Source organism: Aquarana catesbeiana, linkage group LG04 (assembly GCF_042186555.1).
Source record: "Aquarana catesbeiana isolate 2022-GZ linkage group LG04, ASM4218655v1, whole genome shotgun sequence".
Taxonomy (NCBI): domain Eukaryota; kingdom Metazoa; phylum Chordata; class Amphibia; order Anura; family Ranidae; genus Aquarana; species Aquarana catesbeiana.
This window is the reverse complement of record NC_133327.1, coordinates 100,513,841-100,585,929: the sequence shown is the minus strand read 5'-3', so window position 1 is coordinate 100,585,929 and position 72,089 is coordinate 100,513,841.

Sequence of the window (72,089 nt, the reverse complement as noted above, 5' to 3'; positions counted from 1 at the left end):
GGTTTCTGCCTGTCTAGATCTCACAAAGTTTGGGCCTCTAGTCTGATTTAAAACCCGCTTTCTGTATGTCTGTTTTCCGGAGAGGAGTGGACCCGGGGGCCAGCTATTAAGTTGGCCCCTCACTCCAAACTCTCTGCCTGTTAGGGCTCGTTTAGGAGGGGAATAAGGAGGGGAGAAGAGATGGGGGAAGAAAGAGGAAGGGAGAAAGGGAAAGACGGGGGGGAGCTGTAAGGGTAGAAGTAGTTAGAGGGGGTGGAATGGCCTCCAGCTACCCTCCCCATCTACTCCTCTCAGCTCACTGTTTAGAATATTAATGCCTCTCGTGCCGTCAGAACATAACTATGGTAGCGATTAGTCGCGGTAAGCTTACTAGCCATTATCTCGCACCAGATTTGGGTATTCTTGGGAGTTACGGTACTTAAACCAGGTTTCCCATATCGTCGTAAAAGCTGGAGATCTTATCTTGGGTGATATAGATCAGCTCCTCAATCCCTGCAATGTGGTTAATGCGTGACACCCATTCTTTCATTGACGGGGTCGAAGTGGACTTCCAATGAACTGGTAAGCATAGCCTAGCAGCGTTTATCATATGCATAGCCACCGATTTATAGTATCTTTTCTTGCATACTTTGGAAAGATGAAGAAGTTACTGTGCTGGCGCAAATTCCAGGGGGAGTTCATTGGGATTTTATGTGATAGACCAATATAAAGTGGCACATAATTGTGAAGTGGAAGGAAAATGATAAATGGTTTTCAAAACTTTTTAAAAAGAAATATCTGAAAGGTGTGGTGTGTATTTGTAATCAACCCCCCTGAGCCAATATTTTGTAGAACCAACTTTCACTGCAAGTACAGCTGCAAGTTTGGGTATGTCTCTACCAACTTTGCAAATCTAGAGAGTGACATTTTTTCCCATTCTTCTTTGCAAAATAGCTCAAGCTCTGTCAAATTGGATGGGGGGCATCTGTGAACAGCAATTTTCAAATCTTGCCGCAGATTCTCAATTGGATTCAGGTCTGGACTTTGACTGGATCATTCTAACACATGAATATGCTTTGACCTAAACCATTCCATTGTAGCTCTGGCTGTATGTTTAGGGTGGTTGGCTTGCCTCAGTCTCAAATCTTTTGCAGACTCTAACAGATTTTCTTCTAAAATTGCCCTGTATTTGGCTCCATCCATCTTCCCATCAACTCTGACCAGCTTCCCTGTCCCTGCTGAACAAAACCATGCCCACAACATGGTGCAGAGGTAGTTTTCCGCCACACATAGCGTTTTGCTTTTAGGACAAAAAGTTCAATTTTGGTCTCATCTGACCAGAGCACCTTCTTCCACATATTTGCTGTGTTCCTCACATGGCTTCTCGTAAACTGCAAACAGGACTTCCTATGGCTTTCTTTCAACAATGGCTTTCTTGCCACTCTTCCATAAAGGCCAGATTTGTGGAGTGCACGACTAATAGTTGTCCTGTGGACAGATTCTCCCATCTGAGTTGTGGATCTCTGCAGCTCCTCCAGAGTTACCATGGCCCTCTTGGCTGCTTCTCTAATTAATGCTCTCCTTGCCCGGCCTGTCAGTTTAGGTGGATGGCCAAGTCTTGGTAGGTTTGCAGTTGTCCCATACCCTTTCCATTTTCAGACGATGGATTGAACAGTGCTCTGTGAGATGTTCAAAGCTTGAGATATTTTTTTATAACCTAACCCTCCTTTAAACTTCTTCACAACTTTATCCCCGGACCTGTCTGGTGTGTTCCTTGGCCTTCATGATGCTGTTTGTTCACTAACGTTCTCTAAAAAACCTCTGGGGGGCTTCACAGAACATCTGTATTTATACTGAGATTAAATAACATACAGGTGGACTTTATTTACTAATTAGGTGTCTTCTGAAGGCAACTGGTTCCTCTAGATTTTAGTTAAGGATATCAGAGTAAAGGGGGCTGAATACAAATGCACGCCACACTTTTCACATATTTATTTGTAAAACATTTTGAAAACCATTTATCATTTTCCTTCCACTTCACAATTATGTGCCACTTTGCGTTTGTCTATTACATAAAATCCCAATAAAATACATTTACGTTTTTGGTTGTAAAATGACAAAATGTGAAAAATTTCAAAGGGTATGAATACTTTTTCAAGGCACTGTAAGTCGTATGCCCCATACACACGATCAGATTTTCCGACAACAAATGTTGGATGTGAGCTTGGAGTTGCTTTCTCCTTGGTCTGGCTTTGGGCATACCTATGGTCCCTTGTTTGTGCATATATTATCCATGATGATTGCTGAGGGTATATGGCCCTAGAGATGGGGCATTTGTTTTTAAACCTTTGGCTGAGTTCTTTGTGGTAACGCATCTAATACTGTATGTAGGTGTGATTATTAATGAAGGAGACATATTGATAACAACATTTGGCTATGATAATTTATGATGTGTTGTATATCTTCTTGTAGATTGGCAAACCCTTCTCTGAAGAAGATTTGTAAAAAGAATACATTGAAACACGTTGGATTTTTCTGGTTGGGATACATTCTGTTAAGAAATTTTTGTATGGCGTGTTCTGTGACTAATCCCCACCAGTCATATATGGGTTTTGCATTTGTATAAATGATGAAATAAAATATTCTGTAATTTTTATATTGTATATAAATATTTTGTTTACTTTGCCATATAAAGTCCTATGGGAGGTAACAACTGGTAGTATATTTTCCTCTAAGCATGTATTCAAAATTAGTGTAATATAATAATAACTGAACAGAACAAACTATGGGGTTGATTTACTAAAGGCAAGAAGACTGTGCACTTTGCAAAGTGTAGTTGCATTCAGCAAGTGCATTTGCTCCAGAGTTTCGTAAATGAGCAGAAGCTCTGCTGACTTCTACCATCCAGTTATGTGCAAGAATAAATGCTGTTTTTTTAATTATCCTTGCATGTGATTGGGTATTCTTTGCAAAGTGAAGCATTACCTCATTTACTAAGCTCTGGAGCAACTGCACTTTGCAAAGTTCACAGTCTGTTTGCCTTTAGTAAACCAACCCCTATATGTGTTACACATTACTAGGGATTCACAGGCTTGGGGGTTTTCTCTTCCCCCAAAGTTTGGCAAAAAATTTAGATATTGTTTATTGACAAAGCTATTGACTCAGTTAAATTGATGATAGGCAACTCCTATCCTCATATTGATTAGTGGTTCCAAATTAATAATAATTAAGGCAGTAGGGAACAGACACAAAAGATACGATCAGCATTTTTCCAAATAACTGTTCTGCTTTATTATGACGCAGTTGAAGGTTTTTTATACACATGATCACGTAGGTATCACATTAATATTACAATTGTACGTTTATGGTAACAAGGGGCGTTACATAGGCAGGCTAATTCTAATCAGGACTCGAAAGAATGTAAACATGTACTGAAAACATTATTAGTGCTGTGTGCACAGTGAGGGCAGTGTGCAATACATACAAAATAGAATACAATCATATACAGAACTTACAAAATGTCCATTACAGTCTCCCCTCTTTTGATCAATATTTTGATCACTAACCATATCTGCTATCACCTTTAACCTGGAACCTCCACACGCTTAGGTGGAGGTAGTCCTGGCCAAAGAGGCAAAAAAACTCCATTGTGGAGAACATAATAGCTGAGCAACTTTTTCATTACAAAATGACTTTTAATTGTGAAAAACAAATGATTGATAAGACATATTTACAGAGTACTGGATGTACACTCCTGTGGCCAGAATGGCCTTCTAGCTGAATTGTGGGCATGCTGACTTATCAGCAATGTAAACACAGACAATTCTACATAAAATGGAAGACGTACAAAAGACAAAATATGACTTCAACATGGCTAAACTACTTTTCAAATATATATATTCCTTACAATTAAAGTAATTTAATCAAAAAGTACCCTTGACTGTGATCACAAGAGGGAAACAAATCAAACACAGAGATTTCTTTAATGTAGTCATTTTTGCAGTGTCTGGTGTGGATCCAGGTAACTTTTCCTTCAAGTTTTGCAAAAACTGTACATGAAATAGATGCTGTATTGAGTCTCCAAACATTTCCTTATATATCAATGTCTCTCAACAATCCACAAGTCACCTGGCTTTAGTTTTAGATCCTTCCAAACTTTTAGGATCTGGAATTGGGGAGAAAACACATAAATGAGTTTGTCAAAAACCTTAAAAGATCAGCAACATTCTCTGTGAGATCTGAATGGAGGACTTCAGCTGCTGAGACAAAATATAAGCAAGTGAGTAACACACTCCCAAACCAAATCCCATAGGGAGAGAGTTCAACATCCCCCGTAGAGGCTTCATAAAATATAAGAAAACATTCAGGCAAAAGTTTTCTAGTTTCTTTGTCCGCTACATTGTAGACAGTAGTGGGTGTAAAAATAAAACCTCAAAACTTCTAGTAAGGACTCTCCTATAAAAAATGATTTCCTCTGCTACTCTCTGTACTTTCTGCACTCTATATTTACAAACTACTTCTGATAACACGTTTTACCGTGGCCTTTGCAGTAGCATTTGCCACTGGACATCCAAAAAACATGTCCATACAGACAAAATGCATACTTGTAAGATCCTAACTTGGGCATCTGGATATATCTTTTTGTAGTCTCTGGAAAGGATGTTCAGCTTTTGGTAACACCTTTGGTAACAGGTAAAACAAGAAGTGGTATGTTATAAAAACAACTGTAGTGAACCCTGGCTCTATCCCATGCTCATTTACTAAGGCAGCCATAAATGCTTGTGACTGATGACACGGTCCATGTGTCAAGCTGGAGGGGAAAGAGTGGCTGGCAGACATAAATGATCACCTTTTCCAAAGTCCTGTTTCATAAGAAGTTGCCTCCTGTGGACCACTTGTTCTTCTCGTTCTGGGGTCCTTAACTACTTGCTGCCCGCCCGCCGTCATATGACGGCGGGACGGTGCAGCTGTTATTCTGGGCCGCCGTCATATGACGGCGCAGCCTTCTAGGCAGCCCAGGGGGCGCGCATGCCCGCCGCATCGCTCAGGTCCCGGTGCGCATGCCCGGCGGCCGCGATGTCCGCCGGGCACCCGCGATTGCCCGGTAACCGAGCAGGACCGTGGATCTGTGTGTGTAAACACACAGATCTAGGTCCTGTCAGATGGGAGGAGACCGATGGTATGTTCCTTGTACAGAGGAACACCAATCGGTCTCCTCCCCTTGTGAATCCCCTCCCCACACAGTTAGAATCACTCCCTAGCAACACATTAACCCCTACAGCGCCCCCTGCTGGTTAACCCCTTCATTGCCAGTCACATTTATACAGCAATCAATGCATTTTTATAGCACGGATCGCTGTATAAATGTGAATGGTCCCAAAAATGTGTCAAAATTGTCCGATGTGTCCGCCGCAATTTCGCAGTCACAATAAAAATAAAAATCGCAGATCGCCGCCATTACTAGTTAAAAAAAAATAATAAAAATGCTATAAATCTATCCCCATGTTTTGTAGACGCTTTAACTTTTGCGCAAACCAATAAATATACGCTTATTGCTATATTTTTTACCAAAAATATGTAGAAGAATACGTATCGGCCTAAAATGAGGAAAAAATTTGTTTAAAAAAAAAAAAAAAAATTTGGATACTTATTATAGCAAAAAGTAAAAAATATTGTGTTTTTTCAAACTTGTCACTGTTGTTTTGTTTATAGCACAAGAAATAAAAAACGCAGGGGTGATCAAATACCACCAAAAGAAAGCTCTATTAGTGGGGAAAAAAATGATAAAAATTTCATTTGGGTACAGTGTTGTATGACCGCGCAATTGTTATTCAAAGTGTGACAGCGCTGAAAGCTGAAAATTGGCTTGGGCAGGAAGGGGGTGAAAATGGCCTGTATGGAAGTAGTTAAAGTTGAATTATTAATCCCAGCTATACTGGGGCCAGAACTAGGGTGGAATCTGTGAGTTGCACAGACCCATCAAGTGTCCTGGGCTGTAAATGCAGAATCCTTAGTCACCTGGTCTGCTTCCATGTGTAAAAGTTAATATGGCTACCTCAGCAAGAACCTGGAAGGCTGAAAACAGCCAATCAAATTAACTTGGCATGCTTTATTGGTTTACCTGCCGAAGTAAAAACAAACTTCTGGCACTTCAAATGGAACCAAAAGCTCTCAATATCTCGACTATCTATATAAATATACACTCTTTTTATAGCTCACAGGCTTTGCTAAAACATGGAGCTCTGCTTCTTGAGCTGGGGGAAAATGATCCAATGACTTTGAATACAGAGTATCCTTCTGAGTGATAAACTGCATCCTCAAATCTACAAAAAACTAAATATCTGGGTCTTCAGGGAGTGTGTCCCGCACTGGGCTCACAGCAGCTGATTCCTACACCATCAATTTAACACATGTGGTTTCCTTTGTCTCCAGCCTCCTCCAATAGAGGCAATAAGGTGGCTGGATTCAAATGTACGCATTTCTCATTGTTAGATATGTACATAAACAAACTCATATTTTAAACCTTTCATTAGACAAACATTTAGTTAGCTGTATATTTGCTGCGCAGAATGTCGGACCATTAAAAATTAAATGTTTGACCAAAATAATGTCTAACTTTGTCTAATAGCACCTTTGCATAAAGCTACAGCTCTGATATATCGGGATGAACCCTTCATTACTGGGTCCAGCTTCCATAAATATATTACAATGGCTTGTTTTCTATCATGCTGTTTGTGTAAGAACTCCAGTTTCATGTTTCAAAAGATAACTCTTTCCTGGTAATATTATAATAAATGATAACAATGTGGTCTGTGGTCATGCAGAGATGCCCATAAATCCAAAATATTCTTCTACTTATACCACTGCACTTACAAGGAAAAGGGGCACATCATTTCACAATCCACACATTCTGCTTCGGATTTCAAAAATAAGAATAAATAAAAACAAAAGGATCAACAATCTGTATGATGGACCAAAAAGCATCAAAAACTATAAAACAAGTGGCTGCAGGTGGCATGTATCCTAACAAGGTGTGTGGACTTGATGTGATGGGTCTGTTATATTTAAATGTTATTTATTATTACTCTCACATCATGGACCGCAAGTTATTATCAAAAACCTTAAAATTTCATTTTTGTAGAAAAACTTCTTATTTATCCCATCCATCTTGGCTTTGTTAAATATTATGGCAGCTTTATTCCAAATAACAACCTCATCTTAATCTTTTTTTCTCTCAATAAGGGCTTATTGTATAAATGTAAAATTACAAAATTGTTATCTTAATCTAAACTAATCCCATTTTTACAAATTTCCCCAATAACCTGTATTTCATTTCCAACCAAAGGTTGTCTAAACCAGTTTCAATATATCTATATTATTATTTTTTTTAAAGATATTTTTATTGATTTTAATACAAACCAGTTGTACAAAAAAAATAACAAGCACAACAAACAATCACCAAGTAAATCACTTGTAAGCATTGGCATACCTTAACAAGTACATTGTCTATATGTGAGGAGAGGAGAAAAAAAAACAAACAGCTAACTAATGGTAAGTCGATCTGAGATTGATTACACAAGATTATACATAACCAGTCATTAACGAATATGAGTTATAGTAATTCACATATATGATGCATTTTCTGGCACGACCTGTGAGTGGTACAGATTAAGCACACATTATATAGAGAGGGTCATGGGGCTAGCCAGCCACCTGTCCCATATTTTGTGGAACATTTTTTTTCGTTTCCTGAGTTCAAAGGTAAGTCTATACAACGGTATGACATCATTAATTAGTTTTAGCCATAGAGATTTCAAAGGTGTTTGTATACCTTTCCAGGATAGCAGTATAGACTTTCTAACATAAAAATAAAGGATACATAATAGTCTCTTAGCCTGTGTTGGTATCTGTAAATCATCAAAGATCCCCAGTAAGCCATTCTTAGGGTGAATAATATTGGGGAGTCCTAGAGCAGAGGAAATGAAAGAACCCACCTCCCTCCAAAAGTCCTGAACCACCGGACAAGTCCAGAAGCAATGTAGGGAATCAGCATCTCCCCCACATCCCCTGAAACATTCAGCAGTGGACTTCAACCCCATCCTACACAGCCTAGCTGGGGTAAGATGAGATTGGTGGAAAATCTTAATCTGTATGATCCGGTCCTTAGATGAGATAACAGTATTTTTGTATGTATCACTAAATTCAGTCCAGTCTTCCTCCGTAAGTGAAATGTCCATGTCTGCCCATTTTTTCTGTGCTTTACTGAATCTGGGGTTAAAATCTGTCATTAGGGCAGCGTAGTAGGCAGAGACAAGTTTATTAGGATCAGGTTGTCTCAGCAGTCTCTCCAATGGGGGCAAGTCTATGGGGTCATTTAGGGAGCCAAACTGAGCTCAGATAGCATGTCTAAGCTGGTAATAGTGGAACAGGTAGGAGCTTGGTAAGTCAAAGTCAAGTCTCAGTTGTTGAAAAGTTTTAAAACCTTGGTCATATCTATATTATTAATAAAATTGTTAAACTCATATTAGAAATGAATACTCATTATTACTTAATTTTACTTAATTTCCCTTTTTTAAATGCACTGTTTCCACTATCAAAGGATATTCAATTTCTGTAATACACGGTTAAATGTAACCTTCATTTTACCATGTTTGGAAAACAGATTAAAAAAATAATTGTGATCACATTGTTTACCATTAGATTCGTTAACCCGTCACATTTTGTTATACATGTTTTGTCTAAAAAACTGGAATTGGCATGGTGTCCTTCCAGCTTATCACTGACCTCTCATCTCAGCCACATTCTTTCAGGAGAGCACAAAGGAGGGGGTCACATCTGCGTACATGACACACACAAGGGATAGAACTAAAAGTCCCAGCATTCACACACACATACACCAATATCTCTCTAAAATCCCTTACATTTTTCCCATTTGTACACAACACATACATATCATTCTCTCACTTTCTTTTAACTCTCATTAATATTTCCCTGCCTAAATTCTGATTTCCTTATTTTGTTCAGATATCTTTTATATCTAGCTTCTATGATCAGACGGGCAGCCAGAGTACTCATCCCATCTTCCCTCTCTGACAACATATAAAGTATTCTGTTTTAATTCTCATTTCTCTGTTACTTGACTTACTAGTTGCAGTGCCTGACCGCAAATTCATCCCACAACTTAACATGAAAATGTCTCTTTTCTGTCTAGTGTTAATGTCACCCTTGATCCATCCTGCTCACATAGATAGCTGTTTCTCTAGCTGTTTACTCTGCATGATTCTTAGTCCCTGTGGACCTTGGTAACCCAGTTACCCATTGTGGATCCCTGTCCACTTTAACCATTAATCTAGGGGCTCAGTATAGGCGGAACCGCACCTTTGGTTCATATATAGCGCTCCTCTTGCGCTGGGCATTTTTGAGGGTCTCTTACTCTTCATTCCCTTACTTAATTCAATGCCCATAATGACTGGCCAGTCTTCTCTACATGTGCCTATACCCTCTTGCCGCTAAACTACTTTATCTAGCAGATGTACTACATATACCCGTGAACAGCACTATTCTTCCCTTTCTTATTTTTAACACTCCGATGGACATAACATATAACCACCAATCAATACAGTTCGATTAAGGGGAGTAAAATAGGTACCCTTTGTCCCAAAAATGCCTTACCGATCAAGGAAGTCTGATAACTCTGGTGTAAGCAAAAGGCTTACCTCAGTCGGCTGATTATCAGAAATTCCCGGATCGTCTCAATCTCCTCGTTTCGGATACTCAGGGTCACCTGGAATCCCCTCCTAAAGCAAAGTTTGCCATGCTGACTCGGTTAAATTGATGATAGGCAACTCCTATCCTCATATTGATTAGTGGTTCCAAATGAATAATAACTACTGCAGTAGGGAACAAACACAAAAGATACGCTCAGCATCTTTCCAAATAACTGTTCTGATTTATTATGACGCAATTTAAGGTTTTTTATACACATGATTACATAGGTATCACATTAATATTACAATTGTACGTTTATGGTAACAAGGGGCGTTACATAGGCAGGCTAATTCTAATCAGGACTCGAAAGAATGTAAACGTGTACTGAAAACATTATTAGTGCTGTGTGCACAGTGAGGGCAGTGTGCAATACATACAAAATAGAATACAATTATATACAGAACTTACAAAATTTCCATTACACTATTGATCTCCATGTCTGTGCTAACATGGTGATTGCATGGCTTTGTTAGTGAACAAAGGGTTAGGATTAGTTTAAAAATATGTTATGCTAGCAATCCTGTTGATGATGACAATTTATAAACTAAGACCTACAGCGCCTTGAAAAAGTATTCATACCCCTTGAAATTTTCCACATTTTGTCATGTTACAGCCAAAAACGTAAATGTATTTTATTGGGATTTTACGTGATAGGCAAACACAAAGTGGCAAATAATTGTGAAGTGGAAGGAAAATGATAAATGGTTTTCAATTTTTTTTTTTACAAATAAATATGTGAAAAGTGTGGCGTGCATTTGTATTCAGCCCTCTTTACTATGATGCCCCTAACTAAAATCTAGTGGATCCAATTGCCTTCAGAAGTCACCTAGTTAGTGAATAGAGTCCACCTGTGTGTAATTTAATCTCAGTATAAATACAGCTGTTTTGCGAAGCCCTCAGAGGTTTGTTAGATAATCTTAGTGAACAAATAGTATCATGAAGGCCAAGGAACACACCAGACAGGTCAGGGATAAAGTTGTAGAGAAGTTTAATGCAGGGTCAGGTTATTAAAAAAATATCCCAAGCTTTGAACATCTCACTGAGCACTATTCAAGCCATCATCCAAAAATGGAAAGAGTAAGGCACAACTGCAAACCTACCAAGACATGGCCATCCACCTAAACTGACAGGCTGGGCAAGGAGAACATTAATTAGAGAAGCAGCCAAGAGGCCCATGATATCTCTGGAGGAGCTGCAGAGGTCCACAGCTCGGATGGGAGAATCTGCACACAAGACAACTATTATGCTGTGTACACACGACCGGACTTTCGACGGACTGAATCACGACGGACTTTGATGGATTTCCGTCGAATGGGACTTGTCTACACACAATCACACCAAAGCCCGACGGATTCGACCGTGATGATGTACGACCGGACTAGAAAAAGGAAGTTCATAGCCAGTAGCCAATAGCTGCCCCAGCTTCGGTTTTCGTCCGTCGGACTAGCATACAGACGAATGGATTTTTCGACCGAACTCAAGTCCGTCGGAAAGATTTGAAACATGTTCTAAATCTAAAGTCCGTCACATTTTTGTCAGAAAAGGTCCACTGCAGGCCCGATGAAGCCCACACATGGTCAAATTGTCCGATGAATTCGTTCCGTCGGACAAGTTTGGTCAAAAAGTCCGGCCGTGTGTACACGGCATTAGTTGTGCACTCCACAAATCTGGCCTTTATAGAAGAGTGGCAAGAAGAAAGCCTGTGTTAAAAGAAATCCATAAGAAGTCCCATTTTCAGTTTGCGAGAAGCCACGTGGGGGACACAACACAACAAACATGTGGAAGAATGTGCTTTGGTCAGATGAGACCAAAATTTAACTTTTTGGCCTAAAAGCAAAATGCTATGTGTGGAGGAAAACTAACACTGCACATCACCCTGAACACACCATCCCCACCATGAAACATGGTGGTGGCAGCATCATGGTGTGGGGATGCTTTTCTTCAACAGGGACAGGGAAGCTGGTCAGAGTTGATGGGAAGATGGATGGAGCCAAATACAGGGAGATCTTAGAAGAAAACCTTTTAGAGTCTGCGAACGGCTTGAGACTAAGGCGTAGGTTCACTTTCCAGCAGGACAACGACCCTAAACATACAGCCAGAGCTACAATAGAATGATTTAGATCAAAGAATATTCATATGTTAGAATGGCCCATTCAAAGTCCAGACTTGAATACAATTGAGAATCTGTGGCAAGACTTGAAAATTGCTGTTCTCTCCACTCAATCTGACAGAGCTTGAGCTATTTTGCAAAGAAGAATGGGCAAAAATGTCACTCTCTAGATGTGCAAAGCTGGTAGAGACATATCCAAAAAGACTTGCAGTTTTAATTGCAGCAAAAGGTTGTTCTACAAAGTATTGACTTAGGGGGGCTGAATAAAAATGCACGCCACACTTTTCAGATAATAATTTGTAAAAAAAAAATTTGAAAAGCATTTATCATTCTCTTCAACTTTGCAGTGATGTGCCACTTTATGTTGGTCTATCACATAAAATACCAACAAAATACATTTACATTTTTGGTTGTAACATGGCATATGATCTCTATGAAGGATAGAGAAATACTCACCGGTTTCTGTTGCTACCTCACTGGCTGGATAAGTGCGATATTGCTATGTTGCTGGTAAGTGACATTCTGTAGGGTTTATGTCATTGATTGAGTGACACATCACTTATCTGGCCAGCAGGAAAGTGATGCATGGAAACAGGGGAGTATTTTCTCTGCGCTCCTTAGCAATCTTGTTAGACTAGGTTTACACTAGCAGCAGTGCTTGCTGCTCTCTCAAAAGGGATCTGCAGTGGACCACTTTTCAGAGATATAGTAAATGCTGCATGTTGCATTCACGGCAACTTCTTAAAGTGGTTCTAAAGGCGCAAGGTTTCTCGCGCCCATGCATGTTTGAAGTGAAAAAACCTTCTCAGTGTAGCAGCCCCCTGAGTACTTAGCTGAGCCCCATTGCGATCCAGCGGCATGCACGCAAGTCTCGGTTCTCTGTGGATTCTCCCTGTCAATCACAGCCAGTGAGCCAATGAGAAGAGAGAAGGAGCTGGGCCGAGTCATGGCTCTGTGTCTGAATCGGGAGCGAGCCTACTCGGGTGCCCCCATAGCAAGCTGTTTGCTGCGGGGGCACTTGACAGGAAGGTGGAGCCAGTAGCGCCGGCAGGGGACCCAAGACAAGGAGGATCGGGGCTGCTCTGTGCAAAACAACTGCACAGAGCAGGTAACTATGACATGTTTGTTTTTTTTAAAGAAAAACTATGACTTTAATGTCACTTTAAGTTCACTTTTACTAAACAGCTGATTGTTGGCTGAATAAAATGACACCAAGCTCCTGGCTCCAGCTCCAGCCCTGAGCTTGTTTTAACCACTTCAAATCCAAGATATTCTAATGCCACGTACACACGACCGGACTTTACGGCATACTTTGCCCGGTGGACTTTTCGACAGACTTTACGATGGACTTTACGAATGAACGGACTTGCCTACACACGATCAACCAAAGTCCGATGGATTCGTGCGTGATGACGTACGACCGGACTAAAACAAGGAAGTTCATAGCCAGTAGCCAATAGCTGCCCTAGCGTCGGTTTTTGTCCGTCGGACTAGCATACAGGCGAGTGGACTTTTCGACCGAACTTGATTCCATCAGATAGATTTTAAACATGTTTCAAATCTAGGTCCGTCAAACTTTTGATAAAACAAAGTCCGCTGGAGCCCACACACGATCGAATTGTCCGACGAAATCCGGTATGCCGGACCAAGTATGCCGTAAAGTCCGATCGTGTGTACGCGGCATAAAATGGCCTAAGGACGTGAAGTGGTTACTGCCCCCTCCCCCCCTTCCCAAACTGCAAATATAAATGAGCCCTTGCAGTTGATTATAAATTTGCTGCAAGATCTACTCTTGACGAAACCACCCTGCTCATCCCTACCTATCATATGTTGCTGTAATAATCTAAAGAATGTATTAATTTAATAATTATTATTTATACTAATAGCAACAATTACAATTATTAAAATAACAACTACTTTTGTATGGATATAAAAGAAGAATAACCCATATCAAACATATTTAAATTCACTTAGGTTGTACTAATTGATAAGTTGGTGGACACAGGCCTTGGAAGCTTTACAACAGTTCAATCATTGTCCATCTGCAGAAAATGGTGAAGATGATGAAGATGAGAAATCAGTACCAACACGGAACACTACAAGTGACAAGATTGCAAATTGAAGGCAAACATAGATACATGTATACATGCTATAATAATAATAATAATACAAATAATATTAATTGTAGTTACACAATTAGTCAGGTTGAAAAAAGACACAAGTCCATCTAGTTCAACCAATAAATAAACCAGTCATAGTAACAATAATAATTTCATAAAATAACAAAAAACAATAATTCAGAAAATGTAGCTTGTTTTTTTAATAGTAATGCCTTATTAACCATTATTATTATTAGTAATAATACTCAGAACTATTAGAGTATTGGTTTTATTCAATACATTTTATATTTTGCATTTTCATTTTATCTTTTTGTATGTGGTGAGTGTGCTGTTGCTGCATTCAGCGTTATGAACATTTCTCTTTGATACTTTTAATGAAAGTTGGATTGTGAGCGTAATAATTGCCTACCCCCCTCCCCCATAAAGTCCTAGGAAAATGCTGCAGGAAGAAAAAAAAATCCTGCCTCATCCCCTGTCTAAAATTAGATAGTACATTGTCGGCGAGATGACAGCTGTATCCACATTTTCGGAACGTTCTCTCAGTAAAATAACACAGCATCTCTGAAAAAGCATTGTGCTACCTCGAACAAAGCGGTAATGGTCCCGGAGCAGATCATTTTCACAGGGCTGGTGTAAGTAAGATAAAAAGAGAGCATTTTTGAAGAGCTGCTTTTATGGTCTAGGTCAGAGTGCGCTTTCCATGTTGTTCGCTCCCATCTGAATTTCCTAATAGCCTATCTCCTCAGCTAACAGATGCCCAGCCTCATGTCGGAACCAGATCGAGCCACCACAGAGATGCTATCCAACTCCTTTCTTATTGAGCCGTTTCCCTAGCAGATGGTGCAGTGCTGCAGGCACACTCCTTCCTGTTAATTACCAGCCTTATCTACAGATGGAAATGTCAGTCAGCCTCACAGGTCCTGGTTCCTGCCATTGCCTTAGTCCATAGCCCTCTACCTAGGCAAGATGCTGCCAACATACACCATGTGTTTTGTGACTGCTGACTAGGCAGGCTACAAAAAACAACTCGCATTATGAATATTCATGGCGGAATGTTAGGAGTTCTGTTCATCTGTAGCATTTATATGTTGGCTTAAAGGGGATTAAACAGTGCCTCCTTAAACAAGAACTCTCTAAGCACTGTTTGCCTTAATATATGACAACAGGACACGCTTCTATATGATTTCAGAAAACTACTGGCCTTCCTTTGAAGAACGCCACTTGTTTAGGAATTTCCTTAAAGCGTATTCCATTTTTGCAGTTACGTTTGGGAAAACTCTACTATATGTTTGTTATGTGTTCCTAGTCATACAGCAGTTTGTTTTTTCCAAATATGTCTTACTCTTTTGATGTTTCCAAGGAAAAGGCTTCATGGCTCACTGCAAGCATTTCCAAACAATGTCAGAATCAGTCAATAGAAAGACTTAGGACAGAGCATTGTTTCTCATTAACATAAATTGCAAGAAACCCAGAAGAAACCCAGATTCTAAGGCCGGCCATACACGGTGCAAATGTCTTTCCTGCAACCACGGGTTACAATTCCTCCATCAACACAGACAGTGCTGATGGGGGAAGCCTTACCCGCTGGGAGAATACAGTGATTATTGCAAGAGAATCCAGGAGGCTGGTTGTATCCAAGTTAATTGATTAATCAAAAAAAAAAAATGTAAGCACATTTCTACTTTTGCAGTCAAATCTGAGAAAATCCCACTATATCTTAATATTCCTGTCTGCACAGAATACTTAAAAAATATAAAAAAAAAAACCCTTTATTTCCTTTTAGATGAAAAGGTGTCATGGCTGACGGCAAGCATTTCTCAGCTAGGTCAGAATGATCTGTCCCAGTAGATGGGCTGGTGACTGAATGAGTAAAGTTCTCATTAACATTTATTACAAAAGTCCAGTTTCTAAAGCTTTAACCTTTTGTAAAGATAGACAAATCTAGATCAAATCTAGTACTACTGATGGAATATCTGATCAGACAGGGTTAATTATGGTAAACACAGCATTTTTTAAAATATATTGTTTAAAGCGGATCTTCACTGCATCTGAGCACCACAAACCAAAAACACTATTAACCTCCCTGGCGGTATGATTATTTCAGATTTTAGGTGCTGAAAGTGGTACAATTATTTTGCATGGAAATTTGGCGTTTTATATTGTAGGCCTGTAATTCTTAGGAATAATTCACTTAAATCTGTCCAAACAAGAGTCTAGTAGACATCTAGGTTATGATAAAGTTTGAAAAACAAAATCATAAATTATAATATAATAAATAACTATAAATAATTATACCAAATAATAATATAATAATAATAAAAAATATTCAATAATGTAATTAAATCAAAAACACTGAAATTTGTCAGTTGCAGAATTGTCACTGTCATTACTTTTCAGTGTTTGATGACGGATCTCCCCACTATCGATCAATTCTGCGAGTGATTCTAATTTATTATCACTTTTTTCTAGCTGGTCTAAAACTGCTTTTGATGTAAAGGGACGGTTTTGGTTGCTATGGACAATCTCCAGTTTCCAGGCAGAAAGAACAGTTTTTATAATATAAAACTGTATACAGGGCACTGGACAAACCACTAGGGACAAAGGGAATGTATAATTATTTGATACAGTACTGTAATCTGTAAGATTACAGTATACTGTATCTATACTGTGTGTTTTACTTTTTGAATTTGGCTCCGAACTCCGTCCCTGTGTGTCGCAACGCTCGCAGGGAACGGAGCTCGGCACTGTGAATCGTGCGAGACATGGCGGCTCGCAGATCACAGCGGGGAGACATCGCAGGATCCAGGGGACAAGCTAAGTAACCTCTACATGGATCCTGCGATGCGATCCCGAGTCTGGCTCGGGGTTACCGCTTTTGGTACTGAAAATCAACCCCGAGCCACACCCAGGAATACCGCTAGGGGGGCTAATTCATTTTATTCTAATATTCTAAGTAAATTCCCCCATCCATCCATGCTATAGTTTGCTGAGAAATCACTTAGAAAAACAGCCCCCTAGCATTTCTAGCCATGGCCATGTTGGGTAAGGGCAGATTCATGTAGCATTTACTTCCTGGAATCTATCTGCCTTTGGCTCAAGCATGCATGCAGGAGGGTGTGCTCAGCTGAGAAAACCCCTCCTCCCCTCCTGAAGACTACTGGAATGTATGACATCATTTGCCTAGGCAAGAAATCAATAAGTAACTGAAGAAATGGTATAAAACAAAATGTTTTTAAAACAAGTAAATATGATATACTTTCCTATGTATTTACTAAAGCTAGCAGCGTGTGGATTAAAAATAATCAATGTTGATTAGGAGAGTGAAGTTCTACTTTAAGTTTTGGCGTGTGAATGAGGGCATGTATAAATATGAAATAGGTGTTATACAAGTTTGCCTGCAAAAGTGGAAATATCCTTTAACTGCTTGCCAACCAGCTGCCATCATTATACTGCGGCAGGTTGGCACGGCTGTGCGAATCGCCATAGGTGTACGTCGGCCATTTCAAAAGCTATAGGGGTGTGCGCGAGCAGGCCGATGCTCGTGACCGGCGGCCATGATGTCCCCCGGCCACCCACGATACTCCTCAGAGAGCCAGAACGGGGATCTATCAGGGAAGTAGAGAGAGATCGTCTGTTCTTAGTAATCAGGAACAGCAATCTCTCTCTCCTCCTAGTCAGTCAACTCCCCCCCCACAGTTAGAAACACCGCCCTAGGAAACATTTAACCCCTTTATCGCCCCCTAGTGTTAACCCCTTCCCTGCCAGTGACATTTATATAGTAATCAGTGGCTATTTTTAGCTCTGATCACTGTATTAATGTCAATGGTCCCAAAAAAGTGTTGCAGTCCCACTAAAAGTCGCTGATCACCGCCATTATTAGAAAAAAAAAAAAAATAATAATAAAAATGCCATAAATATACCCCCTATTTTGTAGACGCTATAAATTTTGTGCAAACCAATCAATATACGCTTATTGCGATTTTTTTAACAAAAAGATATAGAAAAATACATATTGGCCTAAACTGATGAAGCCTTTTTTTTTTTATTTTTTGGGGGGGATATTTATTATAGCAAAAAGTAAAAAATATTGTATTTTTTTCAAAATTGTCGGATTTTTTTGTTTATAGTGCAAAAAATTAAAACCGCAGAGGTGATCAAATACCACCAAAAGAAAGCTCTATTTGTGGGAAAAAAGGACATAAATTGTGTTTGTGTACAACGTTGCATGGCCACGCAATTGTCAGTTAAAGCGACACAGTGCCGTATCTAAAAAAAATGGCCTGCTCATTAGGGGGGTAAATCCTTCTGGGGCTGAAGTGGTTAAAGTGGTTGTACACCTCAGACATGAAATATGGACAAAGCATATCCCTTTATAGTGTGCACTTGCTTCAATTAAGTGCATTAGGTGTCATTTCTATCTGTTGCTTTGTTCCTCTGCTATCAGCATGAATCACTTCTGACAAGGTTTCCTGACACCAAGAGAAAAAAGATGACAGGGTAGGGAGCTCCAGATGATTGACAGCCTCAGCTCTGTTCCTGTGTGCTGTGTGAAGGAGGATGTTCTCTCTTCCCTCCAATCAGCTCTCCTCACTAAGCTCTGCAGCAGTGTTGTCAACCCCCAGAAGTGAAATTGACTGGCAGGATGACAAAATTTACAAATGGCACCAATTTTTTACTGGCAAAAATCATGAAGTGACAGAGCCACATTTTTTACTGCCACTGCAAAAAAGTACCTAAAATGGCAGTTTTCAGTGCTAAACAGTGCAAATATCCATATGTAGCACTAACTCATGGTGGAGCTGCTGGCTTAAGCGGGTCTGTTACCTTCACTCTGCTTCCCTCTGTTTCACCGGCACCGGGTCTAGGGTTCCGTTGAGTTTACTTCTGGACGACACACGCACCAACACTGGAGTACATTTTCAATTCTTTATTAAACAAATGACTTAGGAAGTAGCAGGAAAGAGGTAGAAAGGAAACTCGCAGAAGAAACTCAAATATTCTCTGAAAGGGTTGTGTTGGCGAAATATCTTGGTATAATTCAAACACTATCTGAAATGCGCTCCCCTTGTGGGACACACTCCTTGCTCGTCTGGATAGGCCTCTCTCACCGGTCTAGCAGCCAGTACGCAGCACGAATCAAAGTCTCTGCCACAGGATGTATAGATTTGCGGTAGTGAAAGTCAGTCACAGTGCTTGAACCTTTAAGCCGAGCCGGCAACACTATGCTGTATAGTTACTTTTGGATACGTCCTCCAACCGAGTCACCAGGCCCCTCTATAGACCAGCATGCGGCGTGATCTCTCCAAGATGGGTCCTCCCCTGGGATCTCCTCGGCTGTCCAGCTTCGTCACACAGGACCAACAGCTCAGGACCATTCCTCAGCCGCGGTGGTAGGCCCCAGACAAGCCTCTGGACCCACCCCTGCGCTGTAGTATCATGGGCCTCCCAGACGGAGGACCACGAGGTAGCTCCTTAACACATACCTGTCGGCCAGGAGGGCCAGCATCCACACGCTTCAATACGTTGCCTTTCCAACCCTGACCAGTGGTAACACCGACACCCACCGATCAGCACGGAAACACCCGCAACGTCAGCCAAGCTGGAACAGATGCAAACTTTTAACCTTCCTAACACACAATTTACTAAATTTACCTAACACGCGGTAGATTGCAAATCTACCAGCGCTACACATATTTAAACTATAAAAATGTAGCTAGTGCTACTAGCAAGGTGTTTAAAGGAGAAGTATAGCCAAAGTTCATTTGGCTGCAAATCTCCTATGGATCATAGGAGTGCAATTTGTTTTGCATTCCTGTGACCCGTTTCATCAGAGAGCGAGCTGAAGTCCGCTCTTTGCTGACGTCACATAAATCAGTCCAGGCACTGTGTCATCCTGACAATGGGAGTCTGGATCCACCAGGTGCCTGGACTGACACCCCGTTCAGCCTCTCAGCGAGTCGCTGGGAGCCTGAGACGGTCGCTCCTGTCCCCTCCACAGCCCAGCGCTCCAATGAGCGAGGAGGAGGCAGAGTGGAGTACTGCTGATTGACAGTCAGCAGCTCTCTGCTCAGGGTGCTGTCAGAACCGAGTGATCAGCGGTGTTTCAGTGCGGAGGCGCCGGGGGACAGATGCAGCATCAGACCGATGCTGCATCCACCTAGGTAAATATAATTGGGGAAAAAAATCCTTTACTTCACTTTTAAGTTAACTACTTGAGGAACGGCCGCCGCAGTTATACTGTGGCAGGTTGATCTCCTGGGTGAGCCGTCGTAGTTGTACGTCAGCCACTTTAAGAGTACTAGGCAGCGTGCGTGTACTCCTGCGGCACAACGACGGAGCCGATGCGCGTGCCCGGCGGTCGCAATATCCGCTGGGCACCGATGATCACTCCAGAGAGAGACAGAACGGAGGTCTGTCAATGTAAAGAGACAGATCTTTGATCTGTCAGGGGTGAGGAGGCTGATCTGTTGTTTCTACTGGTTAGAAACAATGATCGGTCTCCTCCCCCAGGCAGTTCTATTCCCCCACAGTTAGAAACACTCCCTAGGACACACATTTAACCCCTTGATTGCCCCCTAGTGTTAACCCCTTCCCTGCCAATGACATTTATACAATAATCAGTGACTATTTTTAGCTCTGATTGGTGTATAATTGTCAATGGTCCCAAAAAAGTGTCAAAAGTGTCTGGTCTGTCTGCCGCAATGTCGCAGTCCCAATAAAAATCGCTGATCACCGACATTACTAGTAAAAAAAAAAAATTAATAATAAAAATGCGATAAATCTATCCCCTATTTTGTCGACACTTTAACTTTTGCACAAACCAATCAATATACACTTATTGCAATTTTTTTTTAACAAAAATATGTAGAAGAATACATATCGGCCTAAAATGAGGAAGAAATTCAGTTTTTCTTATTTGTTTTTGGATATTTATTATAGCAAAAAGTAAAAAATGTTTTTTTTTTTCAAAATTGTCAGTCTTTTTTTGTTTATAGCGCAAAAAATAAAAAAACGGGTGATCAAATACCACCAAAAAAAAGCTCTATTTATGAGGAAAATAAAACCCATCAATTTTGTCTTGATACAACATTGCACGACCGCGCAATTGCCAGTTAAATCGTTGCAGTGCCGTATTGCAAAAAATGGCCTGGTCATAAAGGGGGCAAATCTTCTGGGGCTTAAGTGGTTAAACAAAAGTCAAAAACCATATTTGTCCATTTACAAGAAGGTCAGGTTAATATAAGCCAGCCAGCACAGAGTTCCCCATACATCAGAGTGTGCATGATTCCCCCTTACAGTTCAAGGGAACTCTAACATAAAGGGGAATACTGCAGATCATGATTTAGGCTCGGATCACATTGGTGTGATGCAAGAACCCTGCAAATCCATTGCGGGTTCCCACATCGCACCTGACTTGCAGGCAGTTCACACTGCCCTATGCGAACCGCTGGGAGTGTCGATACAAAGTTAATGACACCCCCAGATTGGTTTGCATATTGTAGTGTGAACTGTCAATTCGGACAGGAATCGGATCACATGGGTGTAAACACCCATGCGATCCAATTCTGGTGTGGACCAAAAAAGGGTCCTGTGTGATTTTGGTCCAAATGCAATGCAAATTCAGCCATACAATCTGTATGACTGAATTTGCATTGTACAGACATCGCATATGATTTGCGCAGCAGTGCGGTGTGAATCACATGTGATGTTGCAAAGCACACTAATGTGAACCCAGTCTTAAGAGGGAACTCTGATGTAAGGGGGGGCTCTTGTGACCAGAGGCTACCTAATATCAAAGTCCACTGCGCTCCCCTTTACATCAGAATGCACTTACATAAGGGTCTACAGCATTGCCCCTTTCTCTTTTACATCAGGGTCTGCAGAGTTCCCCCTTGCACTGTAAGGGGGGAATCTTGCAGACTCTGATGTAGAGGGGAATGCCAGGAACTCAAATGTGAGGGTGACTCTGATGACCAGAGACCACCTTGTGCAGAATAAATAGACTAAGGTAAGGGGGGTTCCCTGCTATAAGAGGGACCTTTATATCAGTCCTTTATATCAGTGCCCCATTACAGAATTGTATTCATTCCCCCTTACATCAGTGACCCCCCCCCCTCAGATTGGCCTGGCAGTGCTGTCACTGACCTCTTCTCAGGTGCATCATGCAGGGCTCAGTCAGACGGGTCCAGCTTGGCAGTTATGGTTTTATTCTATAGTCTCCTCTCCACAGTCCAAGCACGTCTGACTCCCATTACATCGGCACTCCGACTCTTGACTCCTCTCCAGACTCCCTCTCAGAAACTGTAGACATGATAAGACAAGAGATGGTCAGAGATTGCAGACATGGTACAGGAGTTGGTCAGAGGCTGCGAACATAGTACAGGAGTTGGTCAGAGGCTGTGGACATAGTTCAGGAGAAGGTCAGATGCTGCGGACATGGTACAGGAGGTGGTCAGAGGCTGTGGACGTGGTACAGGAGGTGGTCAGAGGCTGCGGACATGGTACAGGAGGTTGTCATAGGCTGTGCGGACATGGTACAGGAGGTGGCCAGAGGCTGCAGATATAATACAAGAGGTGGTCAGAGGCTGCTGACATGGTATAAGAGATGGTTAGAGGCTACGATCAGCCATATTTTTTTACTACTCCACACAGTAATCCTCCTCTGCCTCCTTCCTTCACCCTCCCACACAATAGTGTCCTTCTATGCCCGCTTCATATCATGATACCCCACTGCAGCATCCTGCTGTGCCCCCTGCATATCACCTCTCCAACAGTAGTGTACTAATCTGTCCCCCTTCACCATCCACATCAGTGTCCTCCTCTGCTACCCTTTACATCACCCTCCCACAGCAGAGTCCTCCTCTGCCACCCTTTACATCACTCAGTCCCACAGCAGAATCTTCCTCTGCCCACCTTCATAAACCCCCCACAGCACCATCCTTCTCTGCACCCCTCAACCCCCACAGCAGTGTCCTCCTCTGTCCCCTTCACCCCCCCCACAGCACTGTCCTTCTCTGCCCCTTCATCAGCCATCACAGCTCTGTCCTCCTCTGCCCTCGGCCTTCACCCCCCACATAATGTCCTCTTCTCTGCCTTCTTCTCACATGAGAGACTGTCTTCCTCTGTGGCCGTGGCTCCACAGAAACAGAGTATTCAAAAATGGCTCCAAAGGGGCGCCAGTTTGTAACTGCGCATGAGCCCCCCCGACCGAAAATAGGCAACCGTGTACAAGCTTTTCCGAGCCCGGCAGGCTTTGCATCGGCACATGCTCAGTTGCACATCGGCCTGCAGCTGTCTTTTTTATGGGCATCGCTGCCCGTAACAGGCATTTACAGGCAGCCCGGAAATGGGCTGAAATGTATGGGCTGCCCGTAAATTAACAGTCGGTTTGCAATACTGCTCTGCAGTGTGTGATTTCAGCTTTCTGACTTCTGTTTTCTGACAGCTCAAACAAGCTTTATAAATTCTGGACTTTGAACAGATGTAGAGAAGAGAAGACTGCAGATAAACAGGAACAACTTGTATAGAAGGATTTGTTTCATCTCTATGTATCGCATAAGGCCAGTGGCTTCACTTTGTATATGTAAGGGTTTTACAACCACTTTAAGTTATGCTGAATGGGAACATATAACAGATATAAAGTAGGTGTAGATGTCCCATTTTGGCTGCAAAAGTGGAAATACACTTTAAGGCCTCTTGCACATGGGTGAAAAAATGGCACGTTTGTAGCCATGAAGCATTTTTTTCTTTATGGATCTGAATGCAGGTGCTTTGTTGTCTATGGGATAATGCACACAGCTGCAACACGATCAATTATTCAGTGTTGCGTTCAGCGCCATAAAAAAGAGAGAATTTTAAGGTTTTAAGTTTGAGTGCAGCCATTTATGGACATACCCATTGATATGGGCATATACAGTACATGTAAATTTCAACACTGGTAGCTAGAAGGGGATGAGGAGGATTTTTATGCATGAATACATACAGTATGCTCATGTTTAGGCAAGGTAGACTCTACAGTATATGCAAGGTCTTTATGGAAGATAAACTTGTGATTTTTACTTGTGGTCTTTCTGCCAGCAAGACCCTGCATATAAACATTAGTAAAATAAAATATTATGCCAATGTGCAAGAGGCCTAACTCCCATTGGCATTTACAGTGCATAGGTAAAACTTGGGTTTAAGATCCTGTGTGCCCCCATTGCCTCTTAGCATATTGTAGTTCATTCGTCTGAACCAGTAAGAATATTCTGAATTAACCCTCAGTACACTGCTATGCACCATTACATCTTTCTTGCAAATTTGTGCATATAAAACATATTTTTTGGTTTGCATATATTGCAATAGATGTTCAAGCTGGCAAGCTGTATCAAAGTAATTCCTCACTGGTTAGTCCATACTCTACTGTGCAAAATGACAAATGCTTATTTATAAGTATTTACAGTATAGCATAGTTTAATTGACATAAAGTGCCAATATGTGTGGGGGAGCCAGAAAGAAGAAAACAGCTCACAATATTTAGTAGGAGCCTGACTTCATACTTCTATGCAGTGCTCCTTCCTTATGAAGACCCCAGATTATTTCTCATTTATGCAGCGAGGAACATACGTTGTACTAAAATGTGTATTTACTTATTTTTATTCTTGACTACATAAATGAGCAAAAATGATGTGGTCCTCATTTTTCATTACATGCATTTAACCCTTTCGCTGCCATCAATTTATGTTTTTGTATTGGCTGCACACTGCTAGCTGCTACAGCAGTCTGGAATGCATGTAAATCTGACAAGTCAACTGTCAGATGCAAGCATTTGTCCAGCTGCTCAGGCTGTACAGCAATCATTTCCAGAGACCTCTGGTAGTGCTGCTCCCCATGTGATTTTGCCGCCATGTTTCCCGGGCTCTGCTGTCCCACATGTGGGCCCAGGACCCCCATGGTAGATGTCACTGTGTAGAGTGGACAAAGACCAGCAAACACCCATTCACTGATCTACTTTAGCTAAAATGAACACAGAAGTGATGTGCATTACGTGCAAGAACAAAAAAAATCTGGAGTTGTTCTTGCATGATCAGCGTTTGGGACTTCATATACACAGTATGTACCTATCATTAAAACTAAATTGGCAACACATATAAAGCCACACAACAATGGCACTGAAAAGCCCAATGTGCACACCACCATAAGGTTAACCTTTCAGTAACATAAAAAGGCTGAGAAGTTAAATTACTGGCATTTTTTGCAGGCAGGATGAAGCATTTCCTAAGTCACCTTCCCACCAGGGATCAGACTGCATAACACTGTAAATGTTTAACAATTCACACAGTGAGAGGCTACAGTAGGGGAGCTGATCTGTGTCAGACATTTGTGAACACAGCCATCAACTGCACAGGCACCAAGATTTACATGTATCATACCTAAGCCATCGTCTCAGTCCAGTACGTAGCTGGTGACCCTGGATGATGCATAAACAAAGATGGTTGCATCCTTATAAAGAGATAATCATATCAAAGCAATGGTCGGGACAGTACAGCCAAAGTTGGTTCTGAACCTAGGTTGGGACCGGTTCATACCTATACAGGAACTTATTGATACAATTGACTGATTATTGCATATTTTTTAAGATTATGTAGTATGTGTATATCTGTCATGTTTTTGTATGCTTAATATATTGAATATATTTGAAATATTTATGGTGTGGCCAATCCATTAATTATGTATGGAACTCTGATATAGTGTTGTACTGTATATGTATATAATTACAGATACGGGTCCTTATCATGTGCTGGTTTACAGTATACTGGGATCCCTGGGTGCGGTGTCTAGGTTTTGGTTATTTGAATCTCTGTGGATCCACGTGATTGAAAACTTCAGCAGCCAATAGGCAGTGCCCACGTGATAAGGAAGAGATGTTGGTATGGAAAGTAGGACCTTCCCACACCACAGAGCAGAAGAAGGTAGAATCTGAACTGAACGAGTATTCGGGATCATTCATTTTCTTTTTGTAAAAGTGTATGATCTAGGTGTGATTGGATTAAAAATTAGCAATGTGTTTTTTTTTCTTTTTTATATTTTCAGATGAGCACCTCTCAGGATCTGCTGCATCTTTCTTACTAAACTTCAGATTGTGGATAGCTTCTGAGGCAGGGCCCCTTAGACTCTCTGTAATTCTCCGCTTCTTGAGAGTCTTAGAGATGTCCCATTCATCCAAGGCTTGTGTGGCCTGGTCGAGCCACTCTTTAAAGTTGTCCTCCCCTGTAGGCACTGGATGTCTTCCAGAAAAGGCTTGGAGTTTCTGGTACCCACTTCCAGAGCACAGTGGAATATCTCTCTGGCACTTTGACACAAAATCTCCCATAGCAGTGAAAAATTACTCATGACCGAGGGTGTCGTGGATGGGACTTCTTCCTTCATGGCCTCAGCTTGGCTAGAACTTGCTGGATACATGTCTGATGTGCTTAGCTGAATTAGACGAGACTCCGTTTTGTCAGCCAACTGCACACTGGTTCTTTGGAAACTGTCAGGGATACCTAGCTTCTACTCTAGTAGTGCATAGGTGCGAGAGGTCTCTTGGTCAGGTCTGACAGAAATCAACCACGCCTTCTGGTCTGGAATCAATAGCTTTACCTCCTGGCTGATCTGTTCTTCAGTCCAGGTGTCCCCAGGGAGCTTGATCACTGCACTTGACTCTGGGTGGGTGCCTTCTTCACGACACCACTGTGTAGCAGTAGCGGGGTCCATCTTGGCACTTGTAGGGGTGGTGACTTGAGGAGTTGATTGCAAAGTAGCAGTATATCCTGGACGAGCCCCCACGTGTAGTGATACCCTCGAAGGAGCTGCTTAAGTTTGTTCAGTCCGTTACTCTCCTTACTCAATCCTAATAATAGCCTCAGCCCCCTCTGGCACACCTGGCAAAAGTGTAAGTGCAATGATCAATGAGAAACACACACATTATAATAAAACACAGACATTGTCTTTACTGCAATATTTCTGTGGAAGAATAACAAACAGTAACAGTATATAGTCAAGTAATCAACTAGAGATCAATAACTGAGATTTAAGAGCAATAGAGCTCCTAATCCTATATTCAAGCTGCGTTCAGTGGATTCCAAACCTGAGAATGTTCCCAAGAGCAGGGGCACATTTTAATAGTAAATAAAGCACAATATGGCACTTCAAATTTAGATTGGTTACCTCTACTCAGATTGGCTCTATAAGTCCAGGCAGGAGGAGAGCAGAGGAATGACACCTATTCAAGTCAGCAAGTAATGGATTAACTTTATAGATAAACTGTCCCACACACACTTAATACATATGCAGAGTCCTGTGTATGTGTGTGTGGATCCGTATGGTCCCAAGAGCTTCAGTCCTTTTTTTTAGCAAAGATAAACTTTGCGGTCTTCAGCTAGCCACTTTCGTTGGTGCACTTTAACTCCACTTACATTTACATTTCTTTTACTTCCACTTCTCTGAGGCACTGGTGATGTAGCCAGTGCCTTCCATCTGCTCCCTGGAAAGGCTATGTCACCAGTGCCTTCCAGGGAACTCCTGTGGAAAACTATGAAATCTCCTTTTTAATCGTGTGTATTGTTTATGTGTTGCCATTGCTTCAGCAACATGTGGCGGGTGGTGTAATGACGCTCACAATGCTAAAGCCATGGCAAAGTCTAAACAATAACAAACCACAAAAGATTTATTACAGTGAATGGGCAAGATCTTGAACAATTTCATTGGTGGGCCAGTCCAGAAAATGTGGAACAGGAAGCTGGAAAGTGATGATGTCTATTTACTTAAAATGGGGGGGGGGGTGAGATCCTTGTGGGAATTGGACTTAGCAATGGGATTTGTAAATTTGAAAAAAGAGGCAAGTAACAATAGGTATATGTATGTATTTTCGTATATTAATTTTATTCATGGTGGAAATTTAATATAAGGAGGAGAAGGAGAGGTCCCCTTAAAGAAATAGGAGTTAATTTACTAAAACTGGAGCGTGCAAAATCTGGTGCAGCTCTGCATGGTAGCCAATCAGCTTCTAACTTCAGCTTGTTCAATTAAGCTTCTATGTTCACATTGGAGGTGGGTTTGAAATTGTGCGAGTTCAGCTGAACTCACACAATTTCAAACCCGCATTTCATTGTGAGTTTGAGGGCGATTTGACAGACATCTGTGCAGGTTTGTGCACAGATGTCTATTGAAATTTCCCCTGAACTCGCCAAACGTTGTGCAGGAACTACTTTTGGAAATCAGTGTGGCAAAGAAAAGACGCGTCGCAGTGATTCAGATGGTGCCGTTGTCAGCCATAGGCAATAGGCTGCAATTTGGCATGCCTATTGACATGTCAAATTGCATGTCAAATCGCCTTGATGTGAACAGGGGCTCAAACCTGGAAGCTGATTGATTTCTATGCGGAGCTGCACCAGATTTTGTACTCTCCAATTTTAGTAAATTAACCCTTTAGTACCTAAGAATAAATTAACTCCTTCCTTTTTCAACCAGAGTTGGAAGTTTCCCTTTAAAATGACCATTGTATTGTAGATGCAGTTTTAGTATGGTGGGTTGCCTTAGCAACCCACAAAAGGTTTTTTAATGGACACCATTCAGACACTTTGTGAGTTTGCATTCATTTCTAACTAGCATTTTTGCATACCTTAAGTGCTGTTTAATTATTCGTTCCCTACAAGAAGAGGGCAAAAGGCAGTAAGCTAAACTGATTAGCTAATAACTGTTGATTTTCATTAAGCTCTAATTATCTCATTATCACATCAGTAACCAATATGAACTCTTTGATCTCTTATAGTATTATCGCAGACTAAATCAGGATAAATGCATTGCAGAATATCCATTTTGCCTGCCAAATTATACTGTTTCATTGAGTGTGAAAGCAATCAAAATGCTGTTTGTTCTTTCAAGGATTTGGATTGGATGTTGATTGGGATTATTTGGTTGCTTTATTGAATATTTTTATTTAGCCTCTTTCTAACTGTAACTTGCTGAATCTTTATAAAAAGGTCTCTAAGTGTATTTAGGGCCATTATTGTATACAGCTATTGGGAGTTATAATGATGTTTAGGAATGTATAATAATGCTTAGAATTTAGGTTGAGGTATGGATTTCAAAAGAGGAATGCAGATGTTGTAAGGTCTTGTTTATTACACACTTTTATATAGCACTAACAATTAACACAGCGCTTTACATATCACACATTCACATATGTCCCTGCCTCTCTCAAGTAGCTCGCAGTCAAAGGTCCCTACCTCATATGCATACATACACTTACTAGGGCCATTTAAACCAACAGCATGTCCTTGGAGTGTGGGAGGAAACTGGAATACCTGGAAGAAACATATGCAGGGAGACCACATGCGGACTCCATACAGTTAGTGTCTTGGGATTCAAACTAAGGATTGCACTGTAGCAAGGCAGAAGTGCTGACTCACTGTGTTACACAGACAATTTTTCTGAGGTTATCACTGGCCCTTACCTATGCCAATGTAGTGTAGCCAAGCCAATGCTTCAAAAGGGGGTTCTTGGGTCTACTTTTTAACTCCAATAAACCACCCACAACATATACTAACATATATCTACATGCACTATATTACCAAAAGTATTGAGACACCTGTCTTTACACACACACATTAACTTTAATGGCACCCCAGTCTAAGTCCGTAGGGTTCAAAATTGATTTGGCCCACCCTTTGCAGCTATAACGGCATCAACTCTTTTGGGAAGGCATTACGCAAAGTTTAGAAGTGTGTCTATGGGAATGTTTGGTCATTCTTCCAGAAGTGCATTTGTGAGGTCAGGCACTGATGTTAGACAAGAAGGCCTGGCTTACAGTCTCCGCTCTAGTTCATCCCCAAGGTGTTCTGTTGAGGTCAGGACTCTGCTTTGTGCACTGTTTTTTTTTTTTTAGGAGTTGGGCTTGGCCTCTTAGTTCCAGTGAAGGGAACTCTTAAGGTATCAGCATACCAAGACATTTTGGACAATTTCATGCTCCCAACTTTGTGAGAACAGTTTGGGGATGGCCTCTTCCTGTTCCGGATAAAACATATGTCAAGGGCGCTCAGTTAGTGTCTTTGTTGGATGGATGAAGTGGTCTTCAGACACTTAGGGCTGCACTCAAAGAGGGAAGCAATCTCTAATAAAAAACAAATAAAAGAAAAAAAAAAAGAAAAAAGGTGCCTCTAAGTGCAGAATTAAAACTTTTAATATCCCCAAACAAGATTAAAAACACATACAGAATCAAGGATAAGAAGAGGCATAATATGGATGTATGAAGCAGGTGATCCGGTATCAGGAGGTCCCAGTGTATCACAGCTTTCCAGGGATAACGATATGCAGCAGAAGGTCCCAGGATAACCAGCAGGTGAACACCACAGGCTCTGGGAACACTGGTGAAGCAATCGCGTCGTCTGAGTCAGCATGGAGCATGAATCCCGGAAATGACGTCAGAGGGAAGGGACAACAACCAGCATGGACCGCAAACAGGAAATATGTCATCAAAATGGGACACGTTTCAGAACTACTGATTGGTTCCTGCTTCAAACCAATGACAACAGGTTTGTAGAAGCTGAGCTTCTTATAGTCTGTGGACGGAGCTGTGGGTGGGGCTATGGGCTGTAATAAGGGAAGAAAAACAATGCTGCAGCATCCCAGGAAGTAGTGTGATCCATGGGCATAGAACTGCACAGTAAACATAAAGACAGAGCGGGATGCAGCCTGCAAACGAAAAACGGCAAGACAAATACAGCAAGTTTATATAAAAGGAAAGGAACTTGAAATCAATGGACAAATATGTATAAAATGGAACAAAACGCTCAAACCGTACATTGCTACTCAGTAGCCGATGCCACTAAAAATTAATCATTTAAAAAATGATCATTGGATCAATATATGGGGATAACAAACAGAATAAAGTAAATAGGTATACATGCGTGTGCATGCATGCGCGCACAAGAAACAACCACAGACAAAAAAACAAAAATGCATAGATGCAAAAAAAACGCATAGATGCAAAAGAACGCGTAGATAAAAAAAATGCATAGATGCAAAAACAAAACAAAAATGCATAGATGCAAAAAACACATAGATGCAAAAAAACGCATAGATGAAAGAAAAAAACTGCATAGATGCAAAAACAAAACAAAAAACGCATAGATGCCAAAAAACGCATAGATGCAAGGAAAAAATAGTCGATTGGATGAATCATTATGCACACACGTATACACACATATCCTATAGGAAAAACAGAATACAATTGGCCAATACAGGACATGCCTAAGGGGAATATGGGCAATGTATAATGAGCATACATATGAAAATGAGGATGTAATGGTGAATGAAGTTCTAAAGTATGGCACTGATTTCAAAATCCTCATTTAACCCTCCAGGGGCCTCTTCCTGTTCCAACATAACTGCACACCAGTGCACAAAGCAAGGTCGATAAAGACATGGATGAGGGAGTTTCGAGTGGAGGAACTTGACTGGTCCTGACCTCAACCTGATAGAACACCTTTTGGCTGAATTAGAGCAGAGACTGTGAGCCAGGCTTTCTCATCCAACATCAGTGCCTGGCCTCAAAAATGCGCTTTTTAAAGAATTGTCGAACATTCCCATAGACACACTAAATCAGTGAAAGGCAACCTCAGCACTCCAGCTGTGATGAAACTACAAATCCCATCATGCCTCTGCTTCTAGGAGTCATGCCTATGATTGTCAGGGTCTTGAAATGTCTCATGGGACTTGTAGTTTCACCACAACTGGAGGGCCGAGGTAGCCTACCCCTGCACTAAACCTTGTGGACAGCCATCCCAGCAGCTGTTATAGCTGCAAAGGGTGGGCCAAATCAAATTTTAACCCTACAGACTAATGCCCCGTACACACAGTCAGACTTTGTTTGGACTTTCCGACAACAAAATCCATGGATTTTTTCCAACGGATGTTGGCTCAAACTTGTCTTGCATACACACGATCACACAAAGTTGTCGGAAAATCCGATCATTCTAAACGCAGTGATGTAAAACACGTACGTCGGGACGTAAACGGGGCAGTGGCCAATAGCTTTCATCTCTTTATTTATTCTGAGCATGCATTGCACTTTGTCCGTCGAATTTGTGTACACACGATCGGAATTTCCGACAACAGATTTTGTTGTCGGAAAATTTTATATCCTGCTCTCAAACTTTGTGTGTCGGAAAATCCAATGGAAAATGTGTGATGGAGCCTACACACGGTCGGAATTTCCGACAACAAGGTCCTATCACACATTTTCTGTCGGAAAATCCGACCGTGTGTACAGGGCATAAGACTGGGCTGCCATTAAAGTTCATGTGTGCGCAAAGGCAGGCGTCCCAATACTTTTGGCTAGATAGTGTATCTGGCAAGATTTACAATGGTGGTGGAACCCTCCTACACATAAATACTACATTTAGACATAGTTTTAGGACCTGAGTCAGGAGTTGTGTTTAACAACATAGGGAGACGAGACAAGTTCTCTACAAGAGGCATGCTTGGGATTAGAACCGAGACCCTCAGGGATGCTAAGCAAAAGTTCTAACCTCTAAGCCACAGAGCTGCCACATATGGAATTCTCCTATACATAAATACACATATACTGCATTTCTTTATAAAAATAGGTGGTGGAATTACATTACTTAAGAGTTATTCTTCTTGATTTATTCTGTGAAATTTGGTGGTTCTTGGTGGGTGAGTGTAGAATAGTGATGTTACCCTCTAATTTTAGGGAACTACATTTTGATTTCTGATGTTGGTACACATATTAAATTTTTTGGGCTCAAATTACAATTATTTGGAAATAATAAAAAACACAAAATTGTGACACATTTTAAAATTGTATCAGCAATGGTATTGTTTGTGGTTTGTAAAGACACCTGTGTGAGTTTGGATAAAGATTGTTGTGAGTTGGAGAGTAGCAAGTGAAAGTGACAGAGAAAAATATATTTTACCAAAACATCAAAACATTCCACATTCTAGCATTCTTAAAAACAAAATATATCAAGTAGAAGAACATTGTTGCAAAGGAAAATTTATTTCAGAGAAAGATACATTTAATCTCAACATCAAAAGTATTTATTTGGGGAAGTTACACTTGTATCATTAGAATCAATGGCTAAAACTTGCTTTGGACTATATAGCGCCGATTTTCACTCTCAAAAACGCATTTTAGCCCAGCACTAATTTTGGTATTTACTATAGCGCCCTGTAAAAAAGCCATGGGAGTTAAAATGAGAGTTGTTTGCAGGTCTGAGTATGCTCAGTTATGCTGGCACTAGGGATGAGCCGAACACCCCCCTGTTCGGTTCGCACCAGAACATGCGAACAGGAAAAAAGTTCGTTCGAACATGCGAACACCGTTAAAGTCTATGGGACACGAACATGAATAATCAAAAGTGCTAATTTTAAAGGCTTATATGCAAGTTATTGTCATAAAAAGTGTTTGGGGACCTGGGTCCTGCCCCAGGGGACATGGATCAATGCAAAAAAAAGTTTTAAAAACGGCCGTTTTTTCAGGAGCAGTGATTTTAATAATGCTTAAAGTCAAACAATAAAAGTGTAATATCCCTTTAAATTTCATACCTGGGGGGTGTCTATAGTATGCCTGTAAAGGGGCGCATGTTTCCTGTGTTTAGAACAGTCTGACAGCAAAATGACATTTTGAAGGAAAAAACTCATTTAAAACTACCCGCGGCTATTGCATTGCCGACAATACACATAGAAGTTCATTGATAAAAACGGCATGGGAATTCCCCAAAGGGGAACCCCGAACCAAAATTAAAAAAAAAATATGACGTGGGAGTCCTCCTAAATTCCATACCAGGCCCTTCAGGTCTGGTATGGATATTAAGGGGAACCCCTGCCAAAATTAAAAAAAAAAAATGACGTGGGGTTCCCCCTAAATTCCATACCAGACCCTTCAGGTCTGGTATGGATTTTAAGGGGAACCCCGCGCCAAAAAAAAAAAAAAAAACCGGCGTGGGGTCCCCCCAAAAATCCATACCAGACCCTTATCTGAGCACGCAACCTGGCAGGCCGCAGGAAAAGAGGGGGGGACGAGAGTGCGGCCCCCCCTCCCTCCTGAACCGTACCAGGCCACATGCCCTCAACATTGGGAGGGTGCTTTGGGGTAGCCCCCCAAAACACCTTGTCCCCATGTTGATGAGGACAAGGGCCTCATCCCCACAACCCTGGCCGGTGGTTGTGGGGGTCTGCGGGCGGGGGGCTTATCGGAATCTGGAAGCCCCCTTTAACAAGGTGACCCCCAGATCCCGGCCCCCCCCCTGTGTAAAATGGTAAGGGGGTACATAAGTACCCCTACCATTTCACGAAAAAAGTGTCAAAAATGTTAAAAATGACAAGAGACAGTTTTTGACAATTCCTTTATTTAAATGCTTCTTCTTTCTTCTATCTTCCTTCATCTTCTGGTTCTTCTGGTTCTTCTGGCTCTTCTGGTTCTTCCTCCGGCGTTCTCGTCCAGCATCTCCTCCGCGGCGTCTTCTATCTTCTTCTCCTCGGGCCGCTCCGCACCCATGGCATAGGGGGGAGGCTCCCGCTCTTCTCTTCTTTTCTTCTCTTCTGTTCTTCTTCATTTTCTTCTCCGGGCCGTTCCGCAATCCATGCTGTGACGTCACGGGGAATGCCACAGGGAAGTCCCGTCAAGTCACCGTGCGTCAGAGGGGGGCGGGGTCACCGGGTGGCCCCGCCCCCCGTTATTTAAGAACTGTCAGACGAGGAGCGCCGTCACACAGCGGGAGCCTCCCTCCATGCCAGCATGGATTGCGGAGCGGCCCGGAGAAGAAAATGAAGAAGAACAGAAGAGAAGAAAAGAAGAAGAGAAGAGCGGGAGCCTCCCCCCTATGCCATGGGTGCGGAGCGGCCCGAGGAGAAGAAGATAGAAGACGCCGCGGAGGAGATGCTGGACGAGAACGCCGGAGGAAGAACCAGAAGAGCCAGAAGAACCAGAAGAACCAGAAGATGAAGGAAGATAGAAGAAAGAAGAAGCATTTAAATAAAGGAATTGTCAAAAACTGTCTCTTGTCATTTTTAACATTTTTGACACTTTTTTCGTGAAATGGTAGGGGTACTTATGTACCCCCTTACCATTTCACACAGGGGGGGGGCCGGGATCTGGGGGTCACCTTGTTAAAGGGGGCTTCCAGATTCCGATAAGCCCCCCGCCCGCAGACCCCCACAACCACCGGCCAGGGTTGTGGGGATGAGGCCCTTGTCCTCATCAACATGGGGACAAGGTGTTTTGGGGGGCTACCCCAAAGCACCCTCCCAATGTTGAGGGCATGTGGCCTGGTACGGTTCAGGAGGGAGGGGGGCCGCACTCTCGTCCCCCCCTCTTTTCCTGTGGCCTGCCAGGTTGCGTGCTCGGATAAGGGTCTGGTATGGATTTTTGGGGGGACCCCACGCCGGTTTTTTTTTTTTTTTGGCGCGGGGTTCCCCTTAAAATCCATACCAGACCTGAAGGGTCTGGTATGGAATTTAGGGGGAACCCCACGTCATTTTTTTTTTTTAATTTTGGCCGGGGTTCCCCTTAATATCCATACCAGACCTGAAGGGCCTGGTATGGAATTTAGGGGGACTCCCACGTCATTTTTTTTTTTTAATTTTGGTTCGGGGTTCCCCTTTGGGGAATTCCCATGCCGTTTTTATCAATGAACTTCTATGTGTATTGTCGGCAATGCAATAGCCGCGGGTAGTTTTAAATGAGTTTTTTCCTTCAAAATGTCATTTTGCTGTCAGACTGTTCTAAACACAGGAAACATGCGCCCCTTTACAGACACACTATAGACACCCCCCAGGTACGAAATTTAAAGGGATATTACACTTTTATTGATTGACTTTAAGCATTATTAAAATCACTGCTCCTGAAAAAACGGCCGTTTTTAAAACTTTTTTTTGCATTGATCCATGTCCCCTGGGGCAGGACCCAGGTCCCCAAACACTTTTTATGACAATAACTTGCATATTAGCATTTAAAATTAGCACTTTTGATTTCTCCCATAGACTTTTAAAGGGTGTCCCGCGGCATTCGAATTTGCCGCGAACATCCCAAATTGTTCGCTGTTCGGTGAACTTGCGAACAGCCAATGTTCGAGTCGAACATGAGTTCGACTCGAACTCGAAGCTCATCCCTAGCTGGCACCTAGTTGTACAGAGACGGGAATTTATCTCTTCTCAGACAAGATATTTCAGTGTAGAAATCATTTTATCATACAGTTTAAAAGCAGATTATCTTTAAACAATATACCACATATTTCAGTACCATTTAGGCAATTATATCATGCTCCAAACATTATTTCCATGTGCTCTACTCCAGGTTTTAGCAGAGTAATGCCGCATACACATGATTGGAATTTCTGACAACAAATGTTCGATGGGAGCTTGTTGTCATAAATTCTGACTGTGTGTAGGCTCCACCAGACATTTTTTGTCGGAATTTCCAACAACAAAAATTTGAGAACTGGTTCTCAAATTTTCCAACAACTAAATCCGTTGTTGGAAATTCTGATAGTGTGTACACAATTCCGATGCACAAAATTCCACGCATGCTCGGAATCAAGCAGAAGAGCCGCACTGGCTATTGAACTTCATTTTTCTCGGCTCGTTGTATGTGTTGTACGTCACCACGTTCTTGACGTTGGGGAGTATTTTTTCACCAGCGCTTCTGTATAGTGCTAGTGAATACAGTTTTAGCTCTAATTAGCACTGCGGCGCTATAGTAAATGACCCCCCTTATTGTGTATTGTTTCCTTTTGTGCTGACCCAGCTCTGGCATTCCCCCTTTCCAAGCTGTTTTATGCTTTAGGTCCCATTCACATGGGCATGTTGGTATGGTAAATCTAGGTGATTGAGGTGTGTTCTCAATGCCCCATTCACATTTTCATGGCCATAGCATTATGCCACGTATCACAGCAAAAAATGTAGGGCGTGCCTGCCAATGGACCCTATTGCAGTTAATGGGGCTGTGCCAATAGGTACATCCAATGGATTTTATTCTAAAATCCCTCTTCAAAGAAGTGTGTAGGAGGCAGCATATCATCTCCTGATCATCTGTCAACTATGGTCCAGCCAATGCTGACAAAGCGATGCACCACAGATTGTGCCATGCCATAAGCATAAAGCTATGCTATGTGAAAGAGGTTATACTGTAACCCCACCACGATCAACAAGCCACTGTTCACACCATAGATAAAGGTAGCTAAAAGAGGGCAGCACTAAAATAGGTTTATTTATTTATTTTTGAGTGGTTGGAAGGACAGGGGAGCAGTGGCCATACAGTAACCAAAGGACCCTGAACCGAACCGCCACCTTCACCCGACATCACAAGCTCTGAAACCATATTTGCAACAATCACAGGTCACCCAAGCAATTGCGGAGTGCTGAGCACAAAGTTCCACACCATCGGCCATATTACCTGAGCCCCAAGCTAAGGAGTGGCATCTAAAGTTTTAAGCATTGTCCCCAATGGAGCAGAGTAGAAAAGAAAATGGAAAAGCATTTTTCTTTATTTAATTAATATGCTTTCACTGTCACCAGGGATTCTGATAGAGATGTTAGTTTCCTGGGGACAGACCTGTAAAACACGGAGTTTCCCTGGGAAATGTGGACAAATGTTTACCATGGGTTACTAATCGGTTGCTGCCCTTTTTAATACCACCTTACTAAACATGAGGTCATGTTTTAAATCTTTTGTACTATGTAAAAAAACTCTCAAATTGTATAATAAATCATTAAAAAAATCTATGAATATATATATATATATATATATATATATATATATATATATATATATATATCTCCACAACTTAACGACTTATTATGAGAGCAGGGTACTTCCATTATTTTTTGACTGAAGCATGATGAAACACCGCCATTAATTTGAACTTGAGCTTGTACTCATGTCTCTGTCTCTGGATGTCCTATAAACAGCAGCACAAGGCTTTCTAATGGTTTAAGGGTCTCTGGAGTAAAACAGATGGTTTCTGTCTCAGGGTAACCTTGCCTGTTGAAATTAAGTGTTGTTTGCTTAGGATTTTTTGGTAAACCAATGTCATCCAGTTAATCAGGAATAGGTTGCATTACCAGCATATTGGAAGACAAATATATCCCCAACATTAATCTATTCTACAACTTAGAAATTTCATACGCATAGAAAATGCAGGAGATTGTGTGTTTAGTGAGAAGCAAAATGAAGAATATTATTTGCCTATTCTCATCCATGCATTTAAAAAAACACGTACTTTCATTTTTTTAAAGTTTTATTGTGTGTATTGTCTTTGATATGTCACTGCTGAGTAGGGATGGGCAAACGGTTCGTCCCGAGCATAAGTTCAGGCCGAACTTTTGCTGTTCGGACGTTCGGCGAGAAGCCGAACAAACTGGTCGTTTGACTGTTTGTTCGGCCCCCCGAACCAACCACAGTGCATTGCGGCACTGAACAGTGCATTGCAAGCCCTGATTGGCTGAAGCAGTGAAAGCTTCAGCCAATCAAGGCACAGAGCACTGTCAGAGCCATGATTGGACACTGTCATCATGACGTTATCCAATCATGGCTCATTCCCGCCCCACAGTATAAAAGTATTCTTTCAATGGCAGCCATTTTCAGTGTGATTTTGGCATGTAGAGCAATAGAACAGGGCTTTGTTCAGTGCTATTAGTTAGTGTGCTATACTGTGCCATTTTGCTTCAATTGTCAGTGTAGAATATTAGTTTAGTGTCAGTCCAGGGATAGCGTGAGTGTAGAATAGGGACAGCTCAGATAGTTTCAGTGTAGTGAGAACGTGTCAGTAATATTTACATTAGCGTATAGCTAGAGAAGGGACAGTTCAGATAACGTCAGTGTAGTGACGGTTGAACACTGTCTATTTGATTGCGTTACTGCCAGTTTAATGCCATTTACTTCTGTGTGCATCACTGTCAGTTTTACGCCATATAGTTTTGTGTGCGTTACTGCCAGTTTAACGCGATATAGTTCTGTGTGCGTTACTGCCAGTTTAACGACATATAGTTTTATGCATTACTGCCAGTTTAACGCTGTATAGTTTTGTGTGTTACTGCCAGTTTAATGCCATTTACTTCTGTGTGTGTTACTGCAAGTTTAACGCCATATAGTTCTGTGTGTGTTACTGCCAGTTTAACGCCATATAGTTTTGTGTGTGTTACTGCCAGTTTAACGCCATATAGTTCTGTGTGCGTTACTGCCATTTTAACGCCATATAGTTTTGTGTGCGTTACTGACAGTTTAACGCCATATAGTTCTGTGTGCATTACTGCCAATTTAATGCCATACAGTTTTGTGCATTACTGCCAGTTTAACGCCATTTACTTTTGTGTGCATTACTGCCAGCTTAACGCCATATAGTTCTGTGCGTCACTGTACGTTTGGAGCATTATATTGCATTATAATATAGTGTATCCGTGGAGTGTGTCTGTGTAGTGTGAGTACTTAAATTAAAGTGCACCAAACACCTCTTTACATTGATTAAAGTGCATCTATGTACAGATTTCAACTTCTTCTTTACATTTGCTTATAAGCACCGCCCCCTCCCTCCCAATAATGTCTGGGAGGACAAGGAGAGGCAGACGTTCCCTTGGCACTGTAAGGGGGCCAGCAACAAATGTGTCCACAGGCAAAGGTGAATGTTGTGGTCAGTCCTCAGGCAGGGCATCATTTCCTCTGTTTAGTGAGTTTGCCCATGCTATCCAGCCAAAGCATGAAGTGGAGGTGGTGGACTGGCTTACTAAACCTTCCTCATCCTCCTCATCCTCTGTCACGCAAGCAGAGACAAGTATGCAGTCCCCTGCAGTTGCCAGAGTGGATAAACCTGCATCATTGTCCACATCTATTCCTGCCATAGCCCCAACATCAGCCATTGAGGAGTCAGCTGAGTTATTTGACCACAGCGTCAGTCACTTGCTCCTTGATGATGCCCAGCCATTACTTGATTCAGATGTTGGTTCTGAGGTTGAGGATGACAGGAACATGAGCCTAGAGAGAGGGAGGAACACTTGTAGACAAATTGGCACTCATGTTCCCCAAGCTGTAGCATATTGCCAAGTTGTCTCCAGTGGTAATGATGAAGATGGAGGAGATGGAGATGATGATGAGGTTACTGATGCGACTTGGGTACCAGATAGAGCGGGGGAGGAACTTGGGTACCAGATAGAGCGGGGGAGGAAACTGAAGGTGAGGTGGCACAACCCCAAGGTGGCTGACATTAAGAAAGAGTAGCGAGCAGCCACCCTATTCCATCACATTCTGCAGCTGTTATCTCCCCAAAGCTCAGCTGTTTGGGCCTTTTTCAGCACATCTGCAGCAGATTACACTGTTGCTATCTGCAAACTGTGTCTCAGGCACATCAAACGTGACAAAAACACCAACCATTTGGGTACCACATGCTTAACAAGGCATTTAACGTCCAACCACTCAGCCCATTGGCAAAAGAACCTAAAAGCCACACAAAAGGAGCACAAATCTGTCCCTCCTCCTCCTTACCCACTTCAGTCTGCCCCTGCTATACCGAGTCATTACCTCTTAGCAGCCTCCACTGACAGGGATGATGGTATAGCTGTGTGTCCCAGGTCCTAGCAGCACATCTGCCAGCAGCACACCACCAACTGTAGACTGTAGCTGCCAAATTTCTCTGCCCCATCTGCTGCAGCGGGAAAAAAAAATACAGTCCCTGCCACCCACATGCCCAGTGTCTAAATGCAAGCTTGTCAAAGCGGTTGGCTCTCCAATTTCTGCCTTTCAGCATGGTGGATTCTGCGGCCTTCTGTGAATTTGCACAATGTGCTGTACCACAATAGCAGGTTCCCAGTCGCTACTACTTTTCACGTAAGGCCGTTCCATCTTTCTACCATCACGTGGGAGGGAATGTTCTGACATGGTTGGGCAAGGCAGTCAGCCGTAAAATCCACCTTACTGCTGACACGTGGTCCAGCAAGCATGGACAAGGATGATATATTTAGTTCACAGCACACTGGGTAATGCTGCTTGCAACTCGAAAGGATGCAGGACAGGGCTCGGTGCTGCAGCTTGTTGTGCCCCCATGTCTCCATACAGCTGGTGGTGATGATGACAGGCCTGTGAGCTCTACCCCTCCTCCTCCTCCTCCTCCACCACCTCCATGCCCTCCTCTGCAGAATTGTCCTATGAACATCAGGTACCCCCTAAGTGTTCAAAGAGCTATTCCCAGAGTTAGGCTAAAAGGTGCCATGCAGTGCTTCAGTTGGTGTGTTTAGGGGACAGGGACCACACCGGAGAAGAGATTCTTGCAGCTCTGCAAGGACAGGCCCAGAGGTGGTTCACACCACGCCAGCTGGAGCTAGGAATGGTGGTGTGAGGCACCACAAGAATGGCATCACACAGGAGCAGTTCTTATCAGGAAGCTTCTCACATGAATTTCTGTACAAGGTGCTTTAGTGCCCATGGTAATAATACCTGAATAACAGCAGAGAGTCCTTAGTGTCCATTAGAGACACATTCCATAACTGGCAAATAATCCACAAGTGCTAACACAGAGTCCACACAGCCGTTGAAGGATGATTGCCAAACATGGACTATCAGTTCATCCTTGGTAGGTAGGAATCCTCAGGTTCCCAGTCTACTGTGTAACAGTTTCACAGAAAAAAACATCAGCCTTGACCCAAATAACCGAAGAACATGAGTCAGCACAGAAAAAAACATTAACCCTTCTGTCCACAACTGTCTAAAAGTGAATTAAACATGCTTGGGACAAACATAGATCTATACTTTGACAACATGTTAACAAAAAAACAAAATAAAGTTTAACCACTTGCCTACTGGGCTGCCGAGGCCAATTTTCAGCTCTCAGTGCTGTTGCACTTTAAATGACAATTGCACAGTCATGCAACACTGTAATCAAACAAAATTTTTATAATTCTTTTGAGACAGATAGAGCTTTTTTTTGGTGATATTTAATCACCACTGGGTCTTTTATTTTTTGCTAAACAAACAAAAAGAATCTACATTTTAAAAAAAAATCTAGTTTTCCTTAGCTTTTGTTATAAAATGTTGTAAATAAGTAATAGGCTGCACTGATGGGCACTGATGAGGAGACACTGATGGGTGCTGATAGGTGCCAATAATGGTCACTGATAGGCGGCACTGATAAGTGGCAGTGATAGCAATCATTGATGGGCACTGATAAGCAGCACTGATGGGCACTGATTGACAGCAGTGATGGGCACCATTGGGGCTGCACTGATAATCAGGACACTGATGACATGATCAGTGCCCTGATTATCAGTGTAGACATCTACTGTGTGGATGGGATTGCTGGTTACCTGCTCTCCTCTTCCCAGCTGTCAGCGTGAGGAGAGGACTGCCGATAACCGGCAAATTCTGTTTACAGTGTGATCACCTGTGATTAGACACAGCTGGTGACATAGTAAAGGTCCGCTGTGATTGGCTCTTTACCCCGACATGTGATCATCTATGTCCGAAGGACGCACCGATTACAGATCTCTGCCGATGCGTGCCGCAGGGGGTGCGTGACAAGGGCAATCACGCTGTAGCCGTTATTCGGCTAAAGTGCGGTCATGAATAGGTTAAGTTTTTTTTTAAATCGGCAGACTTGAGGGATCACTGATCCTTTTTTCTGCTTTCACTCTGTGTTTCTATTATATTCTGACAGTGGAGTCCCCCCCCCCCCATCAGAATGCACTGATCAACGCTGCAGTCATTGGCTGCAGAGGCTGATCGAATGCTGGTTTTCCAGCAGGACCATTTGACAGAAACCAGTCTAGTGATTGACTTCTGTTGAAAAGACATGGTTACACACAGATCAAAATTTGCCCAGTTCCTGCTGAACCAGACACATTTTAGTCAGTGTGTACCCAGCTTAAGAGAGGATCTACCTCATGCCTCATACCTCATGGTTTTATTTTATCTCACTTACTGTTGTGTCTCCCAATGGGACACAGACAGTTTTGGGTATAAAGCAAAAAATGCGTGATGGGTAACTTTTTTTATTTCACACTCTGAGGAATAGAAATAATTTTGATAGTGTTGTCAAACTGATTTTTGCACTTAGGCTGAAATGTCCTTGTTTACAATTAAAGTTTTACTAGACCCAGGAGCATGCATTTACTATATCTGGTCTCCCACAGTACATAGAACATGGAAAGGCAATTATTTTAGTAAATATAAACTGCTAAATACCTTTTTTAGCAGTATATAGCAGTCTTGTGAATTCTACCAGTGTCTGGTTAAAGTTTGTAGGAGGGGTTTTCATTCTACTCGGACTATCCTATGAGGCTGCAGAACCCCTGACCCTATCTGGACAGTGCTTATTGGCCCTGTGCTGTTCACCCTTCCAAGAAAAAAAACTCTCTAGCAATAAACACCAAACTGAGCATGTGCAGAGTGACTCCAAAGGCTCTGTACTATCAGGAGATGGATTGGGGACAGTGGAAGAAGGGGAGGATCAGAGAAGACAGGATCAAACAGCCTTTTTACATAATGCAGAGAACTAACCCCTTAGGTTCCATAGTGAGTATAACAAGCATGCTTTACTGCATATACAGACTGATTTTACTGTTCTGGGTTTATTAACACTTTAAAAATGTTTTATCTGAAGCTTGCATGAAAAAAAAAAAAAACTAAGGCAATAAAGCTGGCTATATCCCATGCAAATTTTAGCCGATTCCCAGAGACTGAACAAAAAAAAATCTAATAACATATGGTCAGCTTAAGTTTTTTTTTACTGGAATCGCAGTAAGGTAGGTTTCATTGCAAGAGAGAGAGTATATGGCACAATAGTTTGGTGTCTGATAAAGAAGGTGTGGAATTACAAGGCTAATTTAGCTGTTGGGAAGAGAAGGTTACGGTTGTCGACCGCCTAACTGTAAATGTACATCATGATTTTGAGGTTAACCTCCCTGGCGGTATGATTATTTCGGATTTTAGGTGCTGAAAGCGGTACAATTATTTTGCATGGAAATTTGGCGTTTTATATTGTAGGTCTGTAAATCTTAACAATAACACACTTAAATCTGTCCAAACCAGAGTCTAGTAGATATCCTGGGTATGATAAAGTTTGAAACACAAAAACATAAATTATAATATAATAAATAAAAATAAATAATTAAAAAAAATTTAAAAAAATAGTAATAAAATAAATTTCCCCACGATTCACTATCGCTCAATTCTGCAAGTGTTCTAATTTACTATCGCTGTTTTCTAGCTGGTCTAAAGCCACTTTTGACGTAAAGGGACACTTTTTGGTTGCTATGGACAATCTCCAGTTTCCAGGCAGAAAGAACAGTGTATATCATGTAAAACTGCATGCAGGGCATAGGACAAAGCACTGGGGACAAAAGGGATGTGAAATCATTTCATACAGTACTGTAATCTGTAAGATTACAGTACTGTATGTGTTATGATTTTGACAGTTTTTTGAATTTGCCGCCAGGCTCCGCCCCCGTGCGTCGCGCCGCTCGCAGGGAACGGAGCCTGGCACGGAGAGGCTTCGGAGGAGGACGGAGCCCTCGGACACTGCGGGGGACATCGCAGGATCCCGGGGACAAGGTAAGTAACGCCGCCCCAGGATCCTGCAATGCGATCCCGAGTGTGGCTCGGGGTTACCGCTAATGGTACTGAATTTTAACCCCGAGCCACACTCGGGAATACCGCCAGGGAGGCTACGTACCAGGGTTATGGCTGCATCAAGAGGACCATCCTCCAGGCGAGATATCACTTTCATGTTCCACAGTGGTTACGGAAGTCCTCCTCTACATCCGATGAGCAGTGACCCGGCTCACACCGCCAGGAACCTGGGCGACCCCTCTGTTGATATTATTAGATATGTACATTCTTATGGAACGCATGTGAGTGTTTATTTGGCTGCTCCATTAAAGTTCTTATAAATATTGCACTTAGAGGCACCCTACTGTGTGTTTTTGTTATTTAAAAAGATAGTTGTTTATGATACACAGTGATTTAGCAAACTAAATATCATTGAGTTAGGAATTACATCTACCTCAAGAGTGGATCGTCTACAATCCTAAGACAGTGGGACAGCAGTTATAAACCAGTGTTCTGCTTCTTCAATCTAGGCACTGCAAATGTGATATCTATAGTTGATCCAGCTGTAGCAAGATAGCTGTAACTTACAGTTTCAGTATGTAGGTGAGGTGCAACGTGGTATGATGGCAATAATTCACACACAGTCAGGTGCAATCGAAGTCTTCTATTGAAGTAATGTAGCAAAAGTTTACAAGAAACCTGGTGGGAAGGCTTCCCAACCAGGTACACTCACGGTTTCCAGTAATGTGAAGAGAACAGGGACTAACAGCCTCTGTTAGGGGGGAAGAATGCAGCCTGGCCATCTCATGCCCAAGCAGGTAGATATCCAGAGGAGTTGTGGCCCTAAGCTTTCCCTCCTCATCAGGAACCTTTCCCTACCGCTAGTACTGTCCTTAACAGGCGGGATACCTCTCACTACGCTACTCACTCGCATAAAGTGGTGCCTGGGAGCCAGGGCTCTGCCTGACCCAAGATGGCTGCTAGGGTCACATGGGGTGACAGCATCCAATAGAATAGCTTCCTCAATGACCCAGGAAACCATAGAGGAACCTGTTCCTCTTGACTTTCTCTCCAACAACAGTGCCGCTGTGGAAGAGTGCCACCTTCAGTGAAGAAAGTAGACTGCACCTGCCTACAGGTAGAATTAGCAGACAGTGGCTTGATCCAAACGACATCTTGTAGATCATAGAAAGTATTAGTCTAAAAAATCATAGTATACTTAGTTCCAGCAATTACATGTGGCCAGAACAAAAACTAAACTGAAAAGAGAGTGCAACTAGCTATACAGATCATCTCCTTGCTATGTGGTGAGGAAAGGACAAAGTTATTTAAATTAATTAATACAATGCATTTATAACATGATAACCAATGTCCTTAGAACTGCCAGGTTCTAAGGACACCTGTAGTTTCCTGTCTTTTTAAAGAAGGCCACTATATGGGCAGTAGAAAGTTTTTTAGGCCTTTGGTAAGAATCTCTTAATCTGTTATAGAATGAAACTTTAGTAAAGTTAAAAGTCAAAATCAGCAGTTTTCATCTCATGTCTTTTTGGAATATATTTTTGGAATACTGCAGAATCTCCAGACATATGTCCCCGGGATTTTATGTAAACATAAAGAAGGTTGCACCAAGACATGTTCATTGTGTTGCCAATTCAATACAAGCCATTTGTGCAAGGCCCTTTTATCTGCTGAAGAATAGACAATAGCTCACCATTACCCTTTAAAAGCTCTTGATTGTCTATAATTAGCTGGTCTTGTTTTTGTAAAAGAAGGTGATATTATACTGTCCCTGTAATTCAGGAAGCAGAATCAATGTGCCTCCGAAGTTGCAAAGAGGCTGAACAAAATAAAACTGCTGTGGTTTGTTTAAAGCCGCTATTTCTTATTAGGGTAAAATTATCCCAATTAAAATGGTGTTTTGTGGTCCTAAAAATAGCACAATGCATCTCCAGATTTCCCAGATTTTCTAAACACATCAAAATTTCTTTCCTAACCATTTGTGGTAATTGCAGACAGACAGCATGGAAGTGTAATGTGCTAGAGCACTTGCAAGTAATGTGTGCAGTTGGTAAATAGGACAATCAGCAGTATGTGCACAGAAGTATTCGAAAATCAGCATCACTGCAATTCACTATAGAGGAAACATAAAATACTACGTAGTCGAAAAAGAATGTTTTTGGGTAATAGCCTGGCACATTGGTTGCATTTACAACCTTCACAAAATCTGTTCGTTTCTATCACTGGTGGGATTAATCAGGGCAGTTTGCTTTGTGTGCACCGTTACATTTCAAGATGTTCAGAGATGTTTGATGGAGAACCTATGGAACTCACTGCTAGGTCATATGGCTATAATCCAGAATTACTTTGTGTTTGCTGGTGAGGACATATATTTTCTTTGGGGATTGTAAAACATTTTAGACAATTTATTCACAGCCTGTTTCTTTCTGTATGAGAACACATATTTTGAGGCTGTGTTATAATGTTGAACCAAAATTCACGCTTTGTTTTCATATAGGTTTTCACTCATAGCTATAAGCAGAGGCTTATAAAATATGGATGAGCAAATTTGTCTGGGTCCAGTTCAAGGGGTATACATTGAACCAATCGTGAAGTACAAAAATTGTAAACTTAAAGTAGAATTCCAGGTAACCCAAACTAATATAATAAATACTCCCCCCCCCCCCCCCCTCCATAACACCTATGTTTGTTAACCTGTGTGAGAACAATGTGCATACTTATCTATTTTCATGCTGCTCTGGTCCAGTCACATGATCTCTCCTGTGTCAGCCAACAGTCGTTTACAGAAGAGAGGACAATGGCTGGTAATGCCTAAAAATGTATGTCATCCATAGGCTTACAATGGCCCATATATTGTCAGCACTTCCTTCCCTCCTCTGCAGTGGCACTGGCTGACTCAGGGAAATTGGATCACGTGATTGGACTGTACCAGCATGAAAATAGGTAACTATATACAGTTCATCCTTTTTTTACACAGGTTAGGAAGCATAGGTCATAATTATGTCAGACATTTGACAAACGCCCTATATTCATGGTGCCACATCCATCAAGGAAGGGTGCTCCATAGATGTGGGCTGGCCTTTGTTACCAACATTGTAAGTCTATTGATCATTTTGTATTTTGTTATTATATTGTACTTTATACTGTGTTGGTAATTAGAATTTTTTTGGTAAATAGAAATTAACCCTCTTTGCACTACCCTTTGAAGAAGAGAACATATGTTGAAGCGTATTGGGGTGCATTTCCACACTTTTCAATGTAGTGTGGCGATTTGGGGTATATATGTATCCACATATGTGATCAATGTATACTGATGACCTACACGTTTTTAACTTTTGCATCTGTTTTTAATGGTTATGTACGATAAACTCTTTTCATTTTTTATGGTTGTTAAATTCTTTTGGTACTGTAAAAATCCCACCATTATACTCACATAGAAAGCATAGGTGTTAGGAGGAGGAGAGAGATTAGTAATTCATATCCCAGAATTCTACTTTAAGAGCACCAATGGGGGCAAATCTTCAAAATCAATCCGGGCCATTTTAAGGTTAATAGGCGGGGCCTGTACTGACCAGTAGTAGTAGGAGCAACAACAGATCTAAGCTATAGAAAAGTGTACTCTTCAAAGAAATAAAGTTAAAACCCTTAACTTTGTACCAACTGAAAAAGCTGTGAAACTTTTTTTTTTTTTTGCATGTTAAAAAAAGTGCACAGGAACACTTTAAAACCACAACACCACATGCCCGGACCCTTTTCCATCCTCATGTCTGCAACTATTCACAAAATATTCAAAATATAGACTTCAAGTTTGTGTTTGATAAAAGCTGACTAACGTCAGAACAGAACATAAGCACTTTAACGGCTTGCCGACCGGCTCACACCGATATACGTCGGCAGAATGGCTGGGCAAAACAACGTATGGGTATGTTGTTTTCTTTAAGAGTCACTGGGGGTGCGCATGCTGTGGGAGACTCTATGCGCGTGGCAGGCGGGCGCGATCCCAGGAGGACACACGCGATTGCAGGCCCGAGAGACAGCACAGGGATTTGTGTGTGTAAACACACAAATCCCTGTTCTGTCAGGGGAGAGGAGATAGATTATTTGTTCCTACTAAGTAGGAACAAATGATCTGTCTCCTCCCCCAGTCAGTCCTGTCCCGATACAGTTAGAACACATCCAGGGAACACACATTTAACCCCTTGATTGCCCCCTAGTGTTAACTCCTTGCCTACCAGTGACATTTACACAGTAATCAGTGCATTTTTATAACTCTGATCGCTGTATAAGCGTCAATGGTCCGAAAAATATGTCAAAAGTGTCCAATCTGTCCGCCGCAATGTCGCAGTACTGCTAAAAATCGCAGATAACCACCATTACCAGTGAAAAAAAAAATGCCATAAAAATGTCATAAATCTTTCCCATAGTTTGTAGACGCTATAACTTTTGCGCAAACCAATCAATATATGCTTATTGTGATTTTTTTTACCAAAAATATGTAGAAGAATATATATTGGCTTAAACTGATGAAGAAATTTGTTTTTTAAAAACATTTTTGGGGATATTTAGTATAGCAAAAAGTAAAAAATATTTTTTTTTTCAAAATTGTCGCTCTTTTTTTGTTTATAGCGCAAAAAATAAAAACCGAAGAGGTGATCAAATACCACCAAAAGAAAGCTCTATTTGTGGGAAAAAAGGACACAAATTTAGTTTGGGTACAGCATTGCATGACCGCACAATTTTCAGTTAAAGCGACGCAGTGCCAAATTGTAAAAAGTGCTCTGGTCAGGAAGTGGGTAAAATCTTCCGGGGCTGAAGTGGTTAATAGGCATCAGACTTAAAGAGACAAGGCAGGTTTTGACTTGCAATATGATGAAAGTGTAACATCTGAGAGACAAAAGCCACAAATATTGTTCAGTGTCTGGACAGCATGTAAGCAACTTGGTTAGGCTGGTTTTATTTTTAAATGAACATCAGAGTTTATTGTTTTAAGGAAAAGTGCCACATGTAATGTACAGTGACTTGACAGTTTATAAGCAACTTCTTTAGACCACGATGAGTGTTTTATTTTAGAGACAAGAGTCACACATATTGTACAGTGGTTGGACAGAATGTGGGCACTTTGGTTTCAAGCCAGGAGAGGAGTGGTAGGACCTGGTAATGGTGGCAATTCAGCAGAGGTAGCAAGAGCTGGTATTAGCGAAAGATACTATTTTTGGAAGGAAGGGACTGGGTGGCAAAGAAAAATGTAGTTAGTAACATGAGCTGCATGGGTTTTATAATTATTGCTGATACATTACAGGTTTATATTTATGAAAGTGAGCCAGTCCACAGGGTCAGGGGACAGGTGGATTATCTATGTGTAACAAAACTGCCAGCTGCACTGAAGGCTCTCTCAGACAGCAGACACAGATAGAGTGTTTGCATCAGCCCTGGACCCCAAAAAGCACCACTAAGGCAGCCATCACCACTGCTGAATTTCCTTTTAAAGTCTGAGGATCAATGGCATGTTGGCAATGGGAGGGGATTCTTCCACTATCTGGAAAGTGGCCAAGAGGTTCTTCTGCAGCACCCATTCTCAGTGGTGCATTTTTTGCCTTCAGAAATGGTAGCATAAGATCTGCCACTTGCGCCTATTATCTGGGATCCAAAATGGTGGCCACCCAGTAATTGTCCCACTTCTTCATGGTCCAAATCCTTGGGTTCTTGCGCAGACATATCAGCATGAAATCCATTTGCTATCCATTGTCTGCAACAGAGGACCCTGTGTCACTGATGACACCAGTGTCTGACTCCTCAATGATCTCCCTCCATTCATGTACAACTCCAGGGATTTAGGATGGGTGAGATGTACCTTTGAAAACCTGACACAAATTTCTCCTTCTCACCGCCAAAACCCCAATCCTCCTTCTGCTGCCACTGTCTTGTGGAGATATAGGCAAAGAATCCTACTGGATCTGAGATAGCAGGAAGTCCTTCTCTTCCTCTTGCTGCTGCGTGCCCAGTGCCCAGTCTTTCACACCAAACAGTGGGTGCTCCAATAAGGACACCAGAGGGATCATGCCACTAACCAACATCTTGTTCTGGCTCAGCTTTCTGTTAATTTCTGTTAATTTCATTTTCTCTGGAAAATGTAAGCCAAGTCTCTCTTATTAAAGATGTCCTGCTGCTGGCCAATTATACTGCTGTATCATTTGTGGCCTCGTAATATTTAGGAGGGCTTGATAAAAAATTGGCCAACAGCAGGACAGCTTTGTATCAGTGAGAACAAGGACAGCCACAGCAAACTACTGGCCATGTTTATATCTGTCAATCAAAGAGGCCTATTACTATTTGATGAAAAAGCATGTGTCACTGATAAAACTGATTTTTTTTTTTTAACTGAAATTATTAACATTTGAGGTATTGCTGCTGTATGTAAGCCAAGGTAATTGTAAAAGAAAAAAATTGAAACCACAACCAAATATGGGCTGGCAGTGTGCACTGTGAATGGGACTGTCCATGAATTTGTTCCGTTCTCCAAGGCTCGATTCACATCTATGTATGTTGCTTTTGACCGTTCCTGCAGTGCTTTTTGCGGTGCTTGCCACATATTTGGACACGCGATTTTACATCGATTTGCTTTTTTTTTTACACTGTATATAGCTGGTTGCTAAAGAGGGGGCCGGGAAGCCGGTCGTCGCATCCTTAACAACCGATAAGTCATCAGCTGTCAGCGGGCTGCCAGCCAAAAAAAAATGAAAAAAAAACAGTGGGATCCCCCCCAGATCCATACCAGGCCCTTGGGTCTAGTATGGATTCAGTGGGGACCTTCCACACCAAAATTGAAAAAAAAAAAGGCGTGGGGTCCCCCCAAAATCATACCAGACCCTTATCCAAGCATGCAGCCCGGCAGGTCAGGAAAGGGAGGGGACGAGAGCTCTCCCCCCCTCCTGAACCATACCAGACCGCATGCCTTCAACATGGGGGGTGTGGGTGCTTTGGGGCAGGGGGGGCTCTGTGCCCTTTTTTCCAAAGCAACTTGCCCCCATGTTGATGGGGACAATGGTCTCTTTCCGACAAACCTTGCCATTGGTTGTTGGGTCTGCGGGCGGAGGGGTTATCGGAATCTGTAAGCCCCCTTTAACAAGGGGGCGCGCAGAGCCCGGCCTCCCCCCATGTGAATGGGTATCGGGTACATTATACCCCTACCCATTCACCAAAAAAAAGTAGTGTAGTGTGACAAAAGACAATAGACAGTTTTTGATAAGTCCTTTATTAAAACACATCGGGGCTTGTATCATGTATATTTCTATATAGATGATTTTTTATTATCTTTTGTCAATGTCTTTGTATTGTATGTATTTATATTTAATAAAATTGATTATATTGTTATTTTGATTATGCTTTCTCAGGTTTGTTGTGCCTCTAAAGTCCGCACAGGGGGTCCTTGTTGAACCCCTTTTTTCTTTTCTATGGCAACCAATGGCCAGCGTTGTCAGGAAGAGGCCCCTGTCCCCATCAACATGGGAGCAAGGTGCTTTGGGGTGGGGGGGCGCATGGACCCCCCTGCTCCAAAGCATCCACCCCACCATGTTGGGGGCATACAGTCTGGTATGGTTCAGGAGGGGGGGCGCTTGCTCGTCCCCTCCCTTTCCTGATCAGCCGGGCTGGTATGGATCTGGTATGGTCTGGTATGGATTTTGGGGGGGCCCTACACCATATTTTTTTCAATTTTGGCATGGACCTGGTATGGACCTGGAGGGGAGACCCCACGCTGTTTTTTTTCACAATTTTTTTTTGTAGCCGGCAGTTCTTTTTTTTTTTACATTGACTCATTGGCTGTTAAGGAGGCGGGGGTCGGCTTCACGGCCCCCTCCTTAGCAACCAACTATATACAGTGTAAAAACCCAAAACGCAAATCACTGCAAAATCACAGTAAAATGGCAGTAAAAACATGTTTTGGATGTGGGTCCATTGAAGTCTATTACATGCAAAAAGCTGCATTTTGCCTGCAATAAGCTGCATGTACAGACAGCAGGGGTCAGGCGTGTGTAATGCAAAAAGTGCGTGAGTCGGGAGTAAATAACATATGTAGCATGGGGGTCAGGAGTTATTTACATATGAAGCACAGGTTTCAGGAGTAAGTAACATATGGGGTGCAGGGGTCAGGAGTAAGTAACACAGGCAAGGAGAGGTAAGCAGTAAGTAACACATGGAATCCAGAGGTTAGGAGTATGTAAAACATGGATAGCAGAGGTCAGGAGTAAGTAACTTAGGGAAGGCAGAGGTCAGGAGTAAGCAGAACATGGAGAGCAGGGGGTCAGGAATAAGTAACACACACAGTCAGGAGTAATTCATACACAAATTGCAGAGGAAAGGAGTAACTATCAGCAGAGCTAGTAGAGCCATCAGTAGAGGCGCACGGCTAGGCGCAACGCACATTTTCATATTTACGAAATTGTGCTCCAGCGTGAGATCAATGTAAGCAGTGCGCATGCGCATGCGCAAGAGGCTCTTGCGCTGGTTCACATGCGTTTATCCACTGCGCGGCCAAAATCTTAGTAAATGTTAAGCAATGTACATGCAATTGCATGGGTTGAACGGCCGCACCTCTAAACTTGACAATTTTTTTTTTTTATGCCTTTTCACCTTTATGTATTTTTTTAAGGAGATTTGCACACAGGTCATGTTAGTATGTTACGCTGCCAACATGTGACATGCACCTTGTTAAAATTATGTAAAAAGACTCTGACTCCTCCTAAAAGGGCATTTAACCTTCCCCCTCTAATGCATATGACTTCCCTGTGCTACCTTTTGCTTTTAAAGGGGAACTCCACACTCCATTCTCCAATGCCCTTGTCTCCCCCCTCTAATCCCTTGGATTTCCATGGCTAACATTTGCTTTTAAAGGGGAACTCCACACTCCACTCCATTCTCAAAATGCTGTGAGCTGCCTTCACCAATCCAAACCACATCCTTTTTTTTACAACAGGGCCAGCTAGGAAAGGGGTGAGAAGAGTGATCACCCAACCCCCTCTTGAACCATACAAGGCCACATGCACTCAACATAGCTGGCTCCCTTTGGGGCATGTTGGGCTCAGCCCAATACCAACCACAAAGCTCCTTGTACCCACTAGTTTAAAGGGGCTTTCCACATTCCGTAAAGCCCCCTGTCTGCAGCCCCTACAACCCCAGCCTAGAGTTGTGTGGATAAGGCCCTTGTCCCCCTTAATAGGGGAACAAAGTAGTTGACTTTTGGGGTGCCTGAGCCCCTCCTGCCCCCAAGCATCCACCCCCCTTTCATGGGCTGGCTTGCTGTGTGTTTGGCTAGGGGTTTGTTAGTGTGGGAGGGGCACAATTTTTTTTAGTTTTGGGGTGGTATTTTTCATGTGGGGGTTCTCATTTTAAGCCTTAACAGACCCAAATGGCCTTGTATGTAATGGGAGGGGCAGGCTTTTTTTGGGGTTAAAATCTTGCAGATTTGCAAGTTTTCTCTAAAGATGTACATCTTTAAAGCAGCATTTTGGATACATGCTACAGATGCACCACTTACAGGCAGAGTAAGCCCCCCCCCCCCCCCCCCAAGTTACTAGCTTTTAAGCAATTTTGCATTTTTAAAGGTACTTCTCTCTGTTTCGTTTTTGAGGTTGTCCAAATTGGTGACATTAATATATGTCCCTCAGTGTGGACCCCCATACCCATTTTAAGGCCAATAACTAGAATATAAGCCAGCCAAGTGGGGACTAGCAAAATTAACAAGTCAGTTCCTATAGACTGCAATGGTATTTGTTGTATAACCTTTGCCCATGTTAGGCTCTTTGTTTGCCCCCCTAGACCAGGGGGTGTTTGTCCCATCTGTAATTTTGTAGCATGCTGGATGAATGTGGCTTATTTTGTACTAGCTGCATTTGGGTTGTTCTGGGCAGGCTCAGGGACTTTGTTTTTTTGCTGTAGCTTTTGGTGTGTGAAAAGCATTTGGGGTGGTCTGGGCATGCTCAGTGACTTTGTGTTTTTTGTGCTTTTTGTGTGTAAACACCACTTGGATTTTTCTGGGCATGCTCAGAGAGTGTGATTTTTGGGTTAGTAATTCAAGGACATCCTTAACAGGTGTACCCACTTTGAAGTTCTGTCTCTACATTGGGTGAACTTGCATTTTGTGTGTTTCATGTGTCCTTATAGAGTTTGTAACACATGTATTTTCTCTTTGTATTTTGTTTGTTATGTCTTTGCAAAACACTTGTGTTTTATAGCAAGTATTTTTTAGTTTTGTTTATTTTTTTATTTTTTTATTTTTTTTTGGGGGGGGGGGGGGTATTTTTCACTGAAATATTTTTGATGTTGTCAAGCTGTGTTGTTTGTAGGTTGTTAGTTTCACTTTGATTTAATTGTCTGTGTTGCATTATTTTGCAAAATCTTTTTCAAGATGTTGTGACTAATAAATGTTTAAGTCCTTAAGAGACAGTCCGTTTGTGGACGCAGTCCCTTTAACTCCTGTTAATTTTCTCTGCAAAATGGGCAGACCTCAAAACCATATTCTGTTAGTGTCTCAAGTTAACATGCATGTGTTTTTGGATTTCCTTGCTCTTTTCCAAGTCCTGTTTTGTTGACCAATAAAATTTGTACCAAGTTTTATGTTTTATGTGTTTTGTAATAATTTGTTTTTCAGATGCATGCTCAATCCAAGTAATACATTTTACACTCTCTCCTCCCCCCTAAACAAGTTTCATGCAACAGTTTTCCCAGCTGCAGCCTAACTAGGCTGATTGGCATGGCAAAACAAAAAAGGTGTGATTTCTTTGTCTAAAAGCTACTTACAGTGGGAAATATTCAGACCCCCTTAAATTTTTCACTCTTTGTTATATTGCATCCATTTGCTTAAATCATTTAAGTTCATTTTTTTCCTCATTAATGTACACACAGCACCCCATATTGACAGAAAAACACAGAATTGTTGACATTTTTGCAGATTTATTAAAAAAGAAAAACTGAAATATCACATGTCCTAAGTATTCAGACCCTTTGCTCAGTATTTAGTAGAAGCACCCTTTTGATCTAATACAGCCATGAGTCTTTTTGGGAAAGATGTAACAAGTTTTTCACACCTAGATTTGGGGATCCTCTGCCATTCCACCTTGCAGATCCTCTCCAGTTCTGTCAGGTTGGATGGTAAACGTTGGTGGACAGCCATTTTTAGGTCTCTCCAGAGATGCTCAATTGGGTTTAAGTCAGGGCTCTGGCTGGGCCGTTCAAGAACAGTCACGGAGTTGTTGTGAAGCCACTCCTTCGTTATTTTAGCTGTGTGCTTAGGGTCATTGTCTTGTTGGAAGGTAAACCTTCGGCCCAGTCTGAGGTCCTGAGCACTCTGGAGAAGATTTTCCTCCAGGATATCCCTGCACTTGGCCGCATTCATATTTCCCCTCGATTGCAACCTAGCATCCTGTCCCTGCAGCTGAAAAACACCCCCACAGAATGATGCTGCCACCACCATGCTTCACTGTTGGGACTGTATTGGACAGGTGATGAGCAGTGCATGGTTTTCTCCACACACCGCTTAGAATTAAGGCCAAAAAGTTCTATCTTGGTCTCAAATCTTATTTCTCACCATCTTGGAGTCCTTCAGGTGTTTTTTTAGCAAACTCCATGCTGGCTTTCATGTGTCTTGCACTGAGGAGAGGCTTCCGTCGGGCCACTCTGCCATAAAGCCCTGACTGGTGGAGGGCTGCAGTGATGGTTGACTTTCTACAACTTTTTCCCATCTCCCGACTGCATCTCTGAAGCTCAGCCACAGTGATCTTTGGGTTCTTCTTTATCTTTCTCATCAAGGCTCTTCTCCCCCGATAGCTCAGTTTGGCCGGACGGCCAGCTCTAGGAAGGGTTCTGGTTGTCCCAAACGTCTTCCATTTAAGAATTATTGAGGCCACTGTGCTTTTAGGAACCTTAAGTGCAGCAGAAATTTTTTTGTAACCTTGGCCAGATCTGTACCTTGCCACAATTCTGTCTCTGAGCTCTTCAGGCAGTTCCTTTGACCTCATGATTCTCATTTGCTCTGACATGCACTGTGAGCTGTAAGGTCTTATATAGACAGGTGTGTGGCTTTCCTAATCAAGTTCAATCAGTATAATCAAACACAGCTGGTTAAATATATGAGTGTCACAGCAAAGGGCCTGAATACTTAGGACCATGTGATATTTCAGTTTTTCTTTTTTAATAAATCTGCAAAAGGTCAACGATTCTGTGTTTTTCTGTCAATATGGGGTGCTGTGTGTACATTGATGAGGAAAAAAATGAACTTAAATGATTTAAGCAAATGGTTGCAATATAACAAAGAGTGAAAAATTTAAGGGGGTCTGAATACTTTCTGACCAGACTGTATCTGGTGCCTTCATGGTAGCATATGCATGGATTGTGCGTATGCTGCCATGGATAGGCACCAGGAAAGGAAAATTACAGAGACATAGGTATTCAATTTTCAATGGTTCTCAGCCTTAGTCCGCAAGTCCCCCCGACAGGACATGTTTTGGGAATTTATCTTAACTAAAATAGCTGTACAAAATACCAAGCCATTGACTCTGATTTAAAGCACCTGTGCAAGATGAAGGTAAACCTGCAAACATAGGTGTATAAGAAAGGGACTCCCGCGCTGTCTACACAAATTAAACTAAAGGGGCACTGCTGCAATCACCTGTGACTCTGATCCTGACAGAAACAAAAAATGTGAAAAAGGTAATGGTGTTTGCGCTGTGGGGGGAGGGGAAAAGGCAAAGAGAGGTGTAGATCAAAAGTGAGATAATAGATAAAGTATAACTGCTAAATAGCACATAAATAAATAAACATCCAGTAAAAAATAGTGATAAGTGCAGTAGAAAACAGGTATATATAAACCAGACCAAGGTAGGTAAATATAAGCATAAAAATGGTGAAAGTCCACGGACTAGTGAAAAAATATATATATCATGTGTATAAGTCACAATAAAGTCCAGAACAAACAATCAATAAAATAAAAGAGGACGCTTCCACCACCAAAGGGATGTGTGTAACAAATGCAATCTTCAGTGATATCACCTCTGTGTCTGCAAGCAGCTCACCTCACAGCTGTAAGGTGTACAGCATAATCGCAGATCACAGGTGAGGATGATGGATTTGGGAAGATCAATATAGTGATGTCCCATATGTTGTTTGACTCATATAAGCGAATGGAAGGATCATGCGAAGAAAAAGAGTATATATATATATATATATATATATATATATATATATATATATATGTATATATAGTGTAATACCGCAAAAAACCTCTATTGGGACAGGAACGGGTCGAGTAGTGCACACTCACTTTGAGGAAAAGGAGCGTAGGCACCAAACCAACGAACGTCGAGTTCGTATGTCCCCAGTGTGGCAGCCTCAGTCTGCTCCTGTACCCAACGCTGATGCAGATGGACTCAGTAGGTATTGGTATGGGATATGAAGAAATGTACATATAGCATAATCCAGTATAACAACACACCAGTTTATTAAAAATAACAAAAGATAAACTCACATTAAAAGGTTTGTAACAAATAAAATCATCCACGAGTGCCGAGCTTGTCTCCTGCCGTCAGGCTGTGTGTGTACCCAGTGCTCCAATCCCGACGCATATCGTCACATCACGTGACTTCATCAGGGGATCACCTGTGCAAGATGAAGGTAAACCTGCAAACATGGCCTGTTGAGGGTACTTGAGGACAGGGTTTAGAACCACTGATTTAGAGCACTGAGCTAAAATCTAGCTCAAGACAATCCTATTCTAATTGTGGGCATTTAAGGGGAAACCAAGTGAGTGTTAGAACCCCTCCTTGTCTTTGTTAGGTTGGGCTTTGTGTGCCTTTTCTGAAAATTGGCTTCACTTCCTCTCACATAGACAAACAGGAAGTGAGGGTAAAACCTTATCAATGTCTTTCCTTGGGGACACACAGGTCAGTCTTACTAATGTCCCCATTAGGCAAATTGCACTCTAGCACTTTGTTGTGTGCACCCCAAATTATTAGGTATTTTGGGGTTTATTAAAGGCAAATCCACTCTGCAATACAAGTGAATTTGCTGTAAATCTGTGAGGAAGCACTAGTGATTTTATCATCCAATCATGTAGAAGCAAAGACACTGTTTTTTTATTTTCCTTGCATGTCCCCCTCGGATCTCCAGCAACTGCACTTCCAAGTGCACTTGTACTGCAAAGTGAATTTGCCTTTAGTAAATAAACCCCAAAGTCCAAGATACCTAATAATTTGGGGTGTACACAGCAAAATGCTAAAGTGCAATTTACCTAATGGGGAAACTATTTAGATTGAGCTGTGTGTCCCCAAGGAAAGACATTGGTAGGGGTTTACCCTCACTTCCTGTTTGGCTATGTGACAGGAAGTGAATATATTTAAAGGAGAAAGTGGCAAAATTTGGAAGGTGTCTTCACCCTAACAGGGGTGCAGACATCCCCAAACACTGACAAGACTTCTAATCCCTCTACACTCTATCCCCAAGCAAAAATAAGAAATTATTTCATTTAGTTTAACTTTGCAAAGACACATTCCTAAGTTCAACTGTGATGCATGTCAATGGCCCATTTAGACCTTGTTTAATAGAAAACACCAGTTGCCTTTCACTTGAAACATTTGCTAATCCAGTCCTGGAAATCTGCATCTGCTTTACTATTAATTTCCATAAAAATTCAGTTCCTACAGCTACCGTGTTTCCCCGAAAATAAGACCGGGTCTCATATTAATTTTGGTTACAAAAAACACACTAGGGCTTATTTTCAGGGGATGCCTTATTTATTTACGGTATGTACATTATATTAATAGGGGTAATACCAATATTAATAACAAATATGCATAAAGTGCGCAAAAGGTCTCAAGTCTGTCTAACTGACTGTCTTAAAGAGGTTGCTTTAAAAAAAAAAAAATCCTGTTCCTTTAAAGCATGATAGACAACACAGTCTTTGTGCTGTGTCATTTATCCATCTCTATTTTCTAAAAAACCTGTTAAAATCTAAAAATTCTGTGTCCTCTGTCCCCCCCCCCCCCTATTGTCAGGTCAGGAGTCCGTTTTTTAAATCATTTTTTTACATCATTATGAAATTATGTAATCTGTTTTACTGGTATGAAGTTCAGTGTGTCCACAGTTTTATATAAAAGTACATTTTTAACACCTTTATAAGCTCCCTCTTCTTCTCATTCTCGGAGGAGATGAGGAAAGAGAAGAGCCGAGATTGTCGTGACGTCAGCCTGCTCCGTGCACAGAAGAGGAAGGGGCAGCAGACGTCAGCCGGGAGGAGAGAAGAGGACCTCTGGCGGACCAGCGGTGGGTGTAAACATGTTTTTTTTTCTAATACAACAGCAAACGGAGACACTGGCCCATATTTACAAAACGAATTATAGGACTTTTAATGAGATTTACTTGGGCTTATTTTTGGGGTAGGGCTTATATTGCAGCCCGCCCTGATAATCACGATAGGTCTTACTTTCGGAGTAGGGCTTATTTTCGGGGAAACACGGTAGATGTGCCAAATGCATCTAGATGCGTGACTGCTGTGTATGTGAGATGCGCAACTGCTGTGTACGCAGAGGTATGTACCAGTGGCACATATCTGGTTCCCGGAAGCAGTGGCCAGCACACAGGAATGACATCACGCCCCTCCAGGAAATTGCTGCTAATTTCTTCCCACCACCATGCCCCCCCTCACTGTTCTCTGAGGAAGAGATGATCCTTATTTGCAAATTAAGATATTTTTAAAATTTATTTTTACATGTGGTGGTGTTTGTGTGGGTCATGTGTGTATGTCTAAATGATTTGGCCTCAAAACACACACCCGCTTCCTGTGTACAGATTCACATGTATATTGCTTCCTGCTTCAGTGTGTGTGTATATATAGATACATCTATAGATAGATGTATCTATAGATGTAGCATTTTGTGTCCACCAGGAGAGAGAAGTTGGGTAGATGCCACACTCCCAATTCTGGAGGCATAATAATGGTCTAGCACAGGGGTCTTCAAACTACGGCCCTCCAGTGGTTCAGGATCTACAATTCCCATCATGCCTAGTCATGTCTGTGAATGTCAGAGTTTTACAATGCCTCGTGGGATGTGTAGTTCCGCAACAGCTGGAGAGCCGTAGTTTGAAGATTCCTGATCACTCTAGCATGTCTTGAAAAAAGGTGATTTTTCGTGTGCCTTGTATAATGCCCAAGAAATCGTGTGGAAAATACAAGTGGATCATGGCACATCTACATTCCAAATTTGGCACTTACGATGGTCATGCACTATGCAATCTGATTGGCCTATCTCTGTACAACTTGATATTTAGGCAAAATAGGTAATAGGAAGACGCACTCGAAAAATTAATTCAAATTATAGGAAATCAAACAGACTCTTGCACTAAATCTAATTATTTAAGATATAACTGATTGGGGCGTGGTCTAGTGATAGCCGAGTGAAGATGTGCTTCTGAGTAGGAATGGGTGAACGGTTTGGCCCGAGCATAAGTTCTGGCCGAACTTTGGTTGTTTGGATGTTCTGCGAACACCAAACAATATGCGGTGTTCAGGACAAATTCGAAAGCCGCCGGAACACCATTAAAGTCTATGGGACACTATCATTGTCATAAAAAGTGTTTGGGGACCTGGGTCCTGCCCCAGGGGACATGTATCAATGCAAAAAATTTTTTAAAAAACTGACATTTTTTCTGGAGCAGTAATTTTTTTAATGCTTAAAGTGAAACAATAAAAATGAAATATTCCTTTAAATATTGTGCCTGTGTCTATAGTATGCCTGTAAAGTGGTGCATTTTTCCCGTGTTTAGAACAGTACCGCAGAAAAATGACATTTCTAAGGGAAAAATTGTCATTTAAAACTGATCGCGGCTGTTATGAATTGTCGGGTCTCGGCAATATAGCTAAAACTAATTGAAAAAAAGAGCAGGGATCCCAACCCAGTCCATTACCAGGCCCTTTGGGTCTGGTATGAATAGTAGCCTCCCTGGCGGTTTTCCCGAGTATGGCTCGGGGTTAAAATTCAGTCCCATTAGCGGTAACCCCGAGCCACACTCGGGATTACATTGCAGGATCCTGGTGCGGCGTTACTTACCTTGTCCCCAGGATCCTGCGATGTCCCCCGCTGTGTCCGTGGGCTCTGTCTCCTCCGAAGCCTCTCCGTGCCAGGCTCCGATCCCTGCGAGCGTCGCGACGCATGGGGGCGAAGCCTGGCGGCAAATTAAAAAAATGTTAAAATCATAACACATACAGTACTGTAATATTACAGATTACAGTACTGTATGAAATTATTTCACATCCCTTTTGTCCCCAGTGCTTTGGCCCATGCCCTGCATGCAGTTTTATGTTATATATACTGTCCTTTCTGCCTGGAAACTGGAGATTGTCCATAGCAACCAAAAAGTGTCCCTTTACGTCAAAAGTTAGACCAGCTAGAAAACAGCGATAGTAAATTAGAACACTTGCAGAATTGAGCGATAGTGAATCGTGGGGAAATTTATTTTATTATTATTATATTATTAGTTTTTTAATTATTTATATCTATTTATTATATTATAATTTATGTTTTTGTGTTTCAAACTTTATCATACCCGGGATATCTACTAGACTCTTTTTTGGACAGATTTAAGTGTGTTATTGTTAAGAATTACAGGCCTACAATATAAAACGCCTAATTTCCATGCAAAATAATTGTTCCGCTTTCAGCACCTAAAATCCGAAATAATCATACCGCCGGGGAGGTTAAGGGGAACCCCGAACCAAAATTTTAAAATAAATTGCATGGGGGTCCCCCCCAAATCCATACCAGACCCTTCATGTTCGTGTCCCATAGACTTTAACGGTGTTCGCATGTTCGAACAAATTTTTTGCCTGTTCGCATGTTCTGGTGCGAACCGAACTGGGGGGTGTTCGGCCCATCCCTAGTCTGAACTCCCTAGTCTGAACCCTTCATGATCACCAATGGGACGTGACAGGGATGCACCCTGTCGTTGCTACTCTTCGTCCTGTCACTGGAACCACTCTTGTGTACTGTTCGCCTAAACCCAAACATCACAGGGGTAACGATTGGAGACACCCAACAGAAGGTCTCCGCACAAATCCTATAATCTTGCTCCCAAATCTCCTCCAGGAATTTCAAAAATGTGGCTACTTGTCGAACTTGAAAATCAACTTCAACAAATCCAAAGCGATGGGGATAGGTATTCCGCAGCCCCTCCTTATGAACCTCCAGGCCAGTTTCAAATTCAAATGGACAATGACCGCTTTTAAATACCTAGGAACCTTTATACCCCCTAAACTGTGCCAAGTCTATGCTCTGAACTTCCCCCACTGTTAAAAAACACTCGTGAACTACTTCATAAGTGGCACATGGGCCTTCATTCATGGTTCGGCAGGTGCAACATCCTCAAGATGAGCATTCTCCCCAAATTCCTGTACCTCTTACAAGCTCTGCTGATCCCCACCCCCCATCTTCTTTAACCAAGTGAAAGCGCTGTTCTATGATTTCATATGGGCCCATAAACGACGAGACTAAACAGGGGGCAACTTACGCTACCCAAAATCTTTGGTGGACTCGCTGTGCCAGACATCCATAAATACCAGCAGGCAACCCACTTGACCAGACTTATTGACTGGAACCGCCATCAGAGTACTAAAAAGTGGCCTCGCCTGGAACAGTCCCAATGCAAAATTCCTCTAGATAGAGCTCCCTGGTGCTACCACTTGCTGCCAAGCAACATTAAAAACCACTCCCTAGTGGGGCTGACTACACGGATTTGATTGCCACTCTTCCTTAGATGCTCCCTCATGTCAACGCATTCCCCGCTATACCCTATAGTCGGGAACCCTCTATTTTGTCTGGGAGTCTAAGACCCTGTCTTCCATTATCTGAAGAACTCTGGACACTTCCAAGCCTCCCATTTCCTTACCCATAACAAGTGATCATCCCTACCTGAACTCATGAACCCGGAAGGGCTGTTTAGACTTGACCACTGGAGGGCACTCCAAATCAATCATTTTTTCAAGTCTCTGCCTTCCCCATACGGCTTCTGTCAAACTCTCACCACCCTGGAGACTTATTGCTTGGAGAAGGGTACTATGCCTCACAACCTATCGGCCGCATACCAACTGCTGATCACACCGCCTGAGGGTTACCAACCGAAATGCCTTAACACATGGGAGCAGGATATCAAGGAGCACTCTCTCCCCACAACAAAAGCAAAATACGCTCCATTTCACTTATAAGTCCTCCATATGTACAAAGATACAGGAGACCAATTTTAAAATTGTCACCAGATGGTACAATACCCCAGAAAAAATAAAAAAATTCTTCCCCTTGTTCTCAGACCGCTGCTGGAGATGCCAACAAGACCAGGGTACCATCCTCCACATCTTCTGGTCCTGCCCTAAACTAGATCACTTTTGGAAGACGATATGTCACACGGTCCAAAAGTTCTCCGAACAGCCCATACCAGATGACCCGGCCTTCTTTTTTGCTTCATGCTTCTAGCATATAAACATAAACATATAAAAAATCAATAATTCGTCACCTCCTCGATGCAGCCAAGGCATGTATCCCTCTATGCTGGAAGTCCACACAACCCCCATCCATAGGACTATGGCTTAAAAAGGTGGAGGAAATTAACAAGATGGAGGATCTGATCCTTACATCCCGTCACCAACGAGAACGCTACACAAAGATGTGGACAATCTGGAATGTATTTGCCTTCTCTGACAAGGGTTGTGCCCTCCTTGAAAGTGACACAACAGAATAGCCCGTCTCTAATACAACTAGGATAGAGTACAGTGGCCTACTGCCACTGTCTGCTGAATCCTCCTGTCTGTACTACAACCTAGAGCAGCACATTTGCCACCCTCCCTCCATGCTCCATTTCTCACCTGGCCAGTCCCCCCCCACTGCCTCTCACTAACCCCCTTTCTCGCCTTCCCCTCCTCCCTCATCCCCCCTAACTCCTGCATCCTTTTCTGAGCCCTCATGGCTTCCCTGACTTGCTCCTAGTTTATTACCCTCTCTTTCTTCTGTCTTTAATTTTCTGGGAAGTCTCTACCAGAAAGAGTTGCTATCACTGTTTTATGTTATTTCAAAAAAAGTTGAAGCAGAGTCCAGGTGACCACCCATCGCTGCAAATTAAAAGGCAATGGAGCAGACACTTTGTGACATGGTAGTAGAAGTGTCTACCCACGCTCTCTCTGGGCCACCATAGATAGGGTGGCTCTGACAGGGTAAGTGCAAAAGATATATATGTCATATTTTGCATAATTGAATTTAACCACTCTGCCCATGACATGACATGTTGTTTTACTGTATCTGATGCCCTGATGCCATTGTCTTGTACCTGATGCTGCTGTGTCCTGTGCACTCGTGCTTCTTTCAATAAAAGATATGAAAAAAAAAAGATCTAACTGATTGCAGTGTATGGTCACCTTTAAAGATCAACATCTGAAAAAAATGTATTTATTGTGTTTAGAAACACTTCTCTGTTCTTTTTAATGTATTGAAAGATTTGGGTAAAAAAAGAAAAAAAAATACATTTCAAAGATATATTAGAAGTGATAGGAATTAGATTAGCATAAAAAAGGGTTAATTAACTGAGAACACCTACTAATTGCCAAACAAGACACATTCAATGGGATGAAATTAACCAATTGGATTGGGGGTGCGCTATTATCAATGAGAAAACCGCAGTTACCCTAGCGACAGTTGCAGTTTACATATGCGGGTATTTATTATCGCTATTTGCACTTCAATGTGGTTCGCACGTTCAATTACAGGCATACCCCACTTTTAAGTAAACAATGGGGTTTATTTACTAAAGTTGGAAAGTGCAAAATCAGGCTCACTTCTGCATAGAAACCAATGAGCTTCTAACCTTGGCTTGTTCAATTAAGCTTTGGTAATAAAACCTAGAAACTCATTGGTTTCTATGCAGAAGTGAGCCTGATTTTTCACTTCCCAGCTTTAGTAAATAAACACCATTGTGTACTTAAAAGTGGGGTATGCCTGTAATGACGTTTTGGGCACACCAATTAATGTATGAACTGGTAAAGTGCCTTCTTTTTAGTAAATCTCCCCCATAGAGTGCAGCGGTAATGAGTAAGTAACGCAGAATGAGCAAAGGCCATGAGTAAGTAATGATAAAAAGAACATTTACAACTTGCCCTTTAGGATTTCCAAGTAATGCAGGATTGCAGTGGAGCAGCATGTCACAAGCCAATGAAACAACCTGACAGCCAGGAGAGAGACTGCATGGAGAGGGAAGCTTGCCTTGGATCCTTGAGAAAGCAGAGCCTGAGGCATGTCCTTGGCATTAGGGCAGTTGTCACGTACCTGGTAGGTTGTGAGCCTGAAGTGCAGGAAAAGACCTCCCTTACAGCTCCCACTCCCGTTCCCCTGGAATGGAGACAGAGGGCCAGGAGTGAAGAGTGGTATGGGTGCCTGGCAGGATCAACAGTTGCTGAAAGTCCAGTAGTGGTGGCACCCTCTGAGGAGTAGACTGAGGACGGAGACTGGAATGCAGGACTGGAACCAGGAACAACAGCAGGTGATAGCAGACTGGGAGCTGGACTGGAACACAGCAGAAGATAGCCTGGAACGCTGGACTGGAACACAGCAGAAGGTAGCCTGGAACGCTGGACTGGAACCAGGAACAACAGCAGGTAGTAGACTGGAACGCTGGACTGGAACCAGGAACAACAGCAGGTAGTAGACTGGAACGCTGGACTGGAACACAGCAGAAGATAGCCTGGAACGCTGGACTGGAACACAGCAGAAGGTAGCCTGGAACGCTGGACTGGAACCAGGAACAACAGCAGGTAGTAGACTGGAACGCTGGACTGGAACACAGCAGAAGATAGCCTGGAACGCTGGACTGGAACCAGGAACAACAGCAGGTAGTAGACTGGAACGCTGGACTGGAACACAGCAGAAGATAGCCTGGAACGCTGGACTGGAACACAGCAGAAGGTAGCCTGGAACGCTGGACTGGAACCAGGAACAACAGCAGGTAATAGCAAACTGGAAGCTGGACTGGAACCAGGAACAACAGCAGGTAGCAGACTGGAAGCTGATGAACACAGCGGAGGGTCAACAAGCCGGTGGTCAGTAACGTTCGGACAGCAGAGGTACCAGGGGTAATACAGAGGGATGGTCAGGCAAGCCAAGAGAGTCTGGTGCAGGCAGATAGCAGGATCATCAAACAGGAAGCCGGGTCGGATAACAGGAAACACAGATCAGATCAGGTAACACTCACAGAACGCTGTAGAGCAGACAGCAGGGATGGAGTGTGACAGGCAGATTTAAATAGCCCGCCGGACACTAGCGGGAGTGCGCGCGCGCGTGCCTGTGCGTGACCGCACCCGTGAACGCGCGCGCATGCGCAATGGGACCCGTGGCCGGGTTCCCGTGCGCCTGGGACGCCGGTTACTGGCAGGATCTTCGTGACATTGCCCCCCCCCAAGGGGCAGCCTCCGGATGCCCCTTTGAAAAAATCTCTCTGGATGAGCTGTTTTAAAGGCTTGTAACAGGTCTTCAGCATGAATATTATCCTCTGGTTCCCAAGAATTCTCCTCTGGGCCAAACCCCTTCCATTTTATTAAGAATTGGTTTTGATTACCTCTTTTCCTGTGGTCCATGATAGCCTCCACCTCGAATTCCTCTTCCCCATCTACCAGGATTGGATCAGGAGGATCCGTACTTCGACCTGGAAATGGGTTAGTAATAGATGGTTTAAGCAGGGACACGTGAAAAACTGGATGTACTTTTAGTGAATCCGGAAGTTCAAGTTCATATGCAACTTCATTAATTCTCCGTTTAACAGGGAATGGTCCAAGAAATTTGGGACCCAACTTCTTGGAAGGGCAGGCCAACCTAAGGTTTATGGTGGACAACCATACCTGATCCCCAGGTGCAAGTAAGAGCTCACCTCGCCTCTTTTTATCGAAGGTCGCTTTGTTGTACTCCTGGGTTCTGGTCATGGTGTCCTGTAAAACTTGGTTGTTAGAGGTAAAGAAATCCAATTTCTCCTGGACTGCGGGTACCGTGCATTCTGGAAGAGAATTTGGTAAAAATGAGGGATGGAAACCATAATTCGCAAAAAACGGAGTTTGCTTGATAGCAGAGTGAATAGAATTGTTATAAGCGAATTCAGCCAATGGTAAAACAGCAATCCAATTATCTTGGGCAAAAGAAGAAAAACAGCGCAAATATTGTTCAAGAGTCTGGTTTGTTCTTTCTGTTTGCCCATTAGTCTGGGGGTGATAAGCCGATGAAAACGAGAGTTCAATGTCCAAGGTCTTACACAAAGCCCTCCAGAATCGAGAGGTAAATTGTACCCCTCGATCTGAAACGATGTTAATTGGTACCCCATGGAGCCTGACAACCTCTTTAATGAATGCTTGTGCTGTTTCTGTAGCTGAAGGGGTACCCTTCATTGGGACAAAGTGCGCCATCTTCGACAACCGGTCCACTATGACAAAGATTGAAGTGAAGCCCCCGGCCGGGGGTAGTTCTACAATAAAATCTATCGAGAGCATTTTCCAGGGTCTATCTGGGACAGGCAAGGGTTTTAGTAGACCCCATGCCCCTGTCTTGTGCCCTTTGTTCCTAAGGCAGGTGGTACAGGACTCTACAAACTCCTTACAATCTTTGCGCAGCTGAGGCCACCAGAAGGTGCGCTGAACCAAATCAGTGGTCTTAGCCACACCAAAATGCCCAGCCAGCGCATGATCGTGACAGAGCTCTAGTACTGGAACTCGTAGTGTTTCAGGTATAAAGATCCTATTCTCATGCCACAATAACCCATCCTTAACCTGGAGTTCTGTCTTAATGGAAGATTCTATATCTGCGGAGGCCTGTTTAATCTGGGAAAGCAGGTTTCCCTGAAGTAGAAGAAAGTTCCCTGGAGACAAAATGGTGTCTGGAGGGGAAATCTCTTGAGGTTTATGGAACATCCTAGACAGGGCGTCTGGTTTGGTATTCTTGGAGCCGGGACGGTAAGTGACATGGAAGGAGAACCTGGAGAAAAAGAGAGCCCACCTGGCCTGACGTGGTTTCAACCTCTTTGCAGACCTCAAATACTCCAGGTTCTTATGATCTGTAAAGATTAGAACTGGATGAGCGGCACCCTCCAACAGATAGCGCCACTCCTCCAATGCTGACTTGATTGCCAACAACTCTCTGTCACCTACATCATAATTTCTCTCTGCCGTGGATAATTTACGAGAAAAGAAAGCCACAGGATGCAGCAGGGCCTTGGTTCCCTGTCTTTGGGATAATACTGCTCCTACAGCAATTTCAGATGCATCCACTTCTAGAATAAATGGCAGAGAGGAATCTGGGTGCTTCAGTACAGAGGCGGAGGTAAAAAGGCCCTTGAGAGTCTCAAAAGCCTTCTGAGCCTCGGCCGACCAATGGAAGCGTGTACCCTGTTTGGTAAGCTGTGTGATGGGTGCAATGATAGCTGAGAACCCCTTAATAAATTTGCGGTAAAAATTAGCGAATCCAACGAATCGCTGGATTCCTTTCTTATCAGTCGGGACTGGCCAATCTAGAACAGCCGTGACCTTCTGGGGGTCCATTTTAATGCCCTTACTGGAGATGACCAACCCTAAAAATGGAATACTTTCCTGTTCGAATTCACATTTTTCAGCCTTTGCATACAGACCGTGTTGTCGAAGTCGGCCCAATACACTCCTGACGTGCCTGCGATGGGATTCAAGGGAACAAGAGAAAATCAATATGTCATCTAAATAGACAATGACAAACAGGTCTAAAAAGTCACGTAACACATCGTTAATAAAGTATTGAAATGTGGCAGGGGCATTACACAGGCCGAAAGGCATCACGAGGTATTCAAAATGCCCATAACGGGTACGAAAAGCGGTCTTCCATTCGTCACCATCCCTGATACGAACTAAATTGTAGGCCCCACGGAGGTCAAGTTTGGTGAATATGGTAGCCGTCCCCAGTCTCTGAAACAACTCTGGTACTAAGGGGAGAGGGTACCGATTCTTCACAGTAATCTTGTTTAGTTCGCGGTAATCCACGCACGGCCTGAGAGTTTTATCTTTTTTCTGCACGAAGAAGATGCCTGCACCTGCGGGGGACGTGGATGGACGAATGAAGCCTCTTTTGAGGTTTTCATCAATGTATTCCTTCAATGCCCCTTGCTCCACTTCAGTCAGGGGGAATATTCTTCCAAAAGGAATTTCAGCACCAGGAAGCAACTCAATGGGACAGTCATAGGCCCGGTGAGGGGGTAACACCTCTGCCCTCTGTTTACTAAATACGTCCAGGAAATCATGATAGGCAGAAGGAATGGATTGAAGCAGACTAGAATCTGTATCTAGGCATAACAGAGTAGAGTTCTCCTGGATGTTCTGGGTTCTGCAAAACTGTTGGCAGTAAGTAGAGGAAAAGGTCACCTCACCCGTGATCCAATTTATGTCCGGATTGTGGGCCTGTAACCATGGCATGCCAAGTATTATGGGGAACAGAGGTGAAGCGATAATGTCCAGGCGCAGCTGTTCCTGATGCATGTTGGAAATGAGAACAGGTATTGGCATAGTCTCCTGGGTGACAGGTCCAGACCTGATAGCGGTTCCATCAGCTAGATGGATAGAAAGTCCATGAGCTTTAGGTGACAAGGGTATTTGGTGTTGGATGGCAAAACGAGAATCCATGAAACAGCTGCAAGCTCCTGAATCAATAATGGCGGTGACTTGTAGATCCTTCCCTGGAAGCTGTAGCAGAAGAGGCAGAGCAAGGTGAGTGGTATTTTTAACCAGGGATGTTACATAGTCAGTAGATAGGGAAAAACACTTACGGATCTTGAGAGGACAGTTCCTAACGTAGTGCCTGGGTTCCCCACAATACAGGCACAAGTTATTTGCACGACGACGTTGTCGTTCCTCTGGGGTGAGCGAAGGTCGCAAAACACCCAGTTGCATTGGCTCAGGTAAGTTAAGCGTGGAGGTAGGTGGTGTTGATGATGGGTGATGTGGAACCTTAGGGGTAACCCAAGTTGGACGAGAAGACCCCATAGCTCTCTCCGACCTGCGTTCTCGTAGGCGTCGATCGATCTGGATAGCTAGATCGATTAAAGCATTTAAAGTCTGTGGTGTACCCACCCTGGCCAGTTCATCCTTCAGAGGATCAGAAAGTCCCAACCGAAATTGATAACGGAGAGCCGCATCGTTCCAGTTAGTATCCGCACTCCACTTCCTGAATTCAGCCACATAATCCTCTGCTGGTCTGCGACCTTGTTGCAGGGTGTGTAGAGCCGTTTCTGCAGTTACAGATAGCTGGGGGTCATCATATAGCTGACCTAGTGCGGCAAAGAAAGTGGAGAGGTTGGTCAGAGATATGTCTTTTTGCTCTAGGAGGCGATGGGCCCAGGTTTGGGGGTCACCAGAGAGCAGAGAAATCACATAGCCCACCTTTGTAGCCTCCAGGGAAAAGGTACGTGGCTGAAGAGCAAAAAATAGTTCGCAAGAATTGCGGAAGGCTCTGAACTTATGGCGATTTCCAAAGAAACGTTCAGGTGTGGGAACCTTAGGTTCCGGAGGGAGCATTACCACCGTTGAGGAAGGCCCAACTGAAGGAGCGGGAGCAGAGGAAGCTCCCTGGGCCCCAATGGGATTGGACAGGGTTAACACTCGTTCCTCCAGTCTGGTGTATCCTTGCTGCAGATTTTTGACTGCTTCAGTCAATCCTGCCAGGTGTGCACAGAGTTCCTCCATGGGAGATGTTCCCTGCTCAGGCTCAGACTGGCTGTCTGCTACTGTCACGTACCTGGTAGGTTGTGAGCCTGAAGTGCAGGAAAAGACCTCCCTTACAGCTCCCACTCCCGTTCCCCTGGAATGGAGACAGAGGGCCAGGAGTGAAGAGTGGTATGGGTGCCTGGCAGGATCAACAGTTGCTGAAAGTCCAGTAGTGGTGGCACCCTCTGAGGAGTAGACTGAGGACGGAGACTGGAATGCAGGACTGGAACCAGGAACAACAGCAGGTGATAGCAGACTGGGAGCTGGACTGGAACACAGCAGAAGATAGCCTGGAACGCTGGACTGGAACACAGCAGAAGGTAGCCTGGAACGCTGGACTGGAACCAGGAACAACAGCAGGTAGTAGACTGGAACGCTGGACTGGAACCAGGAACAACAGCAGGTAGTAGACTGGAACGCTGGACTGGAACACAGCAGAAGATAGCCTGGAACGCTGGACTGGAACACAGCAGAAGGTAGCCTGGAACGCTGGACTGGAACCAGGAACAACAGCAGGTAGTAGACTGGAACGCTGGACTGGAACACAGCAGAAGATAGCCTGGAACGCTGGACTGGAACCAGGAACAACAGCAGGTAGTAGACTGGAACGCTGGACTGGAACACAGCAGAAGATAGCCTGGAACGCTGGACTGGAACACAGCAGAAGGTAGCCTGGAACGCTGGACTGGAACCAGGAACAACAGCAGGTAATAGCAAACTGGAAGCTGGACTGGAACCAGG